A 71656-nucleotide genomic window follows, 5' to 3' on the forward strand; every position below is an offset into this window, starting at 1 on the left:
AGCAGTTATTCCAGCAGATCACAATGAGATTGACAGTGGAGCCTATGACCTTGGGAGCTTGGAGTCTGTTCAGAACAGTGAATCATGGCATTAATGAGCAGATGGCGAGTTGAACCTGAGAAAGCAGTACATGGGCATATTGTCCAGCACCTTGCCTAAGCTTTCTGTAACAGGCCTTGCACCTTCCCCCTCTCCAGCACCCCTCCATTCTCACTCCAACAGCAATGCCTTTGTCCTTTCCCTTCTCCCAAGTCCTTATCTTTTTAAGTGTAAGAAACATTACATATTAGTCTTTTCTGCCTTAAAGAGTAAAACTTATTGACAAGGTATTCAGATCATTTTATCTCTCCCACCTTGTAAGACATACATGGAAATGTTTCTGCCACACACAATAAAACTTTTGCTTATATGAAATAAGTAAGTGAACTACCCTCTTTCCCTCATTTTCTTTGCACTGATTCTTTTTAAACAAACCAATAGAGACAGACTTCAAGGTCAGATCCCAGCCAGTGGGGAAAAAGATAGTCACCACCAGCATCAGACTAAAAGCCGAGGAACCTTCCTGTCCAGTCCTGCTTGCTAGCCTGGATGTGCTCTGGTCTACTCATTTTGCAAATCTTTTTACACTGTGTACATGCAGAACCAATAGGTCAAAAGAGAACATCAGATCCTCCTGAAACTGGAGTTCTAGAGAGTTGTGAGCCACCCAGTGTGGGTGCTGAGAACCAAACTGGGGTCCTCTGCAAGAACAGCAAGTGCTCTTAACCACTGAGTCATCTCTCCAGCCACTGATCACAAATGGGAAGTAGGAAATGTTTGTAGAAATCAAAAGAGATCTGAATTTGAACCCGAAATCTTCTGTTTTGAAGCCTTTTGTAGCATGTTATATCACCTCTCTTGTGCCTTACTTTCCTCTATATGAAATTTTCTGTGCTGATGATTAAATTTAGGATCTTATATCTGTAGGGGCTAACACTAGACCACTGAATTACATAGTGCCTGCCCTCCTGATGTGTAAACATTTCTTCTGAAATTAAAACATTCCATCCTAGAGGGCAACTTCTTGACATAGGATGTGAAGGACAGTGAAATAGGGTAATTTAGACAAGATGTTTACAAGGAGGTAAAACAACAGGATGTTCTAAGGAGAGGTAAAACATTCCATCCTACAGAGAAGGTCATTGAGACAGGAAGTAGCAATTCAAAATAGCTTCAGGAAAACCCTGAAACTGACCAGATTCACTAGACCCCTCCCTCCCTAAAAGTATATAAGCCGTAAAAACTGCTAAGAGGGACAAATGGACTCTCAGCCAAGGCCAGCCACCTAGAAGAAGCAGAGACCAGACTAGCACCTTGAAAGAGTACAGACCAGCAGAATTGACAAACAAAATCCAGCCAAGCTTCCTAGAAGAGGCTCGTGTATCTGTAGGTTGTGTAGTGCACTCCAGGTCTCCAGCTTTTTAAACTGTTAGCTATGTTGGGGTGGGCATGGGTGATACAGCTGTCTTGGAGTCACTTCTATTCCTGTAAGTAACCCCTCAGCCATATTCTTGTAAGTAACCAATAAAACTCAGTGGTTCATGAAGTTGGGCTTTGGTGTCACCCTTCCTTTGGTCTGCCATCAGCTCTTTATCTGAGGTAAGTAAATATTTGTTCATGTCTCCTCAGGAATAGTGTCACATAACACCTCTCAGTATGGGATTAAAAAGGGAAAAGGGTATCCTGTGGTAAACCCTGTAAAGTTCCTAGCTCATTGATTGGTACAAGGTAGACTGTTCGTGGGTAAGTGTTGATTTTATTCACTCATCTATGAAATCCAGCTTAGTGTGAGTATCAATCCCCCTACCAGTCCAGTCTTCATTATTTCTTTCCTTCATTCCATAACGTTATCTACTTTAATCCCATACTGCCTTGTGCCTTTTCCCTAGGTCTTTAGGTGGGTGTGTGCCCCTGCAGATGAAGGCCAGAGTTGATACCACTTGTCTTTCTGTACCACTTCCTACCCTAATTGAAACAAGCTCTCTCACTGAGCCTAGAGCCTACTGATTCAGACAAACTGACTGGTCAGCAAGCCCCACAGATTCCCCTGTCTCCCCCACACACACCAGGATTATACACATGTGCCACCACGACTCACTTTTTAATATGCATGTTGGGGACAGATCTCGAGTCCTCATGTTTGTGCAGCAAACACTGAGTTGTCCCCAGATCCTCCTAGGACTTCTCCTGGGCCGACTGCTCCTGGAACTCATACCATTATGTAAGCTAAACATGTCTCAAGGGAGTCGCTCAAGCAACCAGCAAAGGGATTGTTTTAGGAAAGGCATCTCCTGAACAATTGTCTAATTGAAATAACACTTAATCCTGCTTTCTAGGAGACAAACGAACACGTCTGTCTTCTCCCAACATAGTGCTGAATGGTGCACGCAGCAAGGAAGAAATTTCCCTACAATTAAGTGGCTCACAGTTGATCGCTGTCCATCCAGCCCAAATGCTCAGAGCCTCTCTTTCCAGATGGCTTTGTTTCTTCCACTTCCAGGCTAGCCAGACCAGAGAACATTCCTATAATTCCCATGAGAACATTCTTATTCCCAAAAGGGTAACCTGATACATCTTTTTCTGCTGATCTGATTACAGAGTGAAATACATTCCTTGGAAAAAATGTACAACAGTGAAGTTTTCTTTTCTCTCTTTTTCCCCGCTCCCCCCCCCCCACAAGTATAGAAGGCTCTAGAAGGTGAGAAAAACTAAACCCAGAAGAAAAAAATCTGTTGTACTGCAAGCAATGGAGAACACATGTAGTCAGCATAACAGATGTCCTGGGTTTAAAACCTCAGAGCCTATGTCATAAAAGACTCTATATCTTAAGAAAAGAAACAGAACCAAGAAAATAGATAAAGGACTGAGGAAATAGATGGCTCAGTTCGAGAACCTGAGTTCAAAATCCCAGAATCCATATAAAAGCAGGACGGAGTTGCATTCATGTCTGTAATCCCAACAACCCATGGCAAGATCAGAGACAGAGACAGGCGAATCTTCTAAAGAAGGCGGGCTAGCCATACACAGCAGCAAGCAACAGGCAGACCCTGCCTCAAACGAGGTGGAGATTGTACTCTGATTTACACACACATGCTGTAGCATGCACATGCACACACACACACATACTCAAGTGCACATGCACACACACGCTAAAAATAAAACAATATAAATATAAAATCAGGAGATCTAAGAAGCTCCTACACCCTGTGTTCTTTTAATGGTTCAGAACTGGGAGTGGTCATCTAAAACCTCAATCCAACTCATCCAACATTTTGTGACATCCAAATTCGGGGCACTAGGGTTCCAAAGATCCTGGTGAAAGCAGACTTTTCATCTTCGTCTACCATTCTCTGTTACTAGGAAAAATCATAACGTTCAGCTATGGGCACACAGCCATGAGTTAGGATGTATGGACTTTAAGAATTCAGACTTTGTGGCTGGAGAGAGAAGACTCAGCAGTTAAGACTGTGCCATGTGGGGTTGGGGATTTAGCTCGGTGGTAGAGTGCTTGCCCAGCAAGTGCAAGGCCCTGAGTTCGGTCCTCACCTCTGAAAAAAAAAAAAAAAGTAGAAAAGAGGAAAAAAAAAAGTGCTATGCTTTTATAGATGGCCCAAGTTTTGTCCCCACCACCCAAGTTGGCTGTTTCACAACTGCTTAACTCTAGCTCTAGGGGATCCGACGCCCTCTTCTGGTCTCTAAGGGCACCTGCACTCACATGAACAAACCTATACACCAATACACACAACTACCAGGAATCCTGACACCCACAGTTGTGGATACAGCTAAAGAAACGCTGCTCCAAAGGTAGAGGGGAGCCTGGACCAATGGAGCCCCCGACAGACAGACACCAGCAGAATTCAAGAGTGCCCAGATTACATAAAAGGGGTCTCAATAGACAAATCGGTGGAGATGACTTAAAAAAAACAAAACAAAACTGTAGATTGACAGATAAATGTCTGGCATCTGGCTGGAAGTCACTAATGATGAAGGGAATCCCTCCAAACAGCCCTGCTATTTTTTGTTTGTTAAGTCTGTGTCTCACTATGTAGCCCAGGCTGGCCTCAGACTCAGGTTGATCCTATCCCAGCCTCCTGAGAGCTGGGCTTACAGGGATAGGACATCCCTAAGCAGAGCAAGGCCTAGGTTCTACCCCAGGTTCTGTTCTCATCCTGATGTGTGACCGCTTGCTGGTAAGTGGCGTTTGTGGACTTTGGTGGGTCAGGAGGCACCTTCCTCCACAGGCTTCACACCTCTCTCTGCATTCATCACATTGTTCACAGATCTAAAACTTGTGAATTCCTTCTCATTCGCCAGCCTGAGATTCCTAGAGAGGAGCAACTTTCATAGCCTCTGTCCTGAAAACAGAGGTAGGGAATACGCCAACAAGGTAAAAAATGGTTTGATTGGTGGAGGAAATGGGAATGCAAGCAAGACATGTGGGATAATCTTCTTGTACATTCTATGAAGCTGTGTCCCTGTCCATCCTCACCTGCCTAAGGCGCCTTGGCTTGGTTTAGTAAAGAGCGGATAGCCTACGGCCAGGCAGGAGAGGGTAGGCGGGACTTCCAGGCAGAGACAGGAACTCTGGGAAAGAATCAGGCACGGGGGATTCGCCAGCCAGACATGGAGGAAGTCACATGTTGGACGAATGGTGACTGAAATAGAGGAAATGGACTACATGGCAAAGATGAAGTAGTATAAGTGGGATATTACGTTATATGAGCTAGTTGGGAACAAGGCCTAAGCATTCAAAAATAATAAAAGGTCTCTATGTCATTTTTCTCAAGCTGGCAAGTCAAGACGGTCAGGTGATAAGACAGACTTGGAGCTCGGGTATTTGAAGCTGTAAGATGGAGGGCAGCTAGTGGAAGGTCCAGAGCCAAGATGATTCAAGCGGGTTCAAATAGCATATTGTGATTGGTTCATGACAGAAGCTAAGGATGAGCCCAGGGTGTCTGGCTGAAGTAGATCCAGAGTATGGTATGAACCGAGAACACATAAAGAGCCCTGACCTTGCAGAGGACAGGGTGAGTACCAGAAGGAAGTGTGTGAGCTGATTCAATGAGCTTGTGCAGGAGGATCCTGGGCAGAGAGGCTCTACAACAGACAGAGACCAGCAATGTTGAGGGTAAAGATAGGAGCCATCAGAGCCGTGGGGGTGGGAGTGCAGGCAGGTTGGTATAGATGGAAGAGCCAGCCGAGACAGAGGGAAGTAAACAAGGGGGAAGGCCTAAGATCAGAACGTGAAAGCTAAGAGCTTAGATCCACCCAGTAGGACAGAGGCTGTAAATTATCCGCATGCTTTGGCGTATATGCTTTGCTTGCCCCCAAACAGGGTTTTTCGAGACGGTTTCTCTGTGTAGCCCTGGCTGTCCTGGAACTCACTCTGTAGACCAGGCTGGCCTCAAACCCAGAAATCCACCTACCTCTGCCTCCCAAGTGCTGGGATTAAAGGCATGCACCACCACTGCCCAGCTACCCAAACAGGTTTTAAGAGGTTTGTTTTGCTAATGTTTCAGATCTGGGTTTGGCCACCCTAGGCTCTCATTCAGGTTGTCCTGAGGCCTGTTTGTCCTACATGCTACGAACAAGTATTTAGTGACTCCACAGACTCACCACACCCTTTTGTCATGTGCTTGTGTTCTTGGTTGTTAAGAAGAAATATATTCCCTAGTATCAGTGTCTCCCTGTGGCTGACACAGAGGTCAAACCACCACCACGGGCATTTCAGGAAATGGGGAACAGCAGGCCTCTGTGAGGAAGAAATGAGGTCTGTCCTCCGGGAGACAGCAGATTTCTCCTAAGCCTGTTCCCTTGTTCGCTTGTTTGTCATCTGCAGGGTTGCTGTGTAAAACGTGATGACTTCACGGGGCACCTCACTTTCATTACATCTCACAGTGCTCACAGAGCATCAGGAAGGAATGTGCAGGGTGGGCTAGTCTTAAAGGTGTAGAAGACATGTCTGGCCAGAGCCTGTGGAAGAGAGGCCAACACTGACTCTCAGAGCCTCAAGGAAGTGATGAATCAAATAGAAAGAAATCGAAAGGACACAGAGAAAGGGTTTGTCCGGACCCCAAAGGCTGCTAATGGCCAGAGCTCTCTGCAGCCAGTAATGCCACAGGGGAGATGTAAGAGCAGATCTGCCCACACCCCTATCGAGGGCCAAAAGACTGAGGTGCACTTAAAGACAGGGGCTTGAGAGCTAGCCTAGCTGTTCACCAAGAAGGTCGCCAGATCCGGCCACTCGCCTGCTAGCCATCTCTCCTCACATCCTAGCACTGCCTTTCACATCTAAGTATCTGAGCCCTCCAGCTCTCCGAGAGTCTTGGACTCAGCTTTTGTACTCTGAACAGCTAGTCAGAGGAGGCTGCCTCAGCCCCACGGGGACCTCCTGTCTTCAGCGATGATTCTCTGCAGCCCAACTCCGGCAGTCTGGCCTCCTCTCCCCGTGTAACTGATCCCAGTCCTCTGGCTCTGTCAGCACCTCTTCTGTGTACACCATGACATGTGTGAGCCCCCAGCTGGGCGGCAACCCTCAATGAAGTGTGAGTTTCCTCCCAGCTCACACACTGCCTTTCAGCAGAAAGCCAGACGCCTGGGACCAACTAGTCTTAGAAACCGTGCTTTCACTGGGGGATCACGGAGAAGAGCTCCCCTAAGCCTTCAGATTGACATCCCCGCTCCACATCTTCTCCCACAACCATGCTGCTTATGCCTGCAGAATTAATATATATAACAGCACAATGCTGTGTCATGTTTCAAAATCCTTCAGTGGCTTCCCCTTTTCTACAAAATTCAAAGCAAGCTATTTGTGTTAGCATGTGGCACCTTCCCCAAGAAGACCCCAACATGCTTCTTATTGGCTTCCCTCACTCCCACCACTATCAACAAATGCTCCATCTGGAATGGTGCACATGGTTCTCAGGCAAGGAGCTTGCTTGTCTCACCTCTCTCCTTCCTTCTCGCTTGCCAGGTATAGCCCTGTGAGCCTGTAATCTCAAGGCTAGAGAGGAAGAGTCAGGCAGAGTCCTAGGACTAGCTGGCCAGTTAGTCTAGCTGAATCCATGGCTCCAGGTTCGATGAGAGACTCTGACCCAATAAATAATGTGGAGATTGAAAGAGACAGATAATGTTGAACTATGGCTTCTACCTGCACACATAACCATGCATACACACACACACACACACAAGGGAGAGAGACAGAGACACAGAGACATACCTGGGTATCATCTATTTAATTATTTGGGCATGTGCTTTAGAACCTAGACCACAGAGGCCAAGTAACACAACACCAGGGAGGGCCTGGCAAAGATGTTCAGAACTATTTATAAGAATGATTGTGCCCTCTGTCCTGCCATATTTGGTAGATTGAGAAAAGGACCTTCCTGGTAGCTCATGCTATCTTAGCCTCTTCCGCATAGGAATGGTGTTTAAGTTGTCATTTTGTCCATTCTTGTGTTTGATGACAAGAATCTCTTTAGAGTGTCCCTAGTGAGGACATGGTGCCAAGTCATTTCCCACAAGGACAGTTAGAAAAGTGGCTAGGCCCATCTAGGTGGAAGTAAATGCCTGGACCAAGGGATGAATTTCCTGTGCCAAGACACCACAGTTAAGTCTCTCCATGGAACAGACTTTTCCTTTCTGCCTGCTGCTCTCAAGCACAAGTGATCAAAGCTCAGCTTGCTGGTAATAAGGGCCAAGGCCAAACCACTAGTGTGTCACTTGTCACCATGCCACACTGCATCTTGTTGCTGCCCCTTTTCATTCTCATAGGGGAGGGTATCCTAAGTTCCACACATCAAAGATCCAGGAATCTGGATATTTTATCCCAGAAATTGGGAGATGATGAAATGTAAATAAAAGAGCATGATGGTCTTTAGAGCCGGCCAGGTGGTGAGTGAGCAGTTTGCATTGTCTGGCTAAGAACAGGTCCTGAATGGTATTCTGTAATTTCCTATCTCTGTTACTTTGGCTAAAACACCTAACTTCTCTGAGGCTTCATTTTATAGTATGTAAAAGAGGGAATGCTAATGTTCTCACTGGTTTATGACAAATAAGAAAATGCATGAGCATCAGATAGGATGTCTTCAGCTTCTAGTGATAAACAAGGACCCAAAATGGCTAGCAAGCACCATGAAGGACATTTAATAATCTTACATAACAGGAAGTCCAGAAGTAGGGGAGTTTCAGGCTTGGCGAGCCCCTAAAGGACCCAGGTTATTTTCATCCTCTGCTAACCTCAGGATGAAGCTTGGCTGGGCTGGATTCGCATAGTTCAAGGGATCACATCCACACCCTCCACTGCACAGCAGCAGGAGGGAGATCACTCTCTGTCTCATTTCTAAGAGTGGGAAAATCGTCCCTAGAAGCCTCTCACCGATTCTTGCCGTCATATTGTTGGCCAGACCTGAGTAACGACTCATGCTTTAACCCAACAGCTGACAAGGGAGATTAGGAGCCCCATGATTAGTCATAGTGGAGATCAAGTTCATCACCCAAGAGATAGCTATCTGAACAACAGGATTCAGTTAGCAGAGAGGGGTAAGGGTGGATATCGGGAAAGAATCCAATGTTGTCTGTTATGTGTGCAGTTGTGTGATAAACATTTGTTTCCTATGTATTATAAACTCTCACTATATGAACTTACTGGTGATAAATCTAAGGCCCCAGTTTCCTCTCCTGAAAGATGGGGATAAGATTATCTGGTTTGGCAGTAGTGGGACACACCTGCAATCCCAGCACTTAAAAAGTACATACAGGAGGGGCGGGGAGGCGGGGTTCAAAGTCATCCCCAGCTACAGACTGAGTTCAAGGCCAGCCTGGACTACAAGAGACCCTGTCTCAAAATACAAAAATAAAAACAAAACTAGGGCTGGATGATGGTAGCACATGACTTTAATCCCAGCACAAGGGAAGCAGAGACAGGTGGGTCTCTGTGAATTCAAGGCCAACCTGGCCTACAAAGTTAGTTCCAGGACAGCCAAGACTACACAGAGGAACCCTGTCATGAAAAAAAAAAAAAAAGCCAAATAAACCAAAAAATTACTAATTAAATAAAAAAGATTAAATTAGATAACATATAAAGTCATCAGTGCTTAATAAATACCTACTTAATATAATTGTGTCTAATTATTGCCTGGATACTTGGGCTACAGGGATTTTATAAAGGTTCCTAGGGTTGGCCCCCGCCTGCAAAACTCAATGATCACTAGAAGCAGGTTATACTTAACATTCTCTAACTGCAATTCTGCATGTTAATTTGTCAGTCTATAATCCTGTAAGCACAGCCCTGTATATCCAATAGTTTTCCTTTTCTGTAAGGAGGCTCAGTGAAACAGTGATCTCTGTAAGATGGTCCACTCTCATGACGCCCTTGCCCCTAGACAGCATGAAGAGCCCCAGTGAAGCATTTGATAGCCCAAGGCCAGTAAATCCAACCATCCTGGGAGGAGATCTCATTTCTTGGAGGGCAGAAAGCATCTCTTGTTTCCTTTGCTCCTCTGCAGCGGACACCAGTCCACCAGGGTTAAGATCCTGTGACTGGTCCGTCTCCACCACTTATGATGGGCGGCATTGAGCAAAGCATTGTGCTTGTCTATACATAGCTCTCGCCACACCTGCACGATGGGAAGAAGCTTCATCTTTCCCTGCTTTCCCCCATACTCCAGCTGTGCTGACTTGGAATGACAGGTTATGCCTGCACAACTGTCCTCCTTCTGAAAGTCAGTGCCAGCCCCACCTTATCCTCTCCTGGGCTCCGCTCCTCTTCCGTTACCTCCTTCCCACAGCACAAGGACCCTAAAAGACCATGTACTTGTCTCTAACTTTGCAATGACCTCCCAGGATTGTGACTCTCTTTAACTCTCGTCTTCACTGCTAGATAGTGAGACCTTGAGCTGAGAACAAGGTCATCCTCCAACACATGGGCACCACTTCACTCTCAGATGGGTCAGAAGCAACCAAGTGCTGTCATTGCGGTAAGGTCTTATCAATAAATCGGGGCTCATGCAGAGGGATTGCCATGTATGCTTGTAGAGCTCCCAAGAGTCACCTCTGGAATCCCAACCATAGCAAAATAGCATGGTGACTTACTTCCTGGAGAGACTATCCCAGCAAGTGGAGCATTTCAATAAACAAACAATCAAAGCGTAGAACAAATGGAGAGGGGAAATGTGGGGTCCCAGGAGGAGCATGGAATCCTACTTGGCAAGAAGCTGAGAAGAAAGATGTTCAAAGCCAGAGATTTATGGCCAGGAATTTTGTTTCCACAAGGACCTGTCTGCTCAGAGTAGTTAGCAGACAGGACACAGTGCCAGAACGATTTGGAGGGATATAGGAGGACACCTATATTCATCTTACTTGGAAAGAATTCTGAGTTTGTGCATTCCAATGGTCTTCTGCAGTTGCAGTTACTAGAATGTATACACGTCCCATCCAAACATGCAGGGATTCGTCATTTGATGAACAGTGGATAAAGGGCTTGCTTTGCAAGTGTGAGTCCTTGAGTTACATCCCTAGAACCCATGTCTAAAGCCCAGCATAGTGGTGTTCTCTGACTTGTACGCATCCTTTATATACATGCATACCCCATGTCATGGATGCCTGTATACCCACATATGTTTTTAAAAGACCATGCTCTCATGCTCCCTGACCTTCAAAAATGAATTAATATAGTGTGCTTTTGTTTTTCCAGGATTTAGGCTTTCCAGATGCTTGGTTGGCTGGGTTGAACTAAATGCCTTCCTTTTAAAATGTGGGTGCCATTCTTCTCCATTCCATGTCTTTTCACATGAGAAGCCTTAGGTATCTGTGACTCAGCTAGCCTTAATAACACTGTGCTAGCAGGGTCAAAGTTTAGTCTGAGTTTCAACTCCACTAGTCCAAGAGAGTTTACAGGTTTTAAAAAGATGTTGGATGGGGTTAGGCTTGTGGATCAGTGGTAGAGAGCTTGTCTACTATCCACAAGGTACACATATTCTCTCACACACTCATACACACAGTCACACACACACACACACACACACACACACACACACACACACACACACACACACACAGAGTTCTCAAAGCTCTGGTTCTCAGAGTATGTCTAGAAGTGGGGTTTTAGAACTCTAAGCTTGTAATATTATCCTGGTGCAACTCTCAACAGTCAGAAGTCAATGCACCCTAAAATCCGGTAATCACAGTTCCCTGTAAAGTCCCTTCCAGCCTCCCAAACACGTGTCTCCAGTGAGCATTCAGGTACTCGTGGGTGGTAGTTTAAGCAAGTCTTTCCTGTTGCATGTCAGAGAGCATTAGCTGTTGAGAGATACTGTCCAACAGAGTTCCAAGTTTGCTGTGTGTCCCTGTCAGGTACACCAACTGGGTAGGGCTTACCTATTCACTCTGCCTGAGTCACCTCTATAATTAATCATAAAGGAATTAGGTAGGTCAAAGGGACTAGAACATGGCTTCCATCAACAGTTCATTCCCACAGAGGAAGGAAACAGGCTAATTGATTGCTTACCATTAAAGCTTCTATGTTCTTGGCCTGGGGCGCTTCAGCTCTCCCACACACCCGGAGAGCTGCCAACCCAGTCATTGCATTGGTCCCTAGGACTTTCAGGCAATGAAACTACTCTACTAGGCTGTGGCCCTCCTGGTCACTGTGCTGCAGAGGAAAGTTTCTCATCAAATTGTCTGCTTCCTGGGGCCCATGGTATCTTCATGTGGTGGAGGCTCCTCCCCAACACAGCATATCATCTTACACTGGCAGTGTAGTCATCACTGAAGACCAGACCAGCCAGGTACTCTCCTGGAGTCCTTCCTTTAGGGGAAGGTTAATCAAGACAAGAGCCTCTTCTGTCCATATACCTTCTTGTACCCTGCCAACCATGGTCTAGTAAAAGCTAGAAAAACATTCTCATTTGCAAGTTTTCTACATTGCTTGCAATATGGAGAAGGATAAAGAGACTGGAAATTTCCTTTTCAGTGTTTTTATTTATTCTTTGGTAACTTCAGGCATATAATGTATTTTTATCATATTTACCCCATTACCATTTCCCATCCCCCTCCCACTTCCATTGAACCTTTTCTTCCCAACCTCTCCCTCCGTCCCTCTCACTGGCCCATGAGTCCACATAGGGTTACCTGCATGAACATAAGCAACTTTCCAGTGGCTATACCACTAAACAAATGAGCCCTCTGCGCCACCCAACACCTAGCAATTAACTGCCAGTACCTCCTCTGGGATGGATGGGGCCTCACGAGCTGTCTTACAATAAGTGGACAAATAGCCTACAGTGGAGGGGCTTACCAGTGACACTGTAGGACAGGCAACTTGGAGCTTATGTCCATTTCCTCAGTGCTAGCCACTACCACTTACCTTGGCCCTTAATGTTCTTTTCACTGTGCTCTGCCTCCAGAGGATCTTGCATTCCGGGTTCCTTTCTCTTCATGGGGCTACCTGCTTCCATGTCTCAGAGCGCATGTTCAGCATTATCAGGAAGACATTCCATGACCAATAATGCCTAAAATAGCCTCATGCCGCACTTCCTGCTCACCCGTCCCCACGACACCACTGTTAATTTTATTGGTTTTGTTTCTATTGGAAATCATCTTCTATGTTTATTTTCCTTCTCCCCTCGCTAGAATGCAAGCTCCAGAAAGGCAAGCAGCTTGCTGCCTAGGGTTGCTGAGTGCTGTATCCTCTGCATTCAGAGTGGTACTTGATAACTGGATTGCAGGAGTAAATTGTTTCCATCTACTCCTCAATTATGCACTCTTTCCTGTCTCCCTGGGTGAGGGGTTTCTGCTACGCGTCCCCAGAGGACCCACACATTCTCTCATTATAACATTTAATTACAATTACAGTTGGTCCCTTGACAGAACAACACGGTGACCAAAGCTGTTGGGCAATTTATCATCTCCAGTCATATGCAAGGCTGGTACTGGGAATTCAGCTATGAACAAGACAGACGTGGTCTCTGTTTTCACTCACATTGTAGGTTTATAATTTCCACCCCTATGGGGTCCAGCCAATCAAGGATTGAAAATAGACAGGAAACAAAGTTACGTCTGCACTGAAAGTATACAGACATGATCTTCATGTCCTTAGTCCCTAACCAGTACAGTATAACTGTTTACACTGCACTTGTATTGTGGCAGGCATGGAAGCACTCTAGATAGGACCCAGAGTGTATGGGATGATGTGTAAATATTATTCCATATTAAGTAAGTGATCTTAGCATCTGTGGGTCTGAGTGTCTGCTGAAGGAGGGGGGTGTTCTAGAACCAATTGCTCATGGATACCAAAGGAAGGCTTTGCTTTGTACGTTACCCCTCACTACACCAGAAACTCAGGGAAAGAAGGAATCATGTCTGTCTTGTTCCTAGGTGAGTCCCCCGGAGCCAGCACAGCACAGTATTTGCAATATAACTGGCCATAATAAAGTATCTGACAGATTCAGTCAAGCGCATTGTCCTGTCAAAGGGGCCAAAAAAAGATTTAGTGATGGGTACATAGAAACCAAGCAAAAGAAAACAAGGCATAATCACCTCCAGGAAAAAACAAAATCCAAACAAGAATAGAAGGGAAATCACACAGCCCCACACAGCTTGACTAAGAACTGCGTTTATATAGACATAATCCATGCCATGGGACTGCTAGTTAAACAGCTGGACTAGCTTTGTCTAGTTAGTTAGTAGCTAGCCAAAGCTCCCTGAGTATCCCTGATTCCATATCTTAGAACTTGCAGGATTCAGCAGGTAAAGTACCCGAGATACACTTTTAATTCCAGCACTCAGGATACAGAGGCAGATGGATCTCTAAGAATTTGAGGTCAGCCTGTCTACAGAGCAAGTTCCATGCCAGCCAAGGTTACATAATAACACCGTCTCTAAACAAACAAAGATGATCTTGGTGTATATTGCTGATCTTATGTTCTACAACTTACCTGTCAGAAACAGTCTCTTGAAAAGGACCCTTCAGAGGGGTTAGAATCCTCTTCATGGCTCCTTCAGGAAGCTGGGACCACCAGGTCAAGAGGGAGGAGCAGCTGGGCTGCATTAATTACCTGCCTCTGGGATCTATTTACACACTCTTGTGTAAAAACGGCGGCGTTTCCAACTCTCATCCTCTCCTCTCATGCCTCCCAAGCTCCCAGACTCCTCAGACCAGCTGCCTCCCCTCCCTCCACAGCAGCGTGCTCACACACTCTGTGCCTCCATACTTCCTATCCTCTCTGCTGACCTTTCCACAAATTCCCTTCGGTTAAGCGCCACTCACCTTATCTCAGCTCTGTGGAACTGGGAACGTTTCTACTTTCTCCAAAAGTCCGTTCAGACACCCTCCCTCCATGAACTCCCCTCCAGTCCTCGCAAGGAGGGTTAGTCATTCTTGCTGTGTGTGGTGCTTAGAGGGACTCTTGGTGTTCAAATCCTCACTGAGGGGCAGTTCCCCCTAACCCCAGCCATGTGCACCAGTTTCCATACCTCTTGCTTTTCATCTTCCATTATCTTTTTGCCCCACCTGGTTTATCAATTAATCTCTGTGGAGGTTAATATTGATTGTCAATTTGATGGGATTTGGAATTGCCATCAAAGGAGACTCTGGGCATGTTTCAGGGTGGGTGGTGTGGAGATTTATTTCAATTGGGTTAACTGAAGTAGGAAGGCCAACCTTAAATGTGGGTAGCATCATCTCATGGGCTTGGGTCTGGTCCTAGAAGAAGAGCACAGGCATTCACTGCTTCCTGCTGCCTGACTGTGGGTGAGGTGTGACTGACTAGACGCCTCCTGCTCCTGTTGGCATGCCTTCCTCTCAGTGATGGACTATACTCTGTAGAACTATAAACTGGAATAAATTAACCACTCTTCCTCCATTTTATCAGGGTATGTAATCACAGCCATGAGAAAAATAACTAATACAATCTCTTAAATAACTTTAGTTCTCATCAGCTCTGTTTTAATCATTCCCTTTGGCCATCACCTCACATCAGGATTCCTGCAGCAGTTTCCTAAAATAAATAATAGTAATAATGATAATACTTTCCAACTGTCAAATTCTAAGGCTTATAAAATAATAATAATAAATAGAAGGCTCCCACTATCCTTCTCCAAGCTAAGCTTTGCTTCTCAGAGACAAGAACCACTTTTTGATTTCTTCAGCTCTATTTTGGTATATAATTTCATTTTCCAAATGAGATATACCTATTCTTTAATTTTAAGTTCAAACATTATTTACTTACTTTGAACAGTATCTTCTGATACCACCTTCTCCTCCATCTTTCAATATAATTAGATCTATAATTAGATCACATTTTGGGTTAAGTCATTAAACAGTATTTAAATATTATAAGAATAACCACTGAAAGTATTTACCTTCTAAGATACTATCACCCTTCCCAGGGTTCTGTGTCCTGATGAAGTCTTGCACTTGGGCCTGCTGGGCAGGAGGGACATGAAGGGACAGAACTTGATATATGAGAGGTGAGATAGGCTGGATATCAGCTCCTGGGCCTAAAGGAGCCCTGGGTGGTATCCAAATAGGATTCCCTGGACAGGTGGATGTAGCAGGCAAAGCTAATATAAAGCCTTCTGCAGGAGCCAAAGGAAGAGCCCCAAAGAAACTATAGAGTTTTGGGGATTGGCAAAGGCTGACAGCTTAACATATGCTGGCCTTGTGGGCAGAGTTCTGGAGCCCCTGGCAATGACTGGGCTTAAGATATTGCTTTTTTAAGGAAATATTTTTAAATTCTGTGTATATGTGTTGGCAGGTGCATGCGAGTGCCTGTTAAGTATGGATAAGGATGTCAGATCTCCTAGAGCTGGTTACAGGCAGTTATGAGCTGCTCAGCATGGGTGCTGGGAACAGGACACAGTGTTCTGTGCAAGAACAGCAAACACTCTTAACTGCTGGGCCAGTTCACTAAGGCATTTCCTGCACCATTATTGGAAACAACACAGGTTCCATCAGGGACTACTTCAGTGAGAGGCAGCACGTTTATCAGTGACTATGAGCGGTAAGGCAGTCAGAGTTTAGGCAGACTGACGCAGGAGATCTGCTGAGCTTGGTGGTGAGAAGAAAAGTTCAAGTCAGGCAAGAAGGAAAAAACCCTGGGGGACTCTCAGTCCTACCAAGGGCAGTTCCCATTCACAGAGCACTTCCAATTAGAGGGTGTTTTTCCATTCAAACTCATTTTCCTTTTATTAAAGTCCAACTTACTATTACATGGTCTGATTCTCAAAGGCAATTTTGCTCAAATAAAACATTTCCATGTGATTGCTTCCATCTAATACCAATGGCAATAAAGGCTTAAAAAGCCCACCAAGGGGAATTTTACTGTTCGTAGGCACAGTTCCAGCGAGGCAGATTTCCTTATGAGGTCTTCTTTGTCCATAACAAACTCCAGGATGCAAGCAGGACTAGCAAAATCATTATGCTTCCAGAATGTCTGCAAGTAGCATCGGTGACTTCTCATTGGGCTTGAGACCCAGATCACAGCCAACAAGTAGGTTCAGGCCTTTATTCAATCCCTAGGCGTCTGTCAGGCTTGGTCAGGTGTTCCGGCTTATTCTGGCTAACATCAAACTCACCTGTCCACGTGATCCCTGAGCGTAGCTGCAAGTTGATGATTGGACAGCAGAGGCAGAGCTTGGGGTAGAGGTGACGTGTAGGAAACTCGGAAGTGTATGGCTGCAGTGAGTGGGAGAGGCCAACAGGCAGCACGACCAGGCTAAGGTTCAGGCAGGGCACTGGCTGAAGCTGGAGAGAAGACAATGTGAGCGAGCGAGGAGCACCTAGGAGATTCAATTTTTAACTATGTGTATGTGCGAGCATGAGTGCAGTGCTGGTGCAGGCCAGAAGAGGGCGTGAGATCCTGTGAGGTTGAAGTTAGAAGAGTTAAGTTAGAAGTTGTAAGCTGCCAGAAGTGGGTGGAGGGAACTGGACAGGGGTCCTCTAAGAGCAGTGACTGACTGCTCTTAAGCACTGAGTCATCACTCCAGTTCCTACCCTCCCCACTCCCATCCACCCCCAAACTCCCTTTCTGATGTCACGATGACACAGCAATCCCACTATGGTGGTATTAATACTATTCTCATCTTACAAATAAGGCTCAGAGGCTCCAAGAGATGGCACGATCTGCCTAGAAACAGCTGACCTCAGAAAAGAGAAGCTGAGATCCTAACTCAAGTTAGTGTGAAGGCACAGCAATGTTTTGCTTCTGTGACATAACGTTGTCATCACTGAAGATTGCGTATGTCTGTGACCTTTCCATGGTTGTTACCAAATTCCTTAAAACAGTGTCAAGAGAGAAACAGGTTATTTTCAGTCTGTGGTCAACTGGCTCCCTTAGGAGCTGAGGTGAGGCTGAACAGGACGACCATGGGAACATGGGAAGGAGGAAGCCTTTCACCTCCTGATGGGCAGGAAGCAAAGAGATACGAGGCCATGGACCAGCTCCCCAAAGAACCCTAGCATATTGACTTTTTTTTTTTTATCTAGGTCCACTTACTAAGGTTTCCAGCATCTGACAAAATAGGACTACCAGCTAGACCAATAAGTTCAAGAAATTAGTGGGTATTTGGGGGGAGGCCTGTCACATCCAAACCATAGCATATCTATGGGAAGTCTCTTTAATATATCTGTCTATTCTTGGAGGGTTTCATACACGTAACCTACTTTATGACTACCCCATTTTCTTCCAGGCCACTCTTTCATATCCCTCTTCTAGCTTCATATTATGCTTTATTTTATTTTATTGAGGCAGTGCCCCACTACACAGCTTAGGCTAGCTTCAACCTAGCCATCCTCCTGCTTCAGCTTCCTAAGTGGTGGGATTATAAAAATGTACCATCATCATACCTGGTGTGGTTCTGGCATGTTAGTTCTGTCTCAGGGAAGAAACCTGTGTGGTTAGCAGTGGACAGAAAACTAGGAGAAGCCACTGATATGAGCTGGGCAGTAAGAAGAGAACATAGAGTGTGTGTGAGTGCCACAGGCTATTCCCAGATGGTGGAGGGCAAAGAATAACACACACACACACACAAGTGAGTGGCTGCTCTTCTTTCATTCATGGTTTGAGTTTTCTTTCTTAATTTTGTGTTATTTGTACAATAAGAACAATTCATAGAAAGACTGGGAACCCATGAGTTCCTATATGGTATGTCTGGAGTCAAGCGTTAGCCCTGAGTCTGGAAGCAGAGCTATCCTGACAGCAGCACTTGTAAAAGCAGCTGCTTCTAGACAGAGAGAGGAGAAAAGGCTACCATGTGGTCCAGGCTGGGATGATTCGGCTCTAATGGTTGCCACAGCCAGTGAGAAGTTCTGACCTGGGCAGGGAAATTCAGTTGTGCCTAGCACCTCCCTAGGGGTTTTTACACCTGATGGGGATTGCTGCTCCCTGGTCATTTGTTGCTGGCTCTTCCTGGCTGGGGCTCTAGTGTGGCCCTGCTAGAGGAAAGGCCTGTACAAGATTCTTATTGAAGGACAGGGGCCAAGGTGACCTGAGCCAGCAGACACTGAAACACCAACTACCTGAAGTTTATCTGGGTGTTGTGAGTGAGTTTCCAACCCTTTCCAGATGCTGTCCATCCTCACACCCTTCCCTGTACCTGCAGTGCTCTTTCTTGTGGTTTTTGACACAGCTAACCCCTGCCTGGACAATAATGCCTCATACTGTTGTTGTTTTCTTTATTTTGATGCAGGGTTTTATGGAACTCAGGCTGGCTTTCAGCTCCTAATTTTCCTGCTTCCATCCAACAGTAGTTGGGACTATGGGTACACACCGCCATGGACAGTTTATATGGGACTATGGGTAGAAAGCAGGATACCGTGAGTGTTCGGTGAGCACTACCAACAAGGTTAATCCCTTTCCTCCTGCCACATAGTTCACACTCCTTTTTCCAGCCTCCTTTTGGGGAATAAATCACCCCTCCTTCCTCTTTCTCCAAAAGCTCTTGATTCGTATTTTTTTTCTGCCATATATTATAGTTATTTATGTCCATGTCTGGTCCCTTCACTGAGTGGCGGGCATCTCAAGGTGGCCAAGGAACATGTTTTATCCAACTCTGATTCCCTACACAGCGTGGCCAATGTCTGGCATGTGGTATGCGCTCAATCACTGTGTGGAATGACACTAAATGGGCGTGTTCTTTCTCTTTATAGGTCATGGGCTTTCTGGGAAAGCTATTGAGATTTTAGGCAAGTGACCAGTTGGTTTTATGTCCCTCGCTTTCCTGTGCATTCTGGGAGAAGCAGGAAAAGGAAGAGAGCTAAAGGTACCTGTGGATCCATATTCTGCAGAGCTCTGCCAGCGCTCCTGAGAGGGGGCAATGACAGGAGTAGTAATTGACACCCGCAGGCGCTTACTCTTTCACACCCATTAACACTGCCAAGTCTCACAAGGCTCCAGGAACTATGCCGGGAAGCAGTGTATGGCTGAGGAAACAAAAGCTCAGATAAAAAAAAAAAAAAAAAAGCAATCTGCTGAATATTAAATTGTCTCAAACCCAGCTCTGTTGACTTCACACCCCCTTCCCTGGAACTATGGGGGTCACAGAGGCTCTACCTAGCCCACTCCCATAACACTTTGCTAAGAAAGGACAGCAGGCTAGACCGGAACCCTTCATAGGTGCATTTGCACTGGATCCCAGTCATTGACATCATACATGTTTACCTGTGTCCCCTCCTTTATTTCTCTGTCCAAAGCTCAGGCCTCTGGCAAGCCCCTCACTTTTACTGGGTCTTGGTTTTCATCTCTGTAAACAAAGGCTGAGCTAGAAGTCGCATCCAGTCCAGGGCAGGGCACAGCATTGCTCTCCCTCTCCTGGTGGACAACTCCTAGCTCCAACACTAGAGGCCTCCCAGACTTCAGCTGACATGAGGAGGTGTGTAGCCAACACTGCAGCCTTTCCCAGGCTGGCTGTGGAACCCCAGCCTCCTCTAGACGGCAGGGCCGCTCTACACAGATCAAATCCAGAGCCTCATTAGTCATGTCAGATGACATAGTTAACACTTGGGGCAGGCATAGCAAGTTCATCAAAAGCCCCTATGTGCTGGCTGCACCACTGAAGCTGCGGAACTACTGTGTATGGAGCGGCAGCACCTCAGAGGGGCAGCGCCAGAGTTCTTCCACATCGGGTTTTGATTAATCACATAGACATGTCTTTAATCGGTGCCAGGGTAGCGGCCAGGGGACTTATGGGAAGGCAGGATGTTATGCTTTCTTTCCCCGAGGTCTCATAAAGCAATGAAAGATGAGGGGCAGCATCACTGCTCGTTGGATATTTATCGACCATGCAGACCCAGAAAACACAAATAATTATCTGAATCAAAACCTAACCTCATTCTCCCAACTCACTGGAAAGCAGGCATGTTCCCCTCTGCCCGACTTGCTCGCATGCCTGTCTACTGAGCCATACAGCTGAGCAAAAGATGTAAGATCTACAAGTTAGGTAGCACTGAGAACATCCTCAGGTCTCCTCATCCTAAAGATGCCTGGAGATAACTGGGAAGGTGCACACCCTCAAAAGAGCCCTGCCTCCAGCCCCTCACTAGCCTATGAACCAAAGTCAGAAGTATGTACTCTTCGGTTCTTTAGAGAGCTGGGCAGTGGTGGCACACGCCTTTAATCCCAGCACTTGGGAGGCAGAGGCAGGCGGATTACTGAGTTCGAGGCCAGCCTGGTCTACAGAGTGAGTTCCAGGACAGCCAGGGCTACACAGAGAAATCCTGTCTCAAAAACCAAAAACAAACAAACAAAAATCTTTTGAGATTTAAGTAAGCTACATGGAGTGAGCCAAGCATGGAGGTACATGCCTTTAGTCTCAGCATCTAGTGAGATGCTGTCTGGTATTATGGTGTACTACTTTAATCCCAGCACTCCAGAAGCAGAAGCAAGTAGTCTCTGAATTTTAAGGTCAGCCTGATTTACAAAGTTAGTTCCAGACCAGCCATGGCTACATAGTGAGCCCCTGTCTCAAAAAAAAAAAAAAAAAAGAAAAAAAGAAAAAGAAAAAAGAAAGAAAGAAAGAGAGAGAGAGAGAGAGAAAGGAAGGAATGAAGGAAAGAAGGAAGGAAGAAAGAAAGGAAGGAAGGAAGGAAGGAAGGAAGGAAGGAAGGAAGAAAAGGAAGGAAGGAAGGAAGGAAGGAAGGAAGGAAGGAAGGAAGGAAGGAAGAAAAAAGAAAACCAAAAGAAAAGAAAGAAAAAAAGAAAAAAAAAGACACATCCCACATAGCAAGCACTGTTCTGGTACCATAGAAAATAGGGCATGGAGTCAAACAGAGAGGGAGTGGTGGGAGAAAAGATGGTGGGTCCACAAAAGAAACTGATGTGTAGCTAGTAGCATTGAATCACATAGAAGTCAAAGCATCAGAATATGGTTTCAGGAGGATTTGGGTTTAAATCTTAGCTTTGGGAGACAGGAGAGATAGCTTAGCAGATGAGAGCACTTGCTGCTCTTGTCTCAACAAGACAAGAGTTCTATTCCCAGAACCCACACTGTGAAGCTCGGGCCCCCTGTAGCTCTAGAGCCAGGGGAACTAGTTCCTGGCCTCCTTGGGTGCCTGCACATATGCATATATAACACAGACAAATATGCATACACATAACTAGAGAAGAAACACACATCTCAAAACACTTTACCTGTTAAAAACCAATCTCAGATGGCTGAGAGATGGCACAGCTGCTAAGAGCACTGCTGCTCTTCCAGAAGACTCAGGTTCAATTCATGGTAGCTCATACCCATCTGTAACTCTGGTTCTAGGGAATCCGATTCCCGCTACATGCAGGCACACACTCATAATCCATAAACATAAACAAATAAAAGCAAAAAGAATTTAAAGAAATATCTCATTTGTATTTATGACCTTCCTTTGACTGAGTTTTAATGACAGTATATTATGTGGTTCTGCACATGGTAATTGTGAAGACCTTGAGAGTTAGCAGGCTGGAAAGAACATAGCACAAGGCTCAGCACGGATCAGGTCTAAATTAAATAAGCACCATGCCTTAGATAGGGTTTTACTGCTTTGAAAAGATACCATGACCAAGGCAAGTCTTATAAAGGACATTTAATTGGGGGCTGGCTTACAGGTTTAGTCCATCAAGACGAGAGCATGGCAGCATCTAGGCAGGCATGATTCAGGAGTAGCTGAGAGGTCTACATCTTCATCTGAATGCTGCTAGCAGAATACTGGCTTCCAGGCAGCTAGGATGAGGGTCTTAAGCCCATGTCTACAGTGACACACCTACTCCAACAAGGCCATACCTCCTAATAGTGCCACTTCCAGGGCCAAGCATATACAAACTATCACACACCAGGGAGTTGGAGATATGGCTCAATAGTTAAGAGCACTTGCTGTTCTTCACAAGACCTGGGTTCAGTTTCTAGCACTCCCATGTCTTACAACCACCCATAACCCCAGTTCTAGTGGATCTGGTGCTTTCTTCTGATCTCCGTGATTACCAGGCACACATACCACGCACATGCATGCAAGAGGTAAAGCACCCATGCATGTATAAAATTAAATAAATCAATCTAAAATAAAATTATCACCAGTAAAGTTCTGATAAGAGTTCTATGTTTATTCCTGAAATAAATAAGCACTGATCAGGGGTCCTATGCTAGCCTCTGTTCTGGACACTTATATGGTGTGGTGGTTTGCATAGGTTTGTCCCCCATTGGTTCATGCTTGGCCCATAGAGAGTGGCACTATTAGGAAGTATGGCCTTGTTAGAGTAGATGTGGCCTTACTGAAATCAGTGTGGAGGAAGTGTGTCACTGTCACTGTGGGGGATGGGCTTTGTTGTCTCTTGTGCTCAAGCTCCAGTCAGTGTTTGACAGTTCCTCCTTACTGCCTGTGGGCCAAGAACTCTGAGCTCCTTCTTCAGCACTATGTGTACCTACATGCTGCCATGCTTTCTGCTATGATGATAACGGACTACTTCTGAAACTGTAAATCAGTACCAATGAAATGAAATGTTTTCCTTATAACAATTGCCTTGGCCATAGTATCTCTTCACAGCAATGGAAACCCTAAGACAAAAGTTCATACCAGGGACTGGGGGATTTGCTCTGATAGGCTTGACCATGTTTTTGTTTGAAGGAATGTGATTTTAGGATTTGGGGTTAGAAAAGTATTGGAATGCTTTAAGCATAGCTCAATGGGCCATACTAGTAAAAGCATGGAAGACAGTGGTGCTGAGGGTGACTTGAACTGTGGGAGTCTGGCTCATGAGGTTTCAGAGGAGAAGAACTTTAGTATGTTGCCTAGAGATTGTCCTTGTGACATTTTGGTGAAGAATGTGGTTGCTTTTTGCCCTTATACGAAGAGTCTGCTTAAAGCTATGACGAAGAGATTTAGATTCATTGCTTTGACAAAAGAAATCCCAAAACAGCTAAGCATTGACTCTGTTCTGTGGTTCACTCTTAAGAAGAGTATTTTGATCAAAAATGTATGGCCCAAGGATCAAAAGGGCACTAGGAAGTGGAGTAGAGCTAAATCCTATGTTCAAGGAGAAAAACAGATTAAAGATGTTAAATGGAATTAAGGAAGTGGTAACCTCAGGGCAAGATCTCACTCAGCTAAGTAAGCTTCCACCTTGTGAAAAGGTTGCTCCCCAAAGGACACTGCCACCTTAGCCTAAATTTACAGTGTGTCTGTGGTTATAGGAGGGTTATATCATGCTATGCATTATTATGTCCTGGTTCTTGTTTTTATTTAGACACAAGGAGGTATGACTGTCAATTGTGTTGACAATGGATAATTGTGATGGCTATTCTCAGTTGTCAATTTGACTGTATCTGTGATGAACTACAAATCAGAACTGGAGTGTACACCTGATCAGGATCTTGAGGCAGGAAAGCAACATGCCTTTGATCTGAATCTTGAGGCTGGAAGACACAGGCTTTTGATTTGGATCCATATACACAGATCTTGAGGCATAGTGGTCATGCTTACAAAGATCTATAATGAAAAAGAAGTAAAGAAAGCCTGTGTTCAGGCATGGTGGTATGCACCTGTAATCCCAGCACTCAGGAGACAGGCATGCAGATCTCTGAGTTCAAGGTCAGTCTACAGGACAAGTTCCAGAACAGTCAACCATAAGCAGTGAAGGAAACCATGGAAAACAGAAAGCTGGGGAACATGCAATTGAACAAGGGGACTAAGTGAGGGCCCCAGCAAGCAGCAGAATGTGGCAGCTTCTGCCATGTGGCTTTAGAATCAAGGGTGGAATTTCCCTCTGTGACTTAGGAAAGGTGCTGAGGCCAGAAATGTGCCAGGGGTGTCCCTGCTTAGAGGTCTAGAGAGGCCACTGAGTGAAAAGGGTTATGGAATTTCCCTCGGAGACTAAGGAAACCTGCTGCAGCTAGGCATGAAGGCCTAGAGAAGTCTTGAAGAGGCATGAAGTTGTGAAGGTAAAACCTGGATTATCTTGGAGACCTCAAGATGTTAGAGATGTCAGAGCCATGGGATAACTGCTGAAGAAAGCTGCTAACAGAGAGTAAAACCAGCCCAAGGAAAAGAAGTGTGCTGGAGTCAAAAACGCTGAAAGGAGTTGGGAGATCTGCAGAGCATTACGACGTCAAACATGGAGATGCAGTTTGGAGTTTGCCCTGGTGATTTTCAGTCTTGCTTTGGTCCAGTATTTCTTCTCTATGCTTCCTTTCCTTCATTTTGGAACAGTAATGTATATCCTGTGCCATGATATGTTAGAAGTATGTGATATGCTTTTTGATTCTATAGGGGATTATCAGTTAAGAGATTCCATGAATCTCAGAAGAGGCTTTGAACTTTAGACTTTGAAACATTTGTTGAGACTGTGACAGACTATGGGGACTTGTGAAGTTAGACTAAATGCACTTTGCCTTATGTTATAGCTACAAGCCTATGGGGAGCAGAGAGTGCAATGTGATACTCTGAATAGGTTTGGCTCCCATAGATGCATGTGTTTGAAAGCTTGGCCCATAGACAGCAGCCGTATTAGGAGGTGTGGCCTTGCTGGAGGAAGTGTGTCACTGTGGGGGTGGGCTCTGAGGTTCCCTATGCTCCAGCTTCCTCCAGTGTGAGGCAGCTCCTCCTGCTGCCTGTGGATAAGATGTTAATCCTCAGCTCCAGCTCCATGTCTGTTTGCACGCTGCCATGCTTCCTTCCATGCTAAGGATGGAATAAACCTCTGAGGCTGGGAGCGAGCCCCAAGTAAATATTTTCCTTATGTTTTGGTCATGGTGTCTCTTTACAGCAATGGAAATTGTAACTAAGACACATGGGACCCTCAGGCCACCCTTGAATGAGACTGCTGCCTGCTGGAGAATAGTGGTGACCTAGCATAGTAAGTAAAGCAAGGTGAGCATGGTGGTGGTGCCTGTAATTCCAGCACCATCATAAGACAGGAAGATTCAAGTTCAAGGCTAACATGAGGTAGGTGTGAGACCACACTGGGACAGTCTCAAAATCAGCCAGTCAGTAAAAATAATGGCAAATTATTACAGGCTTCAGACACAAGTCTATACAGGGTTAACAAGGAGTTAAAAAGAAGGGCATTTTACCTGGGAAAGCAGGATAGATTTTCCTGAAGAGGTGATGCATGCGCCAAAGTTGATATGTGAGAATATTGTCATTTCAAAGAAGGAAAGGCACCCATACATGACACATGGTGCTCTTCTGCTATGGCTGGAGTCTTTGGGTTCCCAAAGGTTCCCATGCTAAAAACTTAGCCCTTGGTAGTTGTATTTAGAAGTAGTACATCTTTAAGAGAAGAGACTAGCAGCTCAAACACCAGGAATATTTGTCTAACGTTCCCTAGGGTCCTGGATTTGAACCCTAACACAGAAATAAAAATAGTAGCCCACTGTTTCCTTCTTGGAATTTATGAGCTGATATTTTCTTATTTTTAAATTTAATTCTATATTTCTCATAGCAAAAGTTATTGATCCAGCTAGGCTTAGTGGAGTATGTCTGTAATTTCAGAACGTAGAAGGCAGAGGTAAGAGATCAAGAGATCAGTGGCTCCGAGGGCTGAAGAGATGGCTCAGCCGTTAAGAGCAAGTGCCGCTCTTGTAGAGGATCTGAGGTCAGTTCCCAGCACCTGTGTGGCAGCTCGTGAGGAGCCATGACTCCAGCTCTAGGGGATCTGATGAATTCTTCTGGCTTCTGCTGGGACCAGACAAGCATGGTGCACATACATACATGAGGGCAAATACGTACATAAACTAGAAGTACATTTTTAAAAACTGGGGGAAAAAAAGAAGTAAGAATCCGCCTCAGCTATTTGGAAAGTTTGAGGCCAACCTGAGAACAGGAGACTATGTCTCAAAAACCAAATAAAGCTGAGAATAGTGCAGACACCTTCAGTCTCAGCACTGGGAGGCAGGGACAGGTGGATCTCTGTGAGTTCAAGGCCAGCCTGGTCTCCAGAGTGAGTTCCAGGACAGCCTGGAACTACATAGAGAAATCTTGTCTTGAAGCAAAACAAAAACAAAACAAATACCAAAACAAAAACAAAATACTAAAAAAAAACCAACCAAACAAACAAACAAAATACCCAGTCCAGTCCATGGGAGTGTGAGGTCGTGGCCATCGTTTCCTTCATTTTTACATTTAGAACATGAACATATTTTGAGTGTCCTGTATGTGTTTAAGGAAGTAACAAAGACACACGGTAATCAGGGGCGAATATGTCCTGTCATCGACACAGGATGTTCTGACCATTTCTCCACAGAGGAATTCAAGTGAGGATTATTAGAAGGCCTCCAATCGCCTCCCGGAAGGCAGAGAAGTGTGACATGATGGGGACCCCAGGGAGGGGACCAGGAGGACTTGATGCTAGAAAATGTTAATCTAGAATGTATCATCCGTCGCCTCCATCCTGTCCCCTGACTCATACTCTGCTCTACACTCCACCCTGTCTGGAGGCCCTAAGACATCCAACTCGTCATTTCCTGTCGGGGTAAATCACAGACTGACGTGTGACACTCTTAGTTCTTCGTTTTTACCATACCCCAGGTATAGATGTCCACATTAATCAGGATGGAGGCCTTTCCACGGGGTGGCACTGGGATGGGCAAGGGTGGGGGGCTGCTTCCCACTCCAAGGCTTCCTGGCTCGGCTCCCAGGTGATTTTACAGCCTCTGGGTCTGAATCTGCATCTTCTGGATGCGCCTCAGTTCACTTGCTACAGCACTGACGTGTGACCGCTTAACTGTGACTGTTTCCTGGCCCAGGGATCCTGGGCTTTGGGGAGCCTGGGAAAGAGACAAGAAAGAGAGCTTTATATGAGGTAAGCCTCGACAGCAATAACGAAGGCCAAGGACCAACTTACATTTATACCGTGCTTTTCCATTTACAAAGCCCCAGAGAACTCTAGTCATCTTTATGAGCCTGTGCGAATGTCACCTCTTTTTACCAAAGAACAGCTCTCCCAGGCAGAGTTGATCCTTCCACCCACACTGGGTAAAATTTCCATTATCATCCTTATTGCTGTGTAAGACACTTATTTGTGTATGTATCTCATGCTTCCCATTGAGTCATCAGCTCCTTGGAGGCAGATCACTTTTCCTGTCATAAAATGTGTATTTTTCTAAAAAAGAAAAAAAGTAATTTTAGTGTTTATTATGCATAAATGTATAATTATAAAAGTGATATTTATAGTTACAATAAAAATAGTATGTCTAGGGTCAGCTATATGGCTCTGGTACAGAGGTGCTTGTCAGACCTGACAACATGTGTTTGGTCTCCAGGAATCATATGGTAAAGGAAGAGAACCTACTTTCATAAGCTGTCTTCTGAACTTCACATGCATACTGTAGGGTATATGTATACACACACACACACACACACACAGAGAGAGAGAGAGAGAGAGAGAATGTAATTTTAAAATAGTACGCAAGCCAGGTATGGTGGCACACACCTTTAATTCCAGAATTCAGAGGGGCAGAGGCAGGCAGATCTCTGTGAATTTGAGGCTAGCCTGGTCTACATTATGAGCTCCAGGACAGTCACAGTCAAAGGCCAATCTCCCGGAGCCGATCAGTGACCTCCAGGATCAGTGAGAGACCCTGCCTCAAAAACCAAGACAGTGACTGAGGGAGACATTGAACTCCGCATCCCAAATCCCTGTGGTAAGCTGGCCGGTCACCCTACTCAGGAGCCTTCTAACTAGAGCAGAGAATTCACTCCACGGACTGCCCAGACACCAACCCATGTGTTCTGATACTATCATCCCCCACCCTCTCTCCGCTTCCTGTTTTTCTGTTTGGAAAGTGTTACTATGGAAACATTGTGGCAAGCTATAGTGGGGTTTCTAAGTGAAGTGTTAAGAATTTTTAGAACCTGCAGAAATACAATGTTGGTGTTTAGGGAATAAAAGCTCAAATTATGTGACTGTATTCATGACTTCACATACTGTGTCATAAATACTAACATGGAAAAATGAGCCAGCACTGAAGAGATAAGTGCCACTTTATAAGATTTATGTGCCCAGGTTTTAAATTTTTCATGGGCATGTCCATGAGAAATATTAAAACCACAAAAATGCAACACACAACTTGGGAAGACCTATGGAAAAGGCAGATGACAGAATGCCAGCATGTCCTCCTAAATACACATCTGTGAAAGGACTGGGGCCCTGGACACCCAGAGGAATGTGGGAAACATTTGTACGATGTTCTGGGTGGTGACCATATTCCTTAAAAACTGTCTACGATCATTCTTATTAGACATTCAATGCAAGGTACCTTAAGAACAAACATTTCAGTAAAAGAATTATTACCAAGGGCACAATAGTTTAAAAACAAAACAGAACAAAACAAAAATCACCTCACTGGCTTGGCTTGAGTTAGATAAGTTTGGGCTCCTTTATCATCCTAGCTCTGCCATCAAGCAGGTGTGTGATTCAAGAAGTTGTCCAATCTCCCTGGGCCTATTGCTCATCTAATCTGGGCTTTAATTCTGAAGTTGCTTATTAGGTTCTTTTAGCCCCCCTCCCTGTGTGTGTAGAGTCATGCTTATGCTATGGCCCACACATAGAGTCAGAGGATACATTGTGGGTGTTGGATCTTTGTTTCCATCATGGGAGTATCCCTGGATCCAGGGACTGAACTCAGGTCATCAGGCTTGGCTTTACCTGATGAGCCGTCTCATCAGCACCACTTTCTTTAAGTGAGACCTATGTCTAGTTTCTTCCAGAAGGAAATATTTCAAACCAGTTCCTTGTGGCCAACGCTTGGGGGCTGCACTACTTAAGAGGAACTAGTAATGGCATGAGCTTAACAATTATCATTTCACTGTGCACTCTGCCTTCTCACATCCATTTTCTTATTTATACAATTACTTTAAATGTAGCAATTCTAACTTTCTATTTTCTGTATTATAAAAATTGGGTACTTATAATTTTATTCTGGGAAAGATTAGTCTGCTAAGGCAAGAACCACAGTGGGTATACCTTCCAGAGTTGGTCATTTTCCTTCATCCCACAATGCTAGTCAGTAGCCAAGGGCAAGGGCTATGTCTGTGTCTACAGGCCAATCCCAAAGAGATTCAGTAAGTGGCTCTTTGTTAGATAATTGGGAGGGAGGAAACTGAGGCAGATATGGGGCTGATGAAGGCCTCCAGTGCCAGGGGCAAACTTCTGACTATTTCTGTATTTCTCAACTTTCTAAATTTCAACAAGCAAAAATATCAACAAAGCACATGTTAAAATCTTTTTTCCTGGCTTTTTGTCACCCTTGTTTCCCATAACACTGTAGTCAATTCTTCTAGCATTTTAAGTACTGCTTGCTTCCCCAGTGTCTAGAGTGTGGTTTTTCCTAAAAAGGACAACTGTTAAAATGATTGTACAGGTAGTGCTTACAGGACAACAACACCGAGTTTGTGGACCTAACATCTGCCATCTAGCTCCATATAAAGACTCTTAACAACTAGCTCCAGAAAAGGTCACCTTTAGGGACTTGGGTCCCACCTGGATTCATCTGTCACTCTAGAAGTACAGTCAGAATCACACAACGTGTAAGAATTTGTCTTGATAAAAGTGGCTTAGGTACTAACTAGTCAGAGACTGAATGCGGTAATGAATGGGTCACACTTTTTGCTGCTTTTCTACTGTGGTGTAGAGTACCTAGGAGCTGTAAGACAATGGAGCACTGAGCTACATGCCAGGCCTTCTGCCCTGCGCCTCGTGCTAGTCAGCCTAAGAGTCGCATCTCCTAACCACAAAGGTGCTCTACTTTTGACTCATTTCCCTCACTTAAATGGATGTGCACACATATTTTTTTGTGTATTACCATATCTGTCTAGAACAGTGTCAGGCTCGTATAAGCACGGAGTATTTGTTGAATGGGAGAAATGGACAATGCACAAGGTCTATGGTATTCTTCCCCTTACGAACGAGTAACTCGGGTACTCTGGGTGCAGATACACCATTCAGTCCAGGGCCAGCTGAGGAGCCAGAAGCAAAGCCTGAGCCACAGCAGGAATAACACTTAGACACCGAGGAACTCGTCCAGTTCATGGAACCTATAACCCGAGCACCGCTAAATCACAGCGGTTTATGTGGTGTACTCATTTACGGGCTTGGAAGCTTACTAAGGTGATACATCAAATATTTTCACTTTACTGAAGCAATGGCAAAGTGCACATTTTAGTTTCATTTCTGGGGAGACATTAGCTACATAGTTTGTTGTCACTTAAAACTCTACAGCATAGGGGATGAAGAGACAGCTCACTGGTGAAGAGTGCTTGCAGCTCTTGCAAGGAACCTGAGTTCTGTTCCCAGCATCCACCGCATGCAGTTCACAACTCCGGCTCCAGGGAATCTGACCTTCCTTTCTGCACTGCACCTTGCCCACCACAGGTACCCATATGCACATAACCACCCATCCCCAAATAATTAAAAATAAATCTTAACAAATACAACATAAACAAACAAAAAAACCCAACATAATCATGTACAGTAATTCCAGACAACAATGAAGTGACACTTTTGAATGTCAAGAGTTCTTTAAGTCACAATGTTACATGTCTTATGTTTTACATGTAGTCTCCTCAATGCAAAACAAATATTACAGCTCAAAGCCATGCTACCTGCATGTCCTAAGGGTGCCAGCAGACTTAATATTAATAGCACACTGAAAGCTATTCTTAGCACTAAAGCTCTGAGGAAGGCTCAAAGACTTTCCAGAAAGTCTCCTTTTCTCCTCCCTAGGGCCACATACTAGAAATGTGCCACTTGTGTCTTCATAACCACATTGGCTTTTTGAGAGGTCTCAATCACAATCTTTTAGGATATGGGTCCTTTTCCTTTCTGTCCCACTCTGGCTGCCAATACAATACCATGCAGCCTCCATGTGACCAAGCCAGTTAATTATTCATGAACCAAACTAGTGGTGGAACCTCAATCTCTCAGCTGCTAAGTTTTGGTGCTATTCTAATTGTACTAATTTTAGAGAAAATATTTTTAAAACATATAAACAAAGATATATAAACATCAACAACTCAAGAGTTGACAAATCCTTTCTAGGCATTTAAAAACTTGGCAGGGGTGGGGGGTCCTGGAGAGATAGGTCAGCTGTTAGGAGCACTGGCTGCTCTTCCAGAGATCTGGAGTCCAATTCCCAGCAACCACACGGTGGCTCATGACCATCTGTAATGGGATCTAATGCCCTCTTCTGGTACATAGGTGTACAGGCAGACAGAGCACTCACACACATTAAATAAATAAATCTTTAAAAAACAAAACACCCCAGCTTTTTAAAATTTATGCATATAATTTTTATCTTTTTAAACATCACAAGCATTTCCACTAAGCTGTTGAATACTCTTCATTAGCATGACTGCATACTAGCCTATTATAGTCAGACTGTAATTTATTTAACCAATTTCTGCTGTTAGACTTTCAGATTATTAAGCATAAATTCTGCCCGTATTTTAGACTGTTTCCTTAGGACACAGTCCCAGAAGTGGACTTGAGGATCAGGGGACCCAAACATTTCTAAAGCTCCCCACAGATACTGCCAAGTTGCCTTTCAGAAAGCTGTTGCCAATTTACACTTCCAACGCTGCCAGCATGGTTTTTTTCTACCAATATGGATCTATGTAAAGGATAATAAAATTTAAGTGGAACATCCAGTCCTTGGGTTATTAATGAAGCTGGAGAGGCACAGTGACTTCTGGCACAGAGGCCTATGGCAAGGGTCATCTCTATCTCCAGGTATGCAGTTAACAGTGAGTTAGTGTGAGCACACGAGACAGCAGAGGTCAACAGGAAGACAATCAGATGTCATTGGCCAAATCCAAGGCTGGGAGTGCTTCTGTCCACTGCTGTGTTGCACTTGTAGGACAGTGCCTGGCATATGGACTATTCAGTACACATCTGCTGAGTGAATTAACACAGAATCTCCTTTCAGACGGCTGCCATAGGGTTTGGTCACTTCTGGATCCTGGGAAACACTGACTTTCTGATCAAACAGTCTTATAAAGGTCTGCTCAATCCTGAAAGTTTACCACAGCAATGGAAAAACAGTTCCATTGAAGGCAACACAGTAAAGCTCTATTTAGGATAAATACAAACAGACTCATCTAAAAGGACACACTCTAGCACTGGTCACAAGTACTTAAACAGTTGGGTTTTTTTTTTTTTAATATGCTTGCAAAAAATATACTGTGGTGAAATCCTGTCACCTCTATAGCACATGCTTTAATAGGTGATGACATCAATGTATTCAAACGCTGCCCACGGTCAAGGCATTTCTGGAATGACTAAAGTTCTCTTCCTTAACTGCTCATTGCAACATGACATCACTTTCAGAATTGCCAAATAGGTTTTGAGATAAACCACAGGAATGATGTAGATGGTAGTTTGTTTAATACAATTTTTAGTGAAAAAAAATAAAATTCATTTTGTGAATCTGTATGTGGCCACGCCTGTGTTCTCTTGGCCTCACACTCATTCCAATGTGCCATATTTTCTATAGAGTAAGTTGTGAGACGATGCCAGACTGACTTGGCATGGACAGTGTTATTAATGGAAAACAATCACTCACCTGTCATTCTTCTATACATACTTTATGTTCACTAGACAGGGACATGCAAACTATGGCCCACAGGTTAATGTGGTTTACCACTCTTTGCCTCTGGTCCCCATTTAAAAAAAAATTTTTTTTAATTTAAAAATGACTGGGGGAAGAAATCAAAATATTTTATGAAAACTATGAAATTCCAATTCCAAGATCCATTTATAGTTTCACTGGAACGCAGCCACACTCATGTTTCCATATGAGCTCTGTCTGCTTTTGTACTAAGAAACTGGATGGCTCACAAAATATAGTGTTTCCTATACACAGTCTGCTGACAACTGCACTAGGCCCAAGTGGATCCTTGGAAGGGCCCCCATCAGATGTGCTTGTAGATATTATTACGGGGTGAAGTGTGATACAAGCAAACGGTACCACCTTACTAGGATCAGACAAGGCAGAGATCACAGAACAATGCATGGCTGCCTAGGATAAGATGCAAAAGCCTAGAAAGTTGAGGAGGGCTGATCAAACTGAAGCTTCACCTGGAGACTGCAGTGTGAGCAGGCACACAGTTCGAAAGCTAAAACAGGCTCTTGCTCATTGAGAAACCTGGGACCTGGGACGCTGTCCCCAGAGCCTAGCGAGACCTGCTGGCGGCACATCTGGAAACAGCAGGCAGTCTGAGCAGTGTGTGCAGCACAGTGGCAGCTCCTCAACAGCACTCTGCTCCTTTATTAAGTGTCTTCAAGTCGTTTTCCATCCAGATTCTTCCAGGCAGCTCCACAGCAAATGTGGACTGAGGACAGGAAATGGATCTGAAAGAACACTCTAGAAAGCAGGATGTAGGTCTACAACCTTTCTTCCCAAATGAGAGAGCTTCCTTTTTCCTCTTCTTTTTTGAAATAGGGTCTTTACTATGTTGCCCAGGATGGATTTGAACCTACACTTCTGCCTTAGCCTCCTAGTGCTGGGACTGCAGGCATATACTACGCTCATCTTGATGTTGTCATTTCAATCACTCAGACAGGGACAAAATTTAGGAGACTACCATCTTTGTGTTTTTTGTTTTTTTTTTTTTTCCAAGTCACAAATTTGGTAAACAGGTGAGACTTTGGTCTTTATTTTGGGGAGCATATGAAGCAAGATGAGGTGATCTTTCCTGGACAGGACCTATTCCTCCTAGACTGTTAGCAGAGGCACAGGAAACTACATGGAATAGGTGTGGAGGTGAGGGTGGGGAGTAAGGTCAATTGGGAAGCCACACATTAGCAAGCTTGAGGATGAGTCAAGGTATGCAGATGGCCAGCTCTGTTGACAGCCACAGCCAGCCAGGCCCCACTGACCTCACAGTAGGGAAAAATAGAGTTGTTATATAGATGTTAAGATTTGGAAAGGCTTCCTAACTCAGGTTCTAGAGGTAACCAAGCCTTGAGAAACTGGTAATACTGATTATACTGGGCTTGCTAATGGTAGCAGGGCTTGGACATTAGCCTCTATTCCATCCCTCCCTATCCCATTTCTTGAATTACAGGAAGACAATTTAGAGCCAGGGCTGAAGAACTCTCTGCTCCAACTGGACCACAGCTTAAGTCATGGGCAGGAACACGGGCCCAAAAATCAGAGAGAGTTGTGTGAGTGGAAATGCGTACCAAAACCTCAAGGATCTTCATACCAAAGTCCCAAAGCAGACACACCTGGAAGGGTGGCCCAGAATCAGAAAACAAACAACAGGGAATCTGAGAACCAAAAGCAAGCTAGACAAGAATAAAATGAGTGTCTGCAGGGCACTGAGAAAACACTGAGATATGGGATCATGGCCGGATCTGAGTGTACAGGATTAGGAACCTAAGACAGCTGTGAAGTAAGGTCCAGGACAGGACAGCAGGCAGGCACTTCAGATGTTAGGTGGGAACTCTTCTGCCACCTAGGTCACTAAGATCTCTGTCGGGTTCAGTGACGGTGTACAGCCATTTCAAAGTGCTTTGCTCTGACCAAGTTAGGGCGGTAATTCCTCTTCCCCCAAACCTGAGACATCCTGCTGCTGTTTGACTACTGCTGAGTGTCTTAGAGTTTTACTGCTGTGAACAGACACCATGACCAAGGCAAGTCTTAAAAAGGCCAACATTTAATTGGGGCTGGCTTATAGGTTTAGTCCATTATCAAGGCGGGGACATGGTAGCATCAAGGCAGGCATGGTGCAGAAGCTGAGAGTTCTCCATCTTCATCTGAAGGCTGTTAGTGGAAGACTGACTTCCAGGCAGGTAGGGTTAGGGTCTTAAGCCCACACCCACACTTACACATCTGCTAAAGGCCACACCTCCTAATAGGGTCACTCCCTGGGCCAAGCACATACAAATCTTCACATTTCACTCCCTGGCCCCCATAGACTTGTTCAAACATATGAGGCTATAAGGGCCACAGCTAAACACAGCATAATACAAAATACATTTATACCAATTTCCAGAGTCCCCATAGTCTATAGCAGCTCAACAATGTTAAAAGTTCAAAGTCACTGTAGAGATGGCTCAATGGTTAGGAGATCTGACTGCTCTTCCAGAGGTCCTGAGTTCAATTCCCAGCAACCACATGGTGGCTCACCACCATCTGTAATGGGATCCAATGCCCTCTTCTGGTGTGTCTGAAGACAGCTACAGCGTACTCATATACATAAAATAAATAAAAAAATAAAATCTTAAAAAAAAAAGTTCAAAGTCTCTTCTGAGATTCATCCAATCACTTTATTGTAATCCCAATAGCAAGACAGCAAACCAGCTGGGCAAACTCCAAACGCTGCATCTCCATGTCTGATACCGTAGCAGTCTTCAGATCTCCTACTCTCTTTTTATCTTTGTTGAGTGCAACAAACTCCTTTCCCCTGGGTAGGTTCCACTCCGTTAGCAGCTTTCCTCAGCAGATAGCCCACGGCTCTGGCACGTCAAACATCTTGAGGTCTCCAAGGCATCCTCAATGTTACAGCTTTTTGTTTCAATGTCTGGGATCCACACAAGACCTTTTGGGCTCCAACAAAGCACTGGAAGCTCAGGTAGATCATGTTGCCAAGCCAAAACTCCTTTGCACGACTCCTTGAGTCCTAGGACATCAACTACAACTGAAGCTACACCTTCACCAATGGCCTCCCATGGCCTCTCACAGTGCCAAGTCTCAGCTGTTCTTCATGACCCCTTCATGCCTTCAAAACCAGTACCACCAGGGTGACTCTTACACATTACCCAGTACAACTGCCACACAAGGTACAATCTTGGCTATCTCTGGAACACAGCTTCTTTGTGCTCTAAGAAAACACTTCCCAGAAGTTATCACCTCACTGATACTGGTCTCTACTTAATCACTGCTAATTTCTTAGCTCCAGCTAATCAGAATCAATTGTCCCCGTAGTCCCTTCTATTTTTCTAAAGCCAGAGCCACATGGCTGAAACTGCCATGTTCTGTTGCTTGCTGCGACTGGAACATGGCTCCCCCTTATTCTATTACCAGCTTTCTGTGTTCCAACTCCCATTCTGCCTAAGCTTGGCTTTCCTGGAACTTGTTCTCTAGACTAACTTTGAGCTCAGAGACCTGCAGGCCTGTCTCCTAAACACTGGGATTAAAGGTGTGGTCCAGCCGGGCAGTGGTGGCACATGCCTGTAATTCCAGCACTTGGGAGGCAGAGGCAGGCGGATTTCTGAGTTCTGGTCTACAGAGTGAGTTCCAGGACAGTCAGGACTTCACAGAGAAACCCTGTCTCGAACAACAAAACAAAAAACAAAAAACAAAACAAAAGGTATGGTCCACCAAGTCTGGATTTAAGCGGATTTAAGTTCCTCTTCACTTAGAGCCTGATCAGTCGAAGGCTGGCCTTAAACTCAGAGATCCACTTGGCTTAATCTTTTGGGATTAAAGGTGTGTACCACCATGCCTGGATCTAAATTTAGCTGGAGAGGATCTTGCCCAAGAGTCCCAACCCCATAATCTGCTGTCTCCTAGAACACACGATTCAGCTCCATTTCACTCCCTGGTGCCCCTTTAATACTTCATATATTTTGTATAAAAGGGCAGAGATGAAGCAAAATATTTCGTGTTACTCATTTGCAACCCCATTACCCTCCTGTCTAGACACTGCAATTTTAGCTGAAAGTGTCATCATTTTCTATTTATATGGGTTCCAAGCCTCATGCTGTATCACCTCCTGGGAATTCTTCTCTAATCTCACAGACCTTTGTCTTACCCTTCTTCATGGACATAGTTTTAAAAAAAAAAAAACCAGCCGGGCGTGGTGGCGCACGCCTTTAATCCCAGCACTCGGGAGGCAGAGGCAGGCGGNTTTCTGAGTTCGAGGCCAGCCTGGTCTACAAAGTGAGCTCCAGGACAGCCAGAGCTATGAAGAGAAACCCTGTCTCGAAAAACCAAAAAAAGAAAAAAAAAAAAAAAAAAAAAACACCTCCATAAACCCCACCCACACCCAGCAATCTCACTTCAGAGCTTTGCATTGTTGATGCTCAAAACACACCTGATACTACTGGGACCTAAGTTAGTAAATAAATATAGTGTGTGGACGGACACTGACTCTCTTAATGTGGGAGCTAAGGAATCACCTGATCTCCTCATGTGACGTCATAGTCTTGGCCCTGGTCTTATGGCTAAAATGTTCTAGGGTCAAATCTTTCTTTTGTGGCAGAAGGAACACCCCCCCTCCCCCCAAAAAAGGTGGTCTGAAGCACAAGAGAATGAAACAAACCTAGCTCTCCTGTCGGGGGGGGGGGGGACTCTGTGAGGTAAGTATTAGTGGCCAAGCCTGAATCATTTGGGCTAGGTCACACCACTCAATAAATCCGAATACCAATGCCTTATTAGTGGCCAAGCCTGAATCATTTGGGCTAGGTCACACCACTCAATAAATCCGAATACCAATGCCTTCTGTGCATACCTCTAAGGCCCTGACTGTGAAACAGACTGAAACTGTCAGACTGCTTTTGGGGTCCTCTTAGAAGAGTATGACTCCCTGGGCAAAGAAATAATACTCCAAGCCTGCTTCTCACTGGCATGCTCCTCTGAGCAGCACAAGCACAGGGGCAGACACTGAAGAGAGCCAAACCTGCTAAGGCAAAGAAATCAAGAACAAGCTAGAACCAGAGATCAACAGCCACAGCCCTCCAAAATGGTGGAGAACAGCAAGGAAGAGGACCCCATAGTTCAGTAATTCACATTGCCAAGTGTGAAGGAGGAACATGAGACAGATGAAAAGCAGCTGAAGACAGCTCCCCTGGTCAGGTTCTCACTACCTGGCTCATTACATCAGGCTGTGAAACAAGCCTGAGCAACCTCGGTGTGGGTGCTTGCTGAGCATGCTCCCTGCAGAAGGTGGCTGGCAGGGGACCGACTTCTGGGATTCTACACAGGCAGAGACATTTCCTCATCAGCATTCTGCTGCAGCTAACTCCACATCTCAGAACTTGTTCTCTTTTCCCTCACCTATAAACTAGCATTCTTAATTTCCTTTGAATGACCAGATGGACACTCAAATTTCCCCAAGTTCAGCCTGATCCTTCAAAATACTTGCTATAGCTTTGACAGACATTTTTCTCATGTTCAGGTTTCCTTTCAGAACGAATCTAATGGTTTCTTTCTCTAAATGTAATTCTTCAGCCATCCTTCTCACTGTTAACTGCTTGTTCACACAAAGTCCTTGACCTTTTGGATATTTGCATCCGTCCTGTGGGTGACTGGACGGTTACTTCATGCATCATCTCGGACATTTTCCCACCCTTCTTTAAACCTTTTGTGCCAGTCAAATACTCAAGCCCTCGACACCACTTCACCCCCCATACGCTTCTTTCAAAAGTGGTGGGTCTTACTTGCAGCCTTGTTCGATTTTACGCAAAATTTGATACTAATTCTTTGTTCTAAATAGCGGCCACTCATTTTGGCACAAAACCATACAGGAACGTTATCAGGCCAGGACTGTGAGAAGCCTGAGGTAAAAATCTCTAGGGTGCTGCTGGCCTAATCATCGCACTATTCCTGCCCCTCTGGAAGCCACCAGGGAAGTTACTGCTTTTCTGAGCTTTTACCCTTAGCGTCTAGTCAAGGTGTGCGGCTAGCAATCTAGCACTAACCGGGTCACAGAGTAACCGAAAGGCAAAACGGGTAAAAATTAAATCCTCTACAACCCATGTTTGCGTTCAACCCGCAAGTGGAGTTTCAAAGCAGTCACAAGGGTCGTCCCGAATCTGTTGCCTTTAAGAGTCTACGGTGACTCACGCAATGGACGCATGAACCGTGACAACTTTTACACAAGCCGGGCAGACGCAGCCGTGAAGTAACGTTCTAGCTTGCCCTGGATCTGCAGGAACCCGCACACAACAAACTACCGGAGTAACCTGGGGTTGCGCTCGCAAGTCCCGGGAGACTACAGCACATGCGCAATTCCTTCCTTGCGCGGGTTGGGTTGTGCGCATGTGCATTGAGACTACGCGGCTGGCCCGACCCTCTCTAGTGCGCATGCCCGCCCGCAGGGACGGTCGCCTGCGAAGAGGGCGGGGGCGGATGGCTGAGGGAAGAGAGGGCACCCTCCAGCGCCAGGGTGCATTGTGGGAAGGAGGCGGCAGCGTCCCGGGCGGGCTGGAGGTGCAGCAGCGGCGGCGGCGGCGGTAAATCCTCCCGGCCGCACACAGCACTGTGGAGCCGCGGCCCCAGCCCAGCCTCGGCCCGCGCGCCCCTCCTGCCCCTCGCGGCTTCGCGCACCAGCCCCTCCTCCGCGCGCGGCCTTGCGGAGCCGGCCGGCCGGCCCAGCTCCCCTCCCCGGCCCCGCGGGGCGGCCGCGCTGCCCTGACGAGGCGGGGAGGGGAGGGCTGGACCGGCCGGCGGCCGGACGACCATGCCGAACTTCTGCGCTGCCCCCAACTGCACACGGAAGAGCACGCAGTCTGACCTGGCCTTCTTCAGGTTCCCGCGGGACCCGGCCAGGTGAGTGGGGCGCGGAAGCTGCAGGGACTTGGGCGCACGTGCGCTCGCGGGCACCCGGCCCAGTGGGTGCCACCCGGGGGCGCGAAGGCGGATGAAGTGGGCGCTTAGCGCCTTCGGTCGTCCGACGCGGTTCCTTAGCTGTCAAAGAAGTAACCCTTCTCCAGGGCTGTGTTCCCAGGGGCCCTGCCTTCCCCCGCGTCACTGGTCTCTTGTAGGACAGTGTTTCTGTTTGGAGTCGATCGAGCCGCTTTCTTTGATCTTAAATCAGGTCACAACTGCCTCCTTCGGACTTGTCAACCTAGTGTTCAAATGCCGACCGTTACTCATTGTCTCCCTTGGTTGTTGGTGTTGGGACCACAGAGGACGAGTGTGAGGGCGTGGGAATATGGTATTGCAACTTCACTTTTCCTTGGGGTAGTTTATAATCTGGGTCGTACTCTGAGAATCATAGGGACTTAGTGTGATAGGCAGCAGGTAGTTCTCAGGGCTCTCCTGTTGGCTCATTCATTTAAAAATCAGTGCTAAACCATGTTTGAAGCACTCGTGTCAGGTGCTGGAGACTCGAGTGAATTTTGTCACGGACCGCAGAAAGCACCTAATCCACGGAGAGAGAGCAGATCTATCAACGAGTGCTGAATATAGCATGATAATAATTGAGCAAATATTTATTGAAAGCCGACAATTGGTAGAAATTGGTCTGAGTATGAGAGTGGGTAACATGAACCAATGAAAATCCCTCCTCTCAGAAGTTACATTCAAGTCTTGGGAAATTGGCAAGTAAAATATTTATAATAGCGTGTCCAATAATGAAGAATATCCTGAAGAAAAAATACAGCAGGGGTTGGAAGGGCTTTTAGCTAGGGAACAGGTGGAAAGATAGCTCAGTGCTGAAGAGCACTTATACTCGCAGAAGACCTGGGTTCTATACCCACATCAGGTCACTTCAGTTCCAGGGGATTACACAACCTCTTCTGGCCTTCCTGTGTACCAGGTATGCTCAAAGGGCAAAACGCTCGTGCATATACCAGAGCAGATTAAAGAAAGAAGCATAGCCAGGGAGCTGAGCAGTGGACATTGTCTGTAATCCCAGTGCTGAGGAGGCCGGGAGAATGGAGATTTGAAGCTGGCCTGGGTTAGAATAAGTTCCAGGCCAGTTAGGGCTGTAGTGTGAGATCTTGTCTCATGAACCCATTAAAAAAAAAAGTATAAAAAAGGGAGGCACCGTTTCTATTTTAAACATAACAGAAAAAAGTCTCACCACAATGAATCTGAACAACAACAACAAAAAATTGAATCAGGGAAGGGCACAGCCGTGCAATATGTTGGAAAAGCATCTGGAAACAGTAAGAGTGAAGTCGAGGCATGCTTGCTGGTTTATATGGGAGACGGAAATTGTTTAGGAAATTGTTGTCCATGGAAGACATTCTGGTGTTTATCCTGAGTGAAGTGGGAGAGTTTAGAGCTGCAAGAGTTCTTAACAGGATTTTTGGCTGCTTGTTAGTTGTAGGGAAGTAAAGATACAAGCAGGAAGACCAAGGGAAGACTTGCAATAATCCAGATCAGTAGAAGAGGATGAAGAGGTAAATTGATGCCTTTAGATAAGGTTTGAAGATGAAGCCAACAGGATTTACTAGTTTGGATGTAGTTTATAAGAGAAAGGGTCAAGACTAACTTCTGAGATTATGTGTGGGTGTGGGTGTGGGGTGTGTGTATGTGGAGGCCAGAGGGCATCCTGTGTCGTGCTCTATTATTACTCCTTTACGAAAGGATCTGACAACCTGTAGCCAGATTCAGCCAACCCCAGCAATCCTCCTGTCTCCACTCCTCAAAGTGTTAGAGTTACAGGAGTTTTTAACATAAAACAGTTACTGACATAAAGATTGGAGTATTAGTCTGTTCGGAAGATATTATAAGTTTGATTTATAGTGTGATACCTGGTAGGCTTGGGCAGGCAGAGATGTCTTCAGCCAGAGGATGGAGTTTAGCACTAAAGAACCTGATTAGCATGCATGAGGTTCTAGGTTCTGTCCCCTGTACTGGGGGAAATAGAAATATCTTCATACCGCATATGAAAATGAACTTTATATGGCTGCTTCTCTTTTTCTACAATGTCATCAATATTTTGTCTTTTTTTTTTTTCCCCCTAAGATGGTTTCTCTATGTGCCCTGGCTGTCCTGGAACTTACTCTGTTAGACCAGGAGGTCTGCCTGCTTTTGTCTCCTAAGTGCCGAAATCAAAGGAGTGAGCCACCATGCTTGGAATAGATTTCTGTTTTGGTTTAGGTCTCTTTATAAATATGTTTATATATTTGAATCGATCTTGGATGTGTGGTTGATGGCCTTTTAAAATATATTCATTTTATTAATTTATTTATTGAAGACAAGGTCTCATTCAGCCTAGACTAGAATTCACTATGTAACCCAAGCAGGCTTTGAACTAGCTGCAATCCTTGTTCTTCAGTCTCCTCAGTGCTGGAATTATAGGCATGAACCACCATGCCTAGCTTGTTTTGTCTTTAATGTTTAGATTGACAGTCACTTGAAATTTATTTTTGTTTATGTTGTGAAATTACTAGTCCAGGTTTAGTTTCTTCATAACGATACCATATTCAGTACTGATTGTTTAAAGAAAAAATACGTCTTCACTGCTGTTCAAGCTACTTGGGGGTTTTTAAAAAGTGGTTTGTTTTCAGTTTAGGGATTCAGTTGAATCAGTAAATCAGTTTGGGGGAAATAATGTGTTTAGAGTTTGTTTTTATGAACTTATGTACCTCTGTTTGTTTTTAAGAGAGAGATTATACATCTTTCCCAATATTTATTCCTAGATGTCTGATATGGAAACACATAGGATTAATCACTTGGGCTTTTCTGCCCCATACTCACTCAGTTCTTGAGTTGCTGTTGGTATCAAAACACTTTTACCTTAGAGATACTGTGGACAGCAGTGTCTGTGTGTGGGATCTCCAGAGATTAAGAATTTACAAATGTAACTGTAAACTGGGCAGTGGTGGCACACACCTTAATCCCAGCACTTGGGAGGCAGGGGTAGGCGGATTTCTGAGTTCGAGGCCAGCCTGGTCCACAGTGTGAGTTCCAGGACAGCCAGGGCTCTACGGAGAAACCCTGTCTCAGAAAAGAAAAACAATAGCAGCAGCAGTAGCAGCAAATAATAATAATAATGATACATATTTGCCTTAAAACAAACTTTGGATTTTTGAGGTCTCACTATGTGGCATTGCCTGGCTTGGAACTCATTGGGATCTCCCTTCTGCTTTTTAGGTACTAGGATTAAAGGCATGTACTACCATGCCTGGCATAAATTATGTTTTGAAATAGACTCTTCTATATAGCTTAGACTTGTCTCAAATCCAGAGTCTTCCTGCCTCAGCCTCCCAAGTACTGAGAGTATAGGTGTGTGCCACTATGCCCAGCCCAGATGCTAAAATTTAAAGTTTGAGTTTATAGTTCATAATTATATTTTGATTTTATTTATAGATGCCAGAAGTGGGTTGAGAATTGTAGGAGAGCAGACTTAGAAGATAAAACACCAGATCAACTAAATAAACATTATCGACTTTGTGCCAAACACTTTGAGACCTCTATGATTTGTAGAACTGTAAGTAATAGCCAGCTTGGCTTCTCTTCTCTCCTACAGTCTGTTTTTTATTTATTTATTTATTATTGGAATGTCTACCTATATCCTACCATTTAAGTTGAAGATAGTTTGGAGTTTAATAGTATCTTGTTCTCAAAAATGTGGTTTTTTTTTTTTTTTTTTTTTTTTTTAAACCCTCAGTTCCTGATGCCCCATCCCCCTTCACTAGAAGTAACAACTTTTAAGTGTGTAGAAAATATAGTATGGGTATGTATCTCAAGCAATTTTCCTAGAGTTCTGTTTCTTTAATGTGGTTCTGGGGATAGAACCTGGAGTCTTCTATATTAGGCAAGTGTTTTACCACTGAGTCAGCCCCTGTTCCTCTCTAGAGCATTCTTGTGAATGACAGTTCCATCTAGACCATTGTCTTGGTGTTTATGATTTGCATGTCCTCTTAAGAAGCAGCCCTTACTTGGTTTCCACTATTTAATTTTGGAAGGCTAGCTAAAACAAGAGTCAGTATCACACAAGTAACATGAAAAATGTTCTCCTACCCCGACTTTTCCCTTGGCCCTGATTTTAAAGATACCAGATCAGGTAGCCTTTTTGAAATCTTACGATTTCTAATGTTCTTGGATTCTGTTATTACTATGATTCATAAAAGCCAGAGCCAGGCAGATTTGATTGACATGTATGAACCACTATAGAAACTAATAAGGAAGAGCTTTGTAAATCCTTAGTGTTCTTACTTTAGTATAACTAACATTTTATGTTAGGTTTGGTATAGAAATAAACTTGAAGGTACACTATATATTGCTGTGCAGCAATTTATTTTGATATTTTTTTTCAGATGCATTTTGCAGAGGCATCAGAAAACTAAAGAATGATTGGGTTATTTTATTTCTCAATATTAATTGAAGCAGATACTTGTGAAGTCATTGGGAGGTGAGCCAATTCTGGTTCAACAATTTAATCACAAATACTTGAGGGATTTTTTTATTTTTTTATTTTTTTGCCTTGTTTTATTACAAGTGTAATACTCTTCAGCCAAAAAGTCTCATATGTGTAAAAGGCAAACTACTTTTGTGTTCTTGACATTCAGTAAAAATATCACAGATCTTTTAAAATATACAAGCCTTGCTTTTTATTTTAGTATAGTAAATATCTCTTAGTTTTATAGAGAGATAATTTCAATGAGATTAATTTGAAATTTTAAAATATAGCTCACTATTGTAGCTGACTTTATTCAGCGTATATATCAGAAAGATTAGTTAGTTTTGCTTTTCCCAAAAGATTCTTTCATCTTATATAAATTAACCCAAATGTGGGAAATTTTTTTTTCCTATATGTGTAGAACAAGCAGATGTTGAAAGCCAGCTTGTACGATAATTATATTAAAATATGTAAGCCCTTTGGCTTCATTAGTTTGGCATTTAAGATCTTGTTAACATACATGAGTAGTTCTGCCAAAACCACAATTTTTATTATCTTTGATGCTAGAGTAAGATCAGTGTTGTTCCTTTAAATTGCCAAAGAGTAAACCTTGGTATGGAGTTAAAATTGTTCATGTGAGTTAGATATAATCCTTTGACACATGTATTTATAAATTAATATAGAATGTCCCAGTTTTCATTCACAGTCTAGTTTTTCTTATCTTTGCTTTGACTGCTAGATTTAAATTTTTTTTTTTTAAAGATTTATTTATTTATTATATGTAATTACACTGTAGCTGTCTTCAGACACTCCAGAAGAGGGTGCCAGATCTCGTTACGGATGGTTGTTAGCCACCATGTGGTTGCTGGGATTTGAACTCTGGACCTTTGGAAGAGCAGTCGGGTGCTCTTACCTACTCAGCCATCTCACCAGCCCGATTTAAAATTTTTTAATTGTTTAGAATATCTTATCCCTCCCTCAATCACCCAGCTTTTTGATGTTGACTATGTTTATTTTGAGACTTTGGTTTAGTGAGAAAGTGGAAAAACTTGGGGAATCATGGAGTTTGCTTCCCTCTGTAGCTTTGTCCATAACCAATCCCAGCTCAGACTTTCAGGTGACTCAAAGTTCTAGTTCAGCACAGCAGTAGAGTATCACTTAGAACTTGCATTTCAGCCTGGCATGGTAACGCATCCTGGAATTCCAGCGGTCGGGAGGCAGGGTAGATGGGATTCTGAGTTGAGATCCATCTGAGCAAATACAGTGAGACCATGTCCCAACATACCAAGAAATTAAATATAGTGATAATAATAGTAATACATTGAGACTTCCTTTTGTCTTCTGGGATGTGTGAGATTGAATTAGAAAACATTTAACTCTGAGTAGCAGTTCTCCCTGAGTATTTCAGCATCTCTTTGAATGGAACCCAGAGAATATGTTCCACATACAGATATTTTCCTGTGCTGTTTTCCCAATCTCCCTTACCAAGGTAAAAAAATTAGATCATTTTTCAGAAGTCAGCTTTGAAATCAGTAGTACCAAAAGTTCTTTCAAATAAAAGTGTGCTTTGTGTTTTTTATTGTAGCTAGAGGGAGAAATAAAAGCCACTGTCTCTTTGAATTAGAGAGCAAGAATAATAGTTATTTATAAGTTACTCTCCTTAGTTAATTTCTTGTTGTCCCAGCTTCCTCTTGGCTCACTATAGGAGACTGTCACTGTGTAGGTTTGATTGAGTCCAGCTTCTGGCAAGGCACAAGTAACAAGGCAGAGAAAGTCTCTTCTCCAGTGATAAGACCATTGGGACAAGAAAGGAGTTGAGACATTCCTGATTGAATGGTGGTAGAATTGTGATTATGTATTTTGTTATCCTTAATTTGTTAATCATTTCATTTTGGAAAATATTGAACTTAACCTGACTCATTTTTAGAAAAAGAAACTGGAGTCTAAACAGTGAGTTAATTTAACTAGAGCCTCTTGGTGAGTCATTGGTCAAGTTATTGTTATTTTCACTGTGTTTTGAAATTTCCCGGTACTAACAGCGGCAGTGGAGCGAACAGCAGGTAAGGAGGGAGCATTGTGATTGAATAAGAAGGGCATAAATAAATTGGGAGACGTGATTCCTGTAGATTATGGTAGCTCATGGAAGGGCAGAACAGCTATGACCTCCAGAAGGGCAGCGAATTTTTCAAGTCTATACTTAGAGACAGGTAAAGAAATACTGGGAAGTCATTAGTGTAGAACTTTATTTACTTTTTTTGGAAAGACCATCTTTGAATTGGTATATTTTCTTTTTCAGAGTCCTTATCGGACAGTCCTTCGAGATAATGCAATACCAACAATATTTGATCTTACCAGTCATTTGAACAACCCGCATAGCAGACACAGAAAACGAATAAAAGAATTGGTATGTCTGGCTCTCCAGCTTTCCCATCTCCATAATCCTATTAAACAGTGTGGAAGCATTTGTTAACAGTTTATCCAAGTTATTCTGCGGCTCACAGGTAGCATGCAGGGAAATGAGTGCTGTGCTTACTAAGAGTTGGTTAAACTGGTAAAGCTTCTCCAATACCGCCAGTTGGTAGTTGTTGAGTTGGGGTGGATGTACGCTGTTGACTATGGGCCACTAGCTCGTAGCTTTCCTGAGCTTGGTAGCAAGGAGAACAAAACTGCTGTGTTTCCAGAAGGCAGCACAAAGAAATAAAGAAAAGGAAAGTATTAGAAATGGAGATCTAGATTGTTTTAGAGATAAGGATTTCACTGTTATTTTTGACAGGTTCTAGAAAAAGTTGAAAAGGTTTTGCATGTTGTATGCTTCATTCATGTGCTTTCATAATCTCCGGCTACTTTTTAGACTTGATAGCTAAAATAGACTTATTTTTTGTTGACCTTGAGTGAACACAATACTGACACATTGCCACTATCAAGACCCTTTTTGTTTGGGTTGGTTTATGTAATTATTAGTGCACACACATATGCCATGCTATGTATGGAAACCAGAGGACACATTTTAGGAATTGGTCTGTCCTACCTCGGGAGCCCCAAGGGGGCGTTAGTAGGACAGGAGACATTACCTGCTAAGCTAGCTTACTGGCTCAGCTCCTCTTACCTGGTATTGAAGACAAGATCCTGTTAGCTCTTCAGAGGACTGGTTGGTTTGGTTTGGTTTGGTTCAAGAAAAACTTGCCTGTTGTACACACTGCTCCTGAAAGTTAGAGGAGACTCATTGAAGTCCTCAGGGCTCGGAATGGGTGTGGGGTGGTTTTCTTCGCTTGCTTGCCCAGTTTCTCCCTTTTCTCTCTCTTCTTGTGGTTTAATTTTGTTTCCAAAAGTTTGTGATCTTTATCTAGAATTTTTTAGTGCTTCTCTTTCTCTGTTCCTGAAACTCCTTCAGCAGTGTTTTGGAGTTGGTAGTTAGTTAGTCAGTGTCTACTGTATTTGTTTGCTTCCTAGTGTTCTCTTGATTTGGGGACATACTTTTTTTAAGCTTCCTGAATGTTTTGGCTCACATGTCTATACCCAAGCCAGTTTGAAGGTGTGATGCTCTCCCTGCTTAGCTGGTGGTATTTTGTAATTTCTCTTAGTTCTTTAGCTACGGCTATCGTTTCGTTTTTAAAACCTCCTATTTTTTTTCAACTGTTAAGTGATGCATAGATAGTCTTGTGTGTCTCCATTGTCCTTGAAGTCTGGTGCTATCCTGATTCCCCTCTTCCTGAAGGCTTCCTAAACTTTTTTATTGTGGACATTTTCATTTTATTGAAAATGAAATGTAGTCTTAATACAGTGCTTGCCTGGCATTTGCAGCACACTGACTTCGATCTCAAGCACTACCAACCCCCGCCCCTTTTTTTAACAAGTGACATAGTGTATTTTCATTTCCTTTATTATCCAGTCTGTTGACCATTTATATCTCGTGACTTAACCCTACACACTTTAGTTTTGTTTTCCCATCTTTTTCTCTGGCGTCGTTGTAGGTGAGGTGGCCCTCGCACAGCAGTCGTTTGCACCAGATTTCTTCTGAGTGCTCTGTCCCACAGTGAAGAGCTCAGCCTCTTCAGGTTTTCAGCTCTGCCTTTCACGGCAGGCAACTTCCATTTGGCATGCTTTAGCGGCTGCCCTCTGGATTAGGAGGGATGTTCCAGTTAGCCAGCCTGCTAATGTTTCTTGTTAGTAGCAGTGTGCAGAGCTGCCATTGGGTACCAGGCTGTCCGAGGTTCTTGTTGGTACTGTTGTTTTCCTGCCACGGGTAGTAGTAGTATGATAGAGATAGTAGAGAGCCTTGAGGGGAGAGTAAAAGACAGATCGTTGAGATTGTATGTTTGGGACACACAGAGTAAGCACACTCTGTGTGCTTCTTTCTCTTCTGCACTGGCACTGTCACTTTCTGCTTCCTAGGCACTTCTCATTGGTTTTTTTTTTGTAGGTTCTGTGATGCAGAAGGTTTCTTGTTTTGTGACATCTTTAAGGCTAGATTTGGAAGAGGAATCTGCTGTGTCCTCTTGAATTTGATGCTAAGTGCTACGTGTAGTATATCTTCATCCCATTTATTACTTAATACACATTCATCTAGTTAGGATACTCAGGGAGGAAGTAGGTGAGAGTACGTGCTTTACTCTAGCTTGGAATCATGAGCACATTACATAGTTGGTTCCCTGGCGTCTGTTTGAAGAATGTGTTCCATATGAAGAGTTGATGCTCTTTGGAGCTAAGGATGATGGCTATTAAAGTGCTTGTAAAAGAAGCATGAAGCCCTGGATTCAGTTCCTAGCACCACAGAAGCCAGCACCTGACCTGAGAGATGAAGGCAAGAGGATCAGATGTTTAAGGTCGTCCTCAGTTACTTAGTGAGTTCAAGACCCGCCTGGAATACATGAGACACTTTCCTTAAACAGCAACAGTACAGAACCCCTCAAACTCTTGAATGAGAAATTTTTTTGCTCAAAACAGCCTGGTATTGATGATTTACTAAAAGTGATTTTCTTAAAATGTTTTCTTTTTTAGAGTGAAGATGAAATCAGGACTCTGAAACAGAGAAAAAGTAAGTGATAGTGTTAATGACTCAGCTTCTCAAGGCCTTTTAAGAAGGCCTTGACCTGGTAAGAACAACTAAATATGTTTTATTTCTACAGCCTCCTTTAAGAGTGAATGTAAAAGAGTGGTTGGCTCTATCCCCGCAGCCTGGAATTATTAGAGACTACAGTCTGCTTGGAATTGCTGTGCTATGCGCATTGCTGTTACAGAGCACAGAGGGAGCAAGCACCTTCTGTCCTCGAGGTGCTCACACTGTGGTAGTAGTGACAGACCACAGAGTGTCCCAGTAGGGAAGGAAAGGCTCCAGTAAAGCCAGCCAGTCCAATTACACCCATGTACCTTGTGGTCCGTAGTATTTCTTGGCTTAAGGAATAAATGCTGTGGAGGCAGTTGGTGCATTGGGTGTCATGGTTACAAAGTCTTTTTATGTGCTGATGTGTAAGCTGTGCCATTAAAAGGTGAGGCTGGAAGTTGTTTCTGTTCTTACCAGTTGACCCCATTTCTCCTTTAACTTCTCTTGCTACTACAGCTGTGCATTTGGATTGATGCCATTCTGTCCTTCTGGTACTTTATTTGATTTTCACAGTAGCTCCGTGATAAGTAATACTGTTTTCCTTCTTTGTAGATGAGGCAATCATAGAGTAGTGTAAAACAAGCTGCTAGATGAAGTAACCACATTCCTTTAGGTGCCGTTAGGGATTCTGATAGCCTAAGGTGTTTAGCAGGTGAGCCAGGAGAGAGAGCACAGAATTCAGAACTTGCTGACCTCTGAGCTCAGGTGACTAGAAGTGAAGGAGTAAAGGAACACAGAGGGGAGGTAAGGATGGCAAGGAAGCAGGCATTCAGGTTAGCCTTTCTTTCTGGGTGGTTATACAAAAGATGGCTGGAGGAGGAACCGGCCCTGGCCTCCCTGAGCCCTGCTGAGCTCTGAGAGCCTGGGATGCCTAGAAGCATGGCTTGTGAAGTCTCAGTCACACTGGACTTTGCTCTGTATCAGGGAGCCTGCTTGTCTCTGCCACCTTAGTGCTTTGACTGGAGTATGTATACCAGCCACCTGCTGTGCCTTCCCTGCCCGTGTCCTTCATACTCATGTCATTGTCAAATGCAACCTCCTGTTCAGCTGTTGTCCTAGTTAGGGTTTTATGTCTATGAAGAGACACCATGATCACAATTCTTATAAAGGGCAGCATTTAATTGCGGCTAGCTTACAGTTTCAGAGATTCAGTCCGTTATCATGGCAGAAAGATTGGCAGCATGTATGCAGGCATGGTACTAGAGGAGCCAAGAGTTCTACCACGTGATCCACAGGCAGCAGAAGGGAACTGTCCTGCTATGCTGTGTCACTTGAGTTTATACTACCTCTAAGTCCCCACCCCCACAGTGACACTTTTCCTCCAAAAAGGCCACACCTACTGCAATAAGACTACATCTCCTAATAGTGGGACTCCCTATGGCCAAATATTCAAGCAATCTATGGGAGCCACTCCTGTTCAAACCACCTCAGATGCTTTCTCAGTGATGCTATATAATTTTTGGTGGCCTTCTCATAGATCTAGACCATAAGAACTTGGTTTTTAATGGTTCTTCGGATTTTAATTCTTTTTCTTGAAGCCATTATTGACCTGCGTGTCTATAGACAGGACACTTTCCCTGTTCAGATATGAAGAGACTAGGCTGAGCTGGCTAATATTACATTAGCCCCACCCCATCATGAATCTATATCATCTGGTTTTATAGAACTATCTTACATATAGAAGTGTGACTTAGCTGTTAGAAGTGGTGTGTCTCTGATTTATGGATTTCATTTCATTTCTATGCCTGTAACTGTCTCTGTATCTGTGGCCTTGGGCAAGTTATTTACAGTCCTTATTTGTCAGAGGGATTGATACCATCTTTCTGAAGAAAGTAACGTGATCCCTGTAAAGTGCTGGCCACAGTGCCTGTAGGAATAGTTATTCTCCTCACCTTCCTTTTTCTCATGGCATGGATTTTGTTTATTAAAATCTGTCTGCAGCATTTGTCCCTTTCTAACTTATTTTTGTGTCCTACTTTGTTAATGTTCTATTAGTGGTGAATGAATGCGTTTATGGATTTTAAATATTTAGCCAATCAAAAGTAATTTGTCGTTTGTGGTTCTTCATGAGTCTGTTTATAAAACTAACTTTTTGTTTTCCAGTTGAGGAAACTTCTGAACAAGAACAGGAAACTAACACCAATGCTCAGAACCCCAGTGCAGAAGCGGTGAACCAGCAGGATGGAAATGTGTTGCCTTTAACCCTTGAAGAGAAGGAGAACAAAGAGTATCTCAAATCTTTATTTGAGATTCTGATTCTCATGGGAAAGCAGAACATCCCCTTGGATGGGCACGAGGCTGACGAGATCCCCGAGGGTCTCTTTGCTCCAGATAACTTTCAGGCGCTCCTGGAGTGCCGCATCAACTCTGGCGAGGAGGTCCTAAGGAAACGCTTTGAGGCCACGGCGGTCAACACATTATTCTGCTCTAAAACTCAGCAGAGGCACATGCTGGAGATCTGTGAGAGCTGCATTCGGGAGGAGACTCTCAGGGAAGTGAGGGACTCACACTTCTTTTCCATTATCACAGACGATGTGGTAGACATAGCGGGAGAAGAGCACCTGCCCGTGCTGGTGAGGTTTGTCGATGACGCTCATAACCTGAGAGAGGAGTTTGTGGGATTTCTGCCGTATGAAGCTGATGCAGAGATTTTGGCTGTGAAATTTCACACTACAATAACTGAGAAATGGGGATTGAATATGGAGTATTGTCGTGGTCAGGCTTACATTGTGTCCAGTGGATTTTCTTCCAAAATGAAAGTTGTTGCTTCAAGACTTTTAGAAAAATATCCCCAGGCTGTCTATACCCTCTGTTCTTCCTGTGCCTTAAATGCATGGTTGGCAAAGTCTGTCCCTGTGATCGGGGTGTCCGTGGCTTTAGGAACCATTGAGGAAGTCTGTTCTTTTTTCCATCGATCACCACAGCTGCTTTTAGAACTTGACAGTGTAATTTCTGTTCTTTTTCAGAATAGTGAAGAACGGGCTAAAGAACTGAAGGAAATTTGTCATTCCCAGTGGACAGGCAGGCATGATGCCTTTGAAATCTTAGTGGATCTCCTACAAGCATTTGTCTTATGTTTAGATGGTATAATAAATAGTGACACAAATGTTCGGTGGAATAACTATATAGCTGGGCGAGCATTTGTCCTCTGTAGTGCAGTGACAGACTTTGATTTCATTGTTACCATTGTTGTTCTTAAAAATGTGTTATCTTTTACGAGAGCCTTTGGGAAGAACCTCCAGGGACAGACCTCTGACGTCTTCTTTGCAGCCAGCAGCCTTACTGCAGTACTGCATTCACTAAATGAAGTCATGGAAAATATTGAAGTTTATCATGAGTTTTGGTTTGAGGAAGCCACAAATTTAGCAACCAAACTTGACATTCAAATGAAACTCCCAGGGAAGTTCCGGAGAGCCCAGCAAGGTGACCTGGAATCTCAACTAACCTCTGAGAGTTATTACAAAGACACTCTCAGTGTTCCAACAGTAGAGCACATTATCCAGGAACTTAAAGATATTTTCTCTGAACAGCACCTCAAAGCTCTGAAATGCCTATCTCTGGTACCCTCAGTGATGGGGCAGCTCAAATTTAACACATCAGAAGAACACCATGCTGACATGTACAGAAGTGACCTACCCAACCCTGACACGCTCTCTGCCGAGCTTCACTGTTGGAGAATCAAGTGGAAACACAGAGGGAAAGATATTGAGCTCCCGTCCACCATTTATGAAGCCCTCCATCTTCCTGACATCAAGTTTTTCCCTAATGTATATGCTTTGCTGAAGGTCCTGTGTATTCTCCCTGTGATGAAAGTTGAGAATGAGCGCTATGAAAATGGACGGAAGCGTCTCAAAGCATACCTGCGGAACACTCTGACAGACCAGAGGTCAAGCAATTTGGCTTTGCTTAACATAAATTTTGATATAAAACATGATTTAGATTTAATGGTGGACACATACATCAAACTCTATACAAATAAGTCAGAGCTTCCTACAATTAATTCAGAAACCATTGAAAATACCTAAAAGATTTTAAAAATGGCTGTTGTCTTATTTTGCTGTTTGGAAGAAAAGCTGTAAGGTATAGTAGGCCAGATAATGACTTGCTGATAGACCTCCAGTTTAACATACTATTAGCTATTGGTAATCCACGTGTTTAAATGGCCCCTGTTTGAACACTCATGCTTTCAATACCTGTCTGTTCTTCCAGAAGTTGGCATTAGGAGTGCCAAAATGCCTCTCTGCTGGTGGCACTCTGAAAATGTTTTACTTAAAAGTCATTTTAGGGGCTGGAGAAATGGCTCAGCGGTTAAGAGCACTGACTGCTTTTCCAGAGGTCCTGAGTTCAAGTCCCAGCGACCACATGGTGGCTCACAACCATCTGTAATGGGATCCGATGCCCTCTTCTGGTGTGTCTGAAGAGAGCAACAGTGTACTCATATACGTAAAATAAATAAATCTCTTAAAAAGTCATTTTAGATATGACATTATCACTGTTGATCTAGTTGTCAGTTATTAAGTTATCAGGTCTTTGGAAAATGAATTTTGTGAGAGAAATACATTTTATAATGTGTCATGAGAAATACACCATTGACTTTGACTTGGAGTTTCGGGTGTTTCAGATCTGTGGTAGCAGCACTTGGGAGGCAGAGGCATGGGGATGACAAGTTTTAGGCCATCCTTGACCACATAGTGAGAGCCTGTTTCAGAGAACAAGTGAGGACTGGGCTGGAGCTTAGTGTGGACCTCTTGCATCCACGTGCAAGCCCTAGGCTCTTGCCTCAGTACTGCAAAAGCAAAAAGAACAGCAAAAGTCACAGGAAGTAATGAGCAGCCTTCTGTGTAGATCCTGTCAGGGCCGAAGAACCTCAGAGGAACAAGTTACAGTACGAATGGCAGAGCCAGCCCAGCTGTTTCTCACTTGATTGCTGCTGTTTGCATTCCTTTGCTGAGCCCATGTTTTCATAGGCTTGTTTGCTATTCACTTGTGCTTCATGGAGTAGACAGACCCAGAGGCCATCCATCCCTATAGGCAGCTGACTTGTCTGTTGTCTCCTTCTTACATGACTATGTCTACTGCCTTGGCTCGGTTATAAGCAAAACCTACAGAAATAAATGTTTTGTGGTTTATCTAAAAATAATACAAAAAATATTGCTGTTATTTTTGGTGAATAAAATCAATTTTGTATAGTTTATTTCAACCTAAATAAAATGTGAATTTTGTTTAAATTTCAGGTGAGGTGTTTTTGGTGGGTCAGAACACATCCTTGTATATTTTCTTAAAATATGGTTATTTCATAATCAGCCTCATGCCTTTTACGATTCAAGATGAAGTATTTTCTAGCTTTTTTTTTTTCTTTTTTTTTGTTTGTGTTTTAAAGTGCAGAAAAATAATTAAAATCAAGAAGTTCTTAAATGAGGACTGGGGTGGATCTCTTGCTAACATGTGTAAGGCCTAAAAGCAAGCTTTAAGTTTGCTCTTTTAACTGGTTTGCTATGTATACATTATAGCCCAGCTATAGGTTGTTGGGGCTCATGTTTACTGTTTGTTGCTGGTTAGAATATCGCTGGGTGAATCGCATAATTGCCATAGGGCTACTTTGTGTTGAAGTGAGTTAATGTTATTTGACCTGCAAACAACAGAATCTGATGCATGCGCTGCAGCACTAGGTCAAGCCTGCTGTTTGTATCAAATAAGGACACACTACCTGTGCAGATTATAAAAAGATGGAATTACTTTGTTGTTAGAGTTCTGTCCTTAACAGAGAGCTGATTAGTCCAGGGTGTCAGTGAAGGAGACCAGAGTCGGCCTGTTGTATGTATCTAGTTCTTGGGACTCTTACAAGTGTTGTGACTACCAGACTACCCAACCCAGGGCTGTTTCCTCCACCTTAAGGTTGTGCTGTGGGGATTAGGTAATTTGTTGTCAATGACCTGCTGCTGCCCAGACTTAATGGCTTAAAGAAACAGTTTTACTTTTCACAGTTTTGAGGTTGGTTAAATAATTTTTTGTGGGCTTTCTGCCTTTGGTTGGCAGGTTTGCTGGGTCTGGGTGGGATGGCCAGGTTTCTCCATGTGGTCCTATACCTTACATCATTGTGGTTCTAGTGTACCAAGATGGCAAGGGAACCTTCAAAATCTGGACTCAGGAACTCACAGAGTATCACTTATACTGCATATTGTCAAAGCAAATTGTTTGGCTACTCTAGATGGAAGGAACAAGCAAGCAAGTTCTCTCTGACAGCCCTAGTTGCAAAATGGGTCTTGTTTTCAGTCCACTACAACCATGTGTGCAGAAGCATTTAAAGGTGCCATCTTTGATGTTTGTGTATTCTCTAATTTGGGGCTCTGTGGAAAGTGTGAAGATCTCATTCCTGCCAGGCAGGCATTCTGCCAGAGCTGCACCCTGGCAAAACCCCAGTTAAAAGATGCATACAACTCTTGTTTCTCTCTTGCTCTCTTGGGCTCTTCCCTTCTTCCCTCTCCCTCTGCACGTGGTCATGGTCGGCCTCTATTTCTCTACTCTCTCCCCCTCTCTGCCTTTCTCTGCCACTACTACCCTCTTAACTCCCCTCCCCTTGCCCTAAATAAACTCTATACTATTTTTTTAAAAAATGCGTACATGCCGGGGAGGGGGGGGGGAGGGTGCATGGGAGTTTGAAGCCAGCCAGGCCTATGTACTTTCTGACCAGCCAAGGTTACAATAGTGAAACCCAGTTCCAATAAACAGAAAAGGGATTTTCACAAATGGATCCTTGGTAGAGTTTGTGGTGATTGCACAGATGAGAATTTCTATTTTCTAAAACTAGGTAATTACAAAATGGTAGCTGTGATAGCTAATTATGTTACAAATATGCCAAGCTTCTCAACTAAGTATAGGCAATAACCAAGTGTACTTACCCAAAGAACTTACAACCTAGATTTAGCCTATGAGTTACAACCACATTTTATTTTTAAATATGTATTTTTATTTTAAATTGTATATATGGGGGGTGGGGGTGCATGTGTGAGTACGGGTGCCCCTGGAGTCCAGAAGGTGTTAGAAGCCCTTAAGCTGGAGTTAACAGATGGTTGTGAGCTGCTACATGTGGGTGCTGAGAACCGCCTGGTCTGCAGGAGCAGTAAGCTCTCTTACCCACCCAGCCATTTCCTCAGCCTCCTCAGCTGTACTTTTAAATACCCATGCACACAAAATGCACAACTTCAGTCGGTTAGATTTATTAAAGCAAAGGGAACAGAAAGTATCCATGAAAACCTCGTGGAGTTTGAACAAAAAAATGTATCTAGACAGCTTGCAAAATGTCATAAGAAATATATTCAGGAATTAACATTTAATTGCAGGAATTTTTGCTCTTGACATTTACTCTCACTTCTGGGAGGAAAGTTACACAGCTGAATCTTACTGCAGGGTGGTGGCCCTATAAAACAGAGGGGAGTGGATCCGTCATCCAGACCTGCGTGTCATTTCGGTTGCATCGTAGGCTCCATGAGGTCAGTAGTAGTATGAGTCGGAAGAGGCCTCCTGGAGACCATTCCTCTGCAGTAGTTTAGCTGGATTTGGTTTGTTTTCATTTCTTCAGAGTGGGGGGCGCGTGATTCTCCAGGCACAGGGAAGTTGTCCTTGTCGTGTTTGTTAATATTTATGGTACTTAGAGCTGACACAGCGCCTTCATTCACTCCTTCATTTCCCAGGAAAACTTGGGCAGGTATTAGCCCCATTTTTCAGTTGAGAAAGCAACTGTTCAGAGATAAATTAATTGTCCCAAATTATAGCTAATGAGTGCCAGAACCAGGTACTTCAGCCCAGGCATTTGATCTTAAAATTGATTATGAAGGCCACTTCATTCTTAAGGTTTGTAAAGGAAATATTTGCCTTGGACATAGGCTTCTTTTATGTTCTTGCTTCATCCATTGCCAGCTTTCAGCACAACATCGAAAATGTGCTCATTATAGTTGACATGGGTTCCTTGAAAAACGAAAATAACAGTTGGAGCCTGCAACTTCTGAGGCTTTACAAACTGGATGTAGGAACGCTGCCGCCTTTGTTCAGCTGCCAAGCCACTACCATAGGGGCTGTGGGTCCAGGTCCATTTATTTCATGAAAGTGGGTGCAGCTTTCTTCCGCCATCGTCAAATGCTGCACTAGCCAGCTTTCTATGGCCAGGAAAAGCAAAGTAATTCGTAGTATAGATTAGCATAAAAATATCTCCTAGAAATTATCAGGAAATAATTACTAACTTAGGAACAATAAGTCTGATCTATAGGTTGGCAGTTAATTTCCAGACCTGTTTTTATGCCCTTATTTCTCCCTGTGAATGCTATATAAATAGAATACACTACATGCCACTGTATTTGTGTCCATAAATTACTTGGACAGAGTGAACAACAGACTTCAAAACTAAGTAGAGGTAGTAAATCTGCCCCCTTTTTAATGAGTTTAAATTTACAGTAGTAGCTTGAACATCTGGAAGTTTAAAGTCCTAATTCGTTCCAAATGTTCGACAAGGATATACTGCAAAAGAGGATATTGTAATTGAGGGATCAAGAAATCCGTTGACTCAGTCTGAGTCCTTTCTATTTTCTCTGTGTACATTAATCACTTCGCACAAGAGGCTGACAGCAAAGAGCTGGACCCAAATACCCAAGTTGACTGCTTACGTGAGTAGCTTTGGCAGGATAGTTGGAGGAGGGGTGCGTTTAAAAGCTGCTGATTTATCTCTGGGATGTAGTGGGCAATGCATCCATTCTCTCATCTGCTTTATTCATAAGGATGTAAGGATGGGGTTGGGGGGTTGAATTATTAAAACTGGATTTAGAAAAGTCACAACTTCTGACTTCTAAATTGTAATTTTGATTAATGGGTCTTGTAATCCAAGAATCTGGTCTGCAGCCAACACCTAGCACTAGACTAAGCATTCATTTAATGTAGTTAACAGGGTCCCCGTGGGATGCTTGTGAGGTGCCGATTTGGTTTTCCTACAGCAGCAGGAGAGTTACCGTTCACAGTAGCAACCACTGTTAGCCACTTGGCATATGCCAGGCCTATGCCGAGGCAGTTTTCCTGGCCTGTCTCGTGAAAACTCTACCCCATAAAGAGGACACATATACCCCTTTTCCAGGTGGAGTCTAAGACTCAGGAGTCAGACACCAAATGAGCTCTGGAACTCGGATTCCAGCATGGTGTGAAGGTTTGCAAATCTAATGTGTTAACTCTTGCTTGCTTCTTACACTAACTTCAAATATTACATTGGATGGCTGCAGTGTTCCAACTATTTAGCCTCAGGCACCCGCCTAAGTATGATGGGAACAGAGAATGGAACAGAGCCCATGCCCTGGATAGAAAGGTGAATAAGATGCAATCCAGGCTTTGAGTGAGCTCAGTCACATGGGAGAGACAGACATGCAAGCTGGGGACTGCCAGACTCAGGGCTACAGGTAGATAATGGTGTAATTGACCATCCTAACTGGAGAACATTTCAGAATGTTAGTGCACACTCAAGATAGCATAAGTGGGCTTTTTAGAGCAAAGATGAAAGTCACCTTCACTAAGGAAGCCTCAGGTTGTAAGAAGAGGATTCTAGCCAGAGTAGGCAGTACCCTGTGTGGCACATGGCCAGCCCTTCTGCCCAGCCTTTGTACCTCAGCTTATATGCCACTTTCTGTAGGGGCTTTCCTGGGTCAAGTAGCTCTTACCTATGCTCCTGGGTTTGCCGAGGTCGTTCACTGATGAAAGCCCTGTGAGAACCTGTGTGGTTGTCGGGTGCTTCTGGCCTGAAGCTCAGAGCATTGGCATCACTGAGTAGATGAACAACAGCATTTGCCGAAACTTCTAACAGCACTAGTTTCCCAAACATCTCCTCTTTGGATTACTGAGCTATGACGGCGCATAACCAGCCACTGTCATGTCCAGTAAAGATGTGGGGAACAAGTTTGAACTCTGTCTCTCTCTCTGTCTCTCTTCCTCCTCTCTCCCTCCCTCCTTCCCCCTACTCCCCCCCAGTGTGTGTGTGTGTGTATGTGTGTGTGTGTGTGTGAGAGAGAGAGGCCTCCTTCCCCCTAACCCCCCCCCCGTGTGTGTGTGTGTGAGAGAGAGAGAGAGGCCTCCTTCCCCCTAACCCCCCCCAGTGTGTGTGTGTGTGTATGTGAGAGAGAGAGAGAGAGAAAGCGAGAGAGAGAGAGAGAGAGAGAGAACGAGAACGAGAACTGTAGGGTTCCTGAAGAGCTGCTGGATTTCAGTCTACAACAGAATTCTGAAGAAATTGAATATAATACCAGCTGCAGCAACAGGATAGATAAACTTGCTAATGAGGGTGAGGGCAAACAGGCAAAAAATAAAGTTTCCTTCTTCCACATCCTTTATCTGGTCTGTATCAGGTATGGCCCAGATTTATCATGGGTCTAGCTGTTCCAAATAATCTGATTAAGAAAGCCCAATAGGTTGAGTGTAGTTGATTTCAAATGTAGTCAAGTTGACAACCAAGATTAGCCATTGTGTAAAGCTTGAGAGGCTACATAGACAGCCATTCATTTTACAGAGGACTGAACAGGACAGCTTTCTCCAAATTACACTCTGGATGGTGGCAGGGGCCAGGGGTGAGCACAAGTGTCCTGTGAATGCTGTGTTTTGTCATACCACACAGAAGGCAGACTGAATCATGTCTTGGCAGGTGAGCAGTGTCTGCCCTTTCAACTCTTACAAGCATAAACAGTAATCTTGGACTGGTGTCAGCTTTACAAGGGAGAGATTTATTAAGCAGGCCAGGGTCTGGGGTTAGTGCTTGTCACACTGCTGGGTTTAGTTACTATAAAAGTTTGCTCTAAAAATATCTGATATTGATTACATCTTAAAAAAAAAAAGTGTGTGTGTGCATGAGTTCGCTTATGTGTTTCTATAATGCTGTATGTTCTATAATATGCTTTTCTTGTCTTAGACCCCAGTAGCATTCTGAAGGAGAAATTTCAGTATTATTTGTAACAACATTTTTCTTCAAAAATATTTGTTATTTCAGACCCCTTAGTACACATCATGCCAGCCATTACTCTGGGAGTTTTGTCTGCAAAGATTGGACCCTACAGGCAACATGCTAGACTGCTCACTCTCCGAGCCCGAGTGTCTGTTATCTATCACTTTCTCCTAGTTCCCACCCTTACTGCACACCCTAACCCAACTGCCACCACCTCTTACTTTCCCTTCCAATCCGAGCTTCTTTGCTGATGTGGTCGGCTCAAGAGTTCCTACACACTGAGGCCACAATCGTGAGTGAGCCCAGCATGACAACTCCATGCAGACCAATGACCTCAGAGTCAATGGTTTTCCTGGGCTTCTCCCTTTCACAGGCCTATGCAGAGAAGCATGTTCAAGATGCACTTGGAAGGCTATTGGTAGAGCACTTTTCCTAACATAGGAGAGACCTGAACTCAATACCCCAAATTACAAAAAACAAAAAACAAAAAACCGCAGTATCTAGCAAGCCAACAGCCTCACTCATAGCTTGTTTTTTGTATTATTCACCTCTTTGTGGAGTTTTATCTCCACAGAGGAGTCTTCTCCAGATCAGTGGTTCTCAGCCTGTGGGCCATGACCCCTTTGGGAGTTGCATATCAGATATTTACATTATGATTCACAACAGCAAAATTATAGAGTTATGAAGTAACAGTGAGACAATTTTATGATTAAGGGTCACCACAACACGAGGAACTGATTAAAGGGTCACAGCATTAGGAAGGCTGAGAACCACTGCTCTAGCTCTCCCAAACCAGGCTTCCTTCCCTAGAAATGGCTTCTTTTTACAAGTCTTAGACCCAGATCCTTTTCACTGTGGCTGTATTCCTAGCTCAAAGCAAGCCTGGAAGGTACCAGCTGCTGGGTGCCTTTCTAGTGAATGAGCAGACAATGGCTTAGAACCAATGGGGAATTCAAAGGGGCTGGGGGCTTAGAGGAGAGGAAAGCCACCAGCGACGAGGGGAGAAGGGGTTTGGAAGCTGATCTAAAGCCCTGGAAGTGCTCCTCAGGTCTGCTCATCATTCTCTAGTCAAGGGTATTCAAGAGATGCTGAACTTAGAGTCCCAAACTCTGTGGACTGGTCAAGATCAGAGACTGTCGTCCACACGGGGAATGGGGCAGCATCTGCCTACCTTGCAGTTTCTGGGCACGTTTAGAAAGTGAGAGACACAGTCAAACTAAAACATATTTGTCGGGGGCTGGTGAGATGGCTCAGTGGGTAAGAGCACCCGACTGCTCTTCTAAAGGTCCAGAGTTCAAATCCCAGCAACCACATGGTGGCTAACAACCATCCGTAATGAGATCTGGCGCCCTCTTCTGGGGTGTCTGAAGACAGCTACAGTGTACTTACATATAATAAATAAATAATAATAAAAAAAACATATTTGTCACTGATAATCATGCTTATTAGTAAAGTCTGATTAGTATAGACTTTCTCCTAAAATGTTCTTGAGACGTGATCCCTCTGGGTCCGCAAGGCTCCTTCACACTAATGACCACCCTCCCCTGCCATGTAATACCTTTGCATTTACCACCGTCTTACCTCTTCCTTTCCTAGGCAAGGAATCCCTGCCTTGGGCTTTTCTCCTCTTCTCAAACCATAGCCCACATAGTTTTCATTGCCCTCTTCAGAACCGGCTTCTGTCTGAGCTCCCGACTTTCATCAGAGAATGGTAGCAGACCTGAAACATTGAGTGAAAGCTGTGTCCTTCTAAGTGATCGGCTGCCACACAGTGGCATTTCCCCCAGGGTGACAGCTTCTTTTCCTGCTTTGGAGTTTCCAGGGCGAGATGATTAAAATCAAAGGCAGCAGCTGGTGATTTAAAATCTCTAGCAAATGGTGGGCTCACTTAAGGCTAAATTTTCTCTGCATAGCATGGGACTTATTGTCCATGTGTTTAAATAATAGAAACCTGGCAGTCTGCTGGTCAAGCGTCCTCCCACCGAGGCACATTCGAGGGCAGTTAGATCAACTTTTGTCCTTCATACACTTGATACCCACATTTAGGAGGGACAGGATGTTTCTCACATTCTCTATGCCAGGCAGTGTGAGATGACGTGGGCGCATCATCTCATTTAAGGCCCACATACTGATGACGTTGATGTGTTATTCCTACAAGTCAACCAAATTTCAAAGAGATCACTTGCCTAAGACCCAAGTCTGTGCAGAGCCAGAAGCCACCGTCTGCACTACCAATGCAGCCAGGCTCAGTCCTACCACAGGTCTTGAACCTGCACCACAGACTTTATGTCTCCTCAGTCCTCATGATAGCTTCTCAGCTAGAGCTGCGGTCCTTGAGAGACTGGCTGAGTGCAGCGCCACTGGGCCTTCGCACATATCTCCTTTCCTCTGTTCCAGTGGCTTTCTCACCAGGGTCCTTGGCATGCCACTGGGCTGGTTGGAGGGATTCTAAGCTTAGCTGTGAAGACTTAAAGAACTGGTAGGGCATGCTGGAAGAGCAAGCCCACAATGCCTGTGTCATCTGTGGGAGGAGAGGTGAGACTCCTCATTCTTGGAGAGGAAGAAGCTGCTGCCCACTTTCTGCTGATAGCAGAGGCAGGTCTGGGAGCTGGAGTGAGAGGGTGAGGGTCAGACAGCATCAAGAGGAAGCAGCTGGTTAGATGAAGCCTCACTGTGAGCTGCCTTAGGGTTTTACCTGAGGGAAAAAAAGGAAGTCCAATCATCTTGGCTCTGAGTTCCAAAGGTTTCAGCCTGTGGTTGGCTGGCTCTCTCATTCCTGAGCCTATGTCAAGGAAGGCATCGCACACAGAGACTGCAGAGCAAAGCTGCTCTCCTTGAGGGGACCTGAATCAGGGAGGGTGCAAGGGGCTGTGTACAGGATATTCCCTTCAGAGCATGTCCTAGTGACCGACTTCTAAGCTATTAACATTTTTGCCAAATCCCAGTAGCCTGGTAAACTATGATCTAGTCATGAATTGATCCACTAGGAGTCAAAATTTTGTATTATTTTACTGGAATCAAGCCTTTAATTGCATGAGCTTTTGTTGAGCATGTAGAGTTCAGCCAAAACAGAAAATGGAGCCTTGGGTGAATCATCTTGGCATGCGGCTAACCTGACTGCTTAGCCCCTCTCTGGATGTTACCTGTAAAGCAGGAGTGTGCATCTCACCTATGATGAAGGAGAAAATGCCCAAACCCTCATAACACACTAGTTCTTACTTGAAACACTGACAGAAACTTCTAGAAGGAATTAGAAAGGGTGAGGTTCACATTACCTGGAAGTCTTGGGTGTCAGAAGCAGGTCAGGATGCCGGATGAAGCGTTAGCAAGATGGAGGAGCAACAGAGCGTAGAGCAGGGGAAGCGATCGCTGGGTTCTTCCTCTGGATCTTCCTCCATTCGTGCCTTCAGTCCTCATGGCTCATGGCCCGACCCTGGATTCCAAGAAACCGATGAGACGTATGTTTGATTGAATAATAGTGTTCAAGGGAACTAAAGAGCATTTCTATCACACGCGCACTGGTTTTAAGTTGCAGCTCGAGTCCAAGACATTAAATCAAAGAAAGGGGAATGTGTATCTTAGGCTAGAGAGAATAATGATCTGCCGCTTTAGAGTTAGAAATATGGAATTCAAGACCAGCATCCCAGTTCCCAGTCTCCCACGGACCAGCTTTGTTATTGCAGGCAGGAAACTTGGATGCTCTGATCAGTGCACTCTCATGATGGTCCGTAAAGTGCCTGGGTACTGGGGAGAGCAGTTAAGGTTGAAGGTTGATTTGAATCTCAGTGTCCATTCATTTGGGAAAGAGATCTGCAGTGACAGTACTTCCCTGATTAGAAGCTGCTGCACTTTCAAAACAACTCAGTGCTTTTTGTCAAGTCAGCCCGTGAGTGGCAATTCTCACCCAGGGTCTACTTTGCTCTTCATGTTGTATTTGCCACTGTCTGCAGACATTTTTGGCTCCCACAGCTGTGGAGACTTCTAGCATCAAAGGAGCAGGGGCCAGGAGCGTTGCAACGTATCCTGCAATGCTGGGGAGTCTCAAATACATGGGACCGCATTAAAACAAGAACAGACAAAGCCTAGGTGCCCAGGTTGGAACTCTAGTTGAATATCTTGTTTCCTTGATGTCTGCTCCTCAGTGGCCTTTGCTAAGAGGACTGACATCAGTATCTGCTGCAGTGTGTTGGACAAAAAATAAGGGGGGCAGGGACGGTCTGCCAACACACTTGCAGCCAAGCCTGACAGCCCAAGTTTAATCCCAGGACCCATATGGTGGAAAGAGAACAGCATGCCATACGCACGCGTGCGCACGTGTACACACACACATACACACTAAATGTAATTTTTAAAAGTTCTGTGAGGGTCCAGTGAAATCCAGGGTATGCTAGCACTATGGAACAATGGAAAGTCTTTCAAATACACTGTATCACTCTGATCGCCTCAGACTCACTGCACTAAGAGAATGTTCTGGAGGGAAGCAATTCTCTCCTGGGCCAGGCTGTAACTCAGCAGCAGGGAGAGGAGAGAGAGGTAGGATTCTCAGCAGCACACTGCAGGTCTGTGGTGTACTGTTTCTTATGTACACCCTCAGCTGTGTATCTAGGAGTCACCCAGGCTGTGCTGCTGTTGTGTGGGTTGTGCTTTGCTCTGCACATACCACTTTCCCCAAGGGAGCACTCAGGAAGTCAATGAGCATGCCTGCTCTGTAAACCCAGCAAAGCAATGCCTTGGCCAGGGACCTGTTCCTGCTCCAGCCTTAGTTTCCTCAATCAGGAGATATAAAGATGCTGGATTAGGAGACAGGACCCCAGTGCCTGCTCTAACCATGCAGGGCTGAAAGAATGCTGTCTTTAAGTTATAGTAATACTAGCAAGGACTGTGCCAAGAAATCTACACAACAACTCCTGCACCCCTCAGAACAACCTTTCGAAACATTGGATATTATGGCTATGAGCTGATGTCGTCAGGGCTCAGAGACTTTAAATGACTTACCTCAGAACCTGGGGCACTAGATGTATAGCACTCTTAGCTGGGACAGTCAGTAGCACCCCAAGCCAGAATGCCCCATGATTCTTGTGGCATTTGATGAATGAATGTCAAGGGGAAACCACAAACTAGCTTGTCTCCGAGCTCTGTGCGTCCCTTCCTCCCGTCCCCTCGCCTGGCCTTCTGGTGCTTGCTCACTCTTGCCAAAAGCTCAACACCATCTCAGGGGCTAGAGAAGCTGCCCCTCAAGGGTGTTTCATCAACAACCACAGATAGCAGCCTGCCCACAAGTCTGTCAGGTAAACTTACGCTGGGCCCAGCACTCAAGGGCTTGATGACATAGAGCTGAGCAGTCATGGCACCTGCCGTGAGGGGCATAGTGTCTGTGGGAGGCAGACTGCTAAGAAGTCTGGCTAGTTCCAGGACATTGAGGTCAAAGCCATCCTCAGAGGAGTAAGGGTTAGCAAAGCCACTACTGGGGATCAGGCTGTTCTGGGGAGGGGGTAACCCTGGGAGGGGCGTTAAGGCTTCTCTGGGGGAACAGGTCTGGAGGGGAGAGGTTCAGGCTGCTCTGAAGGGCCAAATCTGTGTTGTAGGGGTGGTTAAGGCTCCTCTGGAGGGGCAGGCAGGTCTGGTGGGAATCAGGTTGTTCTTGAGGGGCAGGTCTGTGTTTTGTAAGGGCTACAGCGTCCCTCCCTAATCCATCCCAATTTATCCTTCATCCGGTGTCCTGATGCCACACAGCAGAAAATAAAGCAATGTTTTCTCTCTAGCAGCTCAGAAAATCAGTGTTGGGGTGGGGAGGCAGCAGGAGACTACCACGCACCTTCCTGTGTTATTTATTTTCACGCCCAAAGTAACCAGAGCGGACTGTACCCTCGTTATAGAGTTAAGGAAGAGAGAGAGGCAATTAGCTGGCAGGAAATGGCTTCTGAGGAAATTTAAGGTCATGGAGGTGCACTGGTCTCTTGTCATTTTAAATGCTTGTCCCACCCTCAAGGAGCTGGGGAAAATGGCACTGCTGAGTGTCCCCTGAGCTGTGGAGTGTGGGGGCAAGTATAGACATCCACTTTCCATAGAGTCCCGCCAGGTGTCAGTCCAACTCAGTCAGTCCCTAGGGACTATCCAAAAGGCCTGCCGAGGCAGGGTGCTTCCAGATCCAGATGCAGAGGCAAACTCCAGCTAGAAATGAGGGCCCAAGGGAGGACTGAGGGGAGAAGGGCCTTCTATCTGTCCCCGGGAACTGCCCAAGAGCTGGCACCCGCAGACCTGCAAGACTCAAGTTTCTGCATGAATGGAATTGGAGAGGGGCCTAACAAGCGGCTACATGCCCTAACCCTTATTGGACTGAGTCCAATCTCAGTCTTTCTTCTACCCAGCCATTTCCCTAATCCCTCCCTTCTGCCTCCGGCCATTCCTCAATTCCACGCTCCAATTTCCTGCTTCTGGTGACTACCTGAGGGCACCTGTCAAGCAACACGAGAAGCCTCAGTCTTGGTGCAGAAAGCGTGACACAAACACCCTGTGTACGAGAGGGCTTGAGCTGAGAAATGGGATCCCTGGAAGCCGGTGGATTGGAAGGAGCAGAATGGGCAAAGGCAGAGGCGTGAGCGCGCATGGCGATCCCTCTGTGGTGGAGCAGCAAGGGCTTCCTGCCACGGAGCTGCGCACGGAAGCGGTGATCTGAGGCACAGGCTTCAGAAAGTGACCCAGCACAGAGTGGTATGTGTGCAGGCCTGAAGGTGGTCGCACTTTCCTAGAGGCAGTGGCCCCACCCTAGTCAACAGAATGCTAGGACTGGGAGATGCTGCCTGGAAACGTGGTCCCAGTCATACACTTGAGAAGCACCAATAGTCCAGTGGGTTCGCAGGGTGGAGATGCCATGGGAAAGGCTGTCCCACCCCGCAGTCACACAGCAAAGCACCCAGTGCACACCTGAGCTGCCTAGTTTTTATGTCAACTTGACATACCTGGTTGTCAGAGAGGAGGGAGCCTTAACTGAGAAGCCCGGTGGGGCATCTTCTTGAGTAGTAAATGATGCAGCAAGGCCAAGCCCATGGTGGTTCTGGGTTCTATAAGCAGGTTGTCTTAGGGTTTTACTGCTGTCAACAGACACCATGACCAAGGCAACTCTTATAAAGGACAACATTTGATTGGGACTGGCTTACAGGTTCTGAGGTTCAGTCCATTATCTGACGATAATGGCAGGAAGCATGGCAGCGTCCAGGCAGGCATGGCGCTGGAGGAGCTGAGAGATTTTACATCTTGTTCGGAAGGCACAAAAGACTAGCTTCTAGGCAGCTAGGAGAAAGGTCTCAAAGCCTACCCTGATAGTAACACACTTCCTCCAACAAGACCATACCTCCTAATAGTGCTACTCTCTGGCCAAGCATGTTCAAACCACCACACAGTTTGAGTAAGCCATGAGGAGCAGGCCAGTAAGCAGTACCCCCCCCCCATGGCCTCTGCATCAGCTCCTGCCTTCAGGGAGTTTCTGCCCTGCCTTCCTTTGGTGATGGACAGTGATGTGGTGGCGTAAGCCAAAAAGACCCTTTCCTCCCCAGTTATCTTTGGTAATAATGTTTCGGCACAATAGAAAACCTGACTAAAACATTGTCAAAACTATTTTACCACAAATCCCCATACTTCAAGGAATGTCTTTATTTTGAGAAGGTGCTTTGTACAGTCCAGAGAATAATGGCTTTGTTTTCTGTTTTGGCTATCTCTCTCTCTCTTTTTTTAACTTACTAAAGTAAAATTAGAAAATAAAAATTAATTAAAAAATTGAAAAAATAAGAGAGCACAAAACACCACCACAGCTTAATGTCCCATGACAGACACTTTCATATAGTGGTGACCCTGTTACCTTCCAGCTGCCCTCAAGATCATGATGTTTCTACTCCTGGGCTTCCTCTCCTGTCCCCATCACAGTTAGTGAGGCCAGCACACCCCCAGACCTTTGAGGGCGCTTTGAGACAACCCCACTTGCATCTGAAACTGGGGAGGGGCAACTCTGCTTCCAGAATGAGATTAAAAACACAGGAAAATTTACCAATACGATGACCGTTACGTCGTGCATCTTAGTTTCTTTTCCTGTTGCTGGAACAGAATTCCCTGACAGATTGAAGGGGGAAGAGTTCCCCTTGGCTCACAGTTTGAGGGTACAGTCCCTCATAGTGAGAAGAGTTGGTGGCAGAGCTTGAGGGAGCTGGTCACTTTGCATCTACAGTAAGAAGGCAGAAAGTGACAAATGGTAATACTCAGCTAAGGCTCTCTCTGTCTCTCTGTCTCTCTGTCTCTCTCTGTCTCTCTGTCTCTCTCTCTGTCTCTCTCTCTCTCTGTCTCTGTGTGTGTGTGTGTGTGTGTGTGTGTGTAAAAACAGGCTTTCTATATGTAACCTTGGCTGCCTTGGAATTCACTATCTAGACTAGGCTGGTCTCAAACTTACAGATATCCTCCTGCCTCTGTCTACTGAGTGCTGAGACTAAGCACTGTACCACACCTGGCCAGCTGGCCAACTTTCTTCTTTTTATGCAGCCTGGGGTCCAAGCCTAGAGAACAGTACCACTCAATTTATAGTGGGTCCTCCCACTTCAGTTACCTAATCATGATAATGTCTCACTGATGTACCTAGAGGTTTGGCTTCTAGGTAATTCTAGACCTGGTCTAGTTGATGATATAAACCATCATGGGGACCAAGGGATTTTGAGGAAGCCGCCGCGTTCTTAAGGTTTGAATGTATTTTAAGCAGAAAAGTGGGGTATGATTTGGCCAAGTCTAGCCCAGGACCCATTTTTGTTTAACCCTCAAATTTTGAGGCATTTAGGTTTTTAAAGCATTTTAGTTGGGTGCTGTGGCTCAGTGGGTAGTGTCCTTGCCTAGCATTCATAAAAAATCCTGGGTTCAGGGCCCAGCACCATGTGAAGTGGGCATAGTAATGAATACTTATAGATTCAGCAGTAGGGAGGTAGAGGCAAAAGAACCAGAAGTTCAAGGTCATCCTAAACTACATAGGAATTCAAGGTCAGGCTGAAATACAGTTCTAAAGTGGGATGGTTTGTATATGCCTAGCCCAGGGAATGGCACTATTAGGAGGTGTGGCCTTGGAGTAGGTGTGTCGCTGTGGGTGTGGGCTAAAAGAACCTCATCCTAGGTGCCTGGAAGCAAGCCTTCCACTAGCAGCCTTCAGATGAAGATGGAGAACTCTCAGCTCTGCCTGTACCATGCCTGCCTGGATGCTGCCATGTCCCCGCCTTGATGATAATGGACTGAACCTCTGAACCTGTAAGCCAGCCCCAATTAAATGTTGTCCTTACAAGAGTTGCCTTGATCATAGTGTCTGTTCACAGCAGTAAAACCCTAAGACATAAAGTATATGAAATCTAGTAAGGGTTTACTAGCCACACTGGATGTGCTCATCCAGTAAGCTCACCTGTGGCTGAGTTGGAGCTAGAACAGCATTTCAGTGGTGAGCCATGGACTTCAGGCCTAAAGAATAGTTATACTTCCCGCTCCTTGGCGGGAGACCTTTGCTAGCCCTGTGCTAAAGAGTGCTACGAGGGTTGTCCTTACAGCTGCCACATATGCTACCTGTGAACCTGATGTCAGCATCCAGTTCATGCAGGGACTATCCTGGATCTTGTGTCTGACTAAAGCCATAAGCCATGCAGCAGCTCTCCAGGGCCAGTCATGGTCCTCTCAATCGCTCAAGAAGGAGGCTCAAGATCTGAGAGGCTTAGCAACTTCCTAAAGCCATACAGCTGGCCCCGGGGCATCAGAAGACTGGAAGAATCCCAGCGGAGAGTAGTTGCGCCAGGAATTTCCAAGCAATTTCAAGTGTCATGGGAAGCTACATATTTGCCATGGAGTTTCCAGCCTGGCTATCGGCAAGAGGGTGGGTCAGCAGATTCTCATCCATTGGACAAGCAGCTCTTAGACAGCCTGATTCAGGATGCCAGCCTGATCCCCATGTGCTGTCCCTGTGACCTCAGCAAGAAAGTTCCGGTATTGGTCTTGCTTCTCTGTCAGATGCAGGCTGCTAGAGGAGGACTCTGCTCTGTTGAGGCAATGGCATCTCTGCTTAAGGAAAGTTTTAAAGATTTATTTTTATTTTATGTATATGAGTTGTGCCTACTTGTATGTATACGTACAAGGGTCAGGTCCCCTGGAACAGGAGTTATGGGTGGTTGTGAGTCACCATATGGATGCTGGGAACCAAGCCTCGGTCCTAAGTAAGTGGTCTTAACTGCTGAGTCATCGCTCCATCCCCTGTTTAAGATGATCTTAAACAGAGCTGAGAATGTGATTTGGCAGTGGAGTTGCTTGGCTTGTCTGTCATTCCCTTCTGTGAAACAAAAGTGAAGTTATCTTAAGCTGAATTTATTTATTCTTTCATATAGTTCAACAGATACTACCCCAACAAGCACTGGGGCCTGTAGCTGGCAGATCATCTTCCTGCCTTGCGTCTCTCTGTTGTGTGTGAGAGAACTGCATTACCCCTCCTATCAGGTTAGGGATGGACCAGCTGACAAGCTCCCCAGCACGAAGGCTGCGTGCCAATAGACTCCTTGAAGGCTCTCATTTATAGGGCTACAGAGATGGCTCTGTGCTTAAGAGCCTTTACTGCTGCTTTTCCAGAGGACCCAAGTTCAAATCCAAGCACCCACTACAGGTAGGTAGCTCACAACCCCCTGTAAGCCCAGCTCCAGGGGAATATGACACCCCCTCCCTGCCTCCATGGCACTGCACACACATGCACAAATGCATGCATGCATATGTACACGCACGCGCACACACACACACACACACACACAATTAACAAATAATAAAGACAAATCCTTTCAAAAGATTATCACCTATAACCAGCCACTTTCCAGATTGGGTGGTGAAGGCCAGAACCTGAAGCAGCTTCTTCATGGCCTCATTAATCAAAGAAGCTTTATGCAGTCGACTGAGACTGGGCATGGCTGAGGAGACAGAAACAAGGAGGGGGCCAGCTGAGCAACGCTCTCCAGATGGAAAGAGCCCCGATTCGCAGAGGCCAAAATATCCCTCTCCAACCCACCTGGCAGAACCTTCC

The 71656-nt window shown here is 44.7% G+C and overlaps 2 protein-coding genes and 1 long non-coding RNA gene across 3 annotated transcripts; 1 reads left to right on the forward strand and 2 right to left on the reverse strand.

Moving 5' to 3' along the window:
- Positions 1–16203: 16203 nt before the first annotated feature.
- LOC115031490 lies at positions 16204–39446 on the reverse strand. Its single transcript, XR_003837114.1, has 4 exons — positions 39399–39446; positions 27345–27602; positions 27024–27267; positions 16204–16783 (listed from the first exon to the last, which is right to left on the reverse strand). It is a non-coding gene; the product is annotated as an uncharacterized LOC115031490 (long non-coding RNA).
- On the reverse strand, positions 37482–39420 carry Gvqw3 (GVQW motif containing 3). The gene is given in 2 exon segments (XM_029479194.1): positions 37482–38712; positions 38715–39420. Coding segments are annotated over 2 exon segments (402 nt in total). The 5' UTR covers positions 38953–39420; the 3' UTR covers positions 37482–38548.
- A 169-nt stretch (positions 39447–39615) lies between the features above and the next one.
- Positions 39616–53978, forward strand: Thap12 (THAP domain containing 12). The gene is made up of 5 exons (XM_021166845.2): positions 39616–39996; positions 43492–43612; positions 46821–46928; positions 49523–49559; positions 51729–53978. The coding sequence occupies exons 1-5, from the start codon at positions 39908–39910 to the stop codon at positions 53648–53650; spliced, it is 2277 nt and encodes a 758-aa protein (XP_021022504.1). The 5' UTR covers positions 39616–39907; the 3' UTR covers positions 53651–53978.
- The last annotated feature ends 17678 nt before the right edge of the window (positions 53979–71656 follow it).

Source organism: Mus caroli, chromosome 7, assembly GCF_900094665.2.
Source record: "Mus caroli chromosome 7, CAROLI_EIJ_v1.1, whole genome shotgun sequence".
NCBI classification, from domain to species: domain Eukaryota; kingdom Metazoa; phylum Chordata; class Mammalia; order Rodentia; family Muridae; genus Mus; species Mus caroli.

Coding starts and splice junctions, on each gene's coding strand:
- Thap12 (XM_021166845.2), top strand. CDS start 39,908: ATGCCGAACTTCTGCGCTGCCCCCAACTGCACACGGAAGAGCACGCAG. Junction 39,997..43,491: donor TTCCCGCGGGACCCGGCCAG/GTGAGTGGGGCG, acceptor TTTTATTTATAG/ATGCCAGAAGTGGGTTGAGA. Junction 43,613..46,820: donor CCTCTATGATTTGTAGAACT/GTAAGTAATAGC, acceptor TTTCTTTTTCAG/AGTCCTTATCGGACAGTCCT.